Below are 71,565 nucleotides of genomic sequence, written 5' to 3'. Positions count from 1 at the left end.
GAGATGGTGTTGGTGAAGATGTTGATGGAGATTTCCCTCCCCAAGATGGGAGAGTTATTGGTGATGATGATGATGATGATGATGATGATGATGATGATGATTTCCCCCTCCGGGAGGGAAGTTCCCCCGGCGGAATCGCTCCGCCGGAGGGCAAAAGTTCTCCTGCCCAAGTTCCGCCTTGAGGCGGCGGCGCTTCGTCCCGAAAGTCCCCCTCTTATTTTTTTTTCTAGGTCAAGATGACTTATATACCAAAAGATGGGCACCGGAGGTGGGTCGAGGAGGCCACAACCCACCAGGGCGCGCCAGGGGGGCCTGGTGCGCCCAGGTGGGTTGTGCCCACCTGGTGGCCCTCCTCTGGTGTTTATTGGCTCCAATATTTCTTAAATAATCCATAAAAAATCTCCATGAAGTTTCAGCTCATTTGGAGTTGTGCAGAATAGGTGGCCTGACGTAACTTTTCCAGGTCCAGATTTCCAGCTGCCGGAATTCTCCCTCTTGGTGTGTTCCTTGCCAGTTATGAGAGAAAAGGCATTAGAATTACTCCAAAAGGCATTATTATGGATAAAAACATTATAAATAATAGTAAGAAAACATGATGCAAAATGGACGTATCAGACCACCATCATCCGTTGCTTCACCTACGGGGACCAGATCGATTCGGGCGCCTTGACGGTGTCCTGGACTAGTCTGTTGGTCTGCAGCCGCATAATCAGCATACCAATGCATCGGCACTGCCTGCTTAGCAAACCAACGTGTTGGCACAACCTCCTCGGCACACCAACAAGTTGGCACCACCTGCGCGGAAACCCGACATAGCTTCAACGCCTAGTCAGCAGTCTGATGCCTCTGCTCCTACAGCCCAGCAGTCCGTCATAGCAGCACCGCCAGCTCAGCAGTCCGGCGTAGCTAAACCATCTACTCAGCAGCCCGGTGTAGCTTCACCGTATGCTCAGCAAGCCATCTTTCAACCATCCAGACCTTGCACCAGAAGTGCTTCAAGTACCAAGAAGCAAGTGGGCAAAAAGGTTGCACCCGTGAGGAAGCGGGCCCCGAGACCAAGGAGGAATGAGAACGATAGCCTCTAACTTAAGGCACCCATCGCCTAGAACCAAATTACCAGCAAGTTGTTCGAATGGGAGAGTAATATTGTTTGTGACAACATGGACGATGCAGAATTCAATGTCATGCTTGCTAAAAAATAAAGCAGATGTACTTGAAGCACGCAATTACGTCCATGGCCAGCCATTTATTGGTGTCGAATACTTTGATGAGTGCATTTCCAGTTGCCGCACATTACAAAAATATTGCATGGATCAAATATCAACAGGTCATCATGTTCTGCTACTCTACTACAACAGAGATCATTTCCTACACGATCCGGGTTCCATCAGTGTGGGTTTCGAGGACTTACATCTCTTCTTCAACTTCAACGTGCTCGATGCCATTCTTGTTAGATGCCTGATTTTGTAAGTACTTAACAAACTCTGATCAACTTCTCCATACAAGGCTGTAAACGATACACAGCTAACTATATTTTTTGTTCCTCTCAGGGGATTGATCGCGCAGAGAAGAAAAAGGGAGAGTGTGTATTTCATAGATTGTGCATTAGCAAATGGCACATTATTACGTGATAAGGATGAATGGGTGTGGGCCATTAACAAGGTCGCCCGTATCTTCAAAAACATGTCCCATGTAGAATCATTTCTTTGGTCATATCATGAAAGGTAAGTCAAATAAACAACCATGCATACATTGATTGTCTTTCAGATTCTAACACACTTTGTAAGTTCATGGTTTTCTTACACTGTAGTAATCACTAGATCTTGGTATTCATTGTTCCAAACAAGAACATAGTTTACTACCTGGATTCTCTCAGAGAGTCAATAAAGCCTCAGGATCTAACGCATCTTCAGCAATTCATGGATAGGTATTCAATTTATGATGTTGAAATTAATTTGCATTCATGTCTGGTTCAAGAATTGAGTATGTGAAAATTCATCTTCATTTGTGGCACCCATCGCCCAGAACCAAATTACCAGCAAGTTGTTCGAATGGGAGAATAATATTGTTTGTGACAACATGGACGATGCAGAATTCAATGTGATGCTTGCTAAAAATAAAGCAGATGTACTTGAAGCACGCAATTACGTCCATGGCCAGCCATTTATTGGTGTCGAATACTTTGATGAGTGCATTTCCAGTTGCCGCACATTACAAAAATATTGCATGGATCAAATGTCAACGGGTCATCATGTCCTGCTACTCTACTGCAACAGAGATCATTTCCTACACGATCCGGGTTCCATCGGTGTGGGTTTCGAGGACTTACATCTCTTCTTCAACTTCAACGTGCTCGATGCCATTCTTGTTAGATGCCTGATTTTTTAAGTACTTAACAAACTCTAATCAACTTCTCCATACAAGGCTTTAAACGATACACAGCTAACTGTATTTTTTGTTCCTCTCAGGGGATTGATCGCGCAGAGAAGAAAAAGGGAGAGTGTGTATTTCATAGATCGTGCATTAGCAAATGACACATTATTACGTGATAAGGATGAATGGGTGTGGGCCATTAACAAGGTCGCCCGTATCTTCAAAAACATGTCCCATGTAGAATCATTTCTTTGGTCATATCATGAAGGGTAAGTCAAATAAACAACCATGCATACACTGATTGTCTTTCAGATTCTAACACACTTTGTAAGTTCATGGTTTTCTTACTCTGTAGTAATCACTATATCTTGGTATTCATTGTTCCAAACAAGAACATAGTTTACTACCTGGATTCTCTTAGAGAGTCAATAAAGCCTCAGGACCTAACGCATCTTCAACAATTCATGGATAGGTATTCAATTTATGATGTTGAAATTAATTTGCATTCATGTCTGGTTCAAGAATTGAGTATGTGAAAATTCATCTTCATTTGCAGTGTGTTGGCATTGTGAAAACTAAACAAGGGAACTTGTTCAAAAGGGAACTACCTCTGCAGCACGAGATCGTTTCTCCGGTAAGACACTGAAATCCGTTATTTTCAGAAAATGTATCCAATAGTTTGCAAATACCTTTTCTTACGCTAGTCAAATGTTCAATTTTCTAAATAAGCATCTTTCTATTTCTGTCCAAAGAAAAAATACATCTAACACCAGTTAGGTTGTTCCTAGTAGGGCAAATACATGACTAATTTTGTACAAATAATTTCAGTTTCCTCGGCAACAAGCAGGGACCAACCTTTCCTCAACAACATGATCTCCATCTGCAAATTTGCTGATTGTTGTGAAGATGCTCGCGGATTAGTATCAGTAAGGCTATCTTAATTAATATCTTCTACTCCACTCATATGGCACATTCTGATCTTAAATTCATGCAGCTCATCTTTGAACTAAGGACCCCTGAACCGCTCCCCATTGGTGAATTGCTGATGGTTAGGATATTTATCAGCAACTTCTTCCTGAATCACTACATCAAGCCCACTGGTGATAATGAAGATTTCAGCATGCCTTCTCCTGAAACAATGAGTAAGAATTAGCTGCTAAACATATACACATGGATCCATTGTTTTCCATGTGATGATGTCTTCGTATTTCATACACTATGATTAATTATGTACTGCATATGTCGACAAATCATTGGAATTTAGCTACAATTTGTTCAATTGCAATTGTTGTGAATTCTGATGAATGTTCATCCTGTGGACACTATTTGTTCAATTGCATAATGTGGAGAATTTGCTTTCTGCATGCCGATTCAAATGCGATATTTTTTTCTTTAACCTAGCCATTGATGTGCACATGATTAAACTAAATGAGTGTGTGCGATTCGGAACGGAAAGCACACGTCAATCGTAGCGGAACCGTCGGTGATACACAGTAGATCACAGACGATTTGCAGTACTTCTACGTGTGCGTAGGGGCTCTCGAACGGTTTGTGATAGCACATTATCACACACACAGGAGCTTATAGTAAACTGTGCCCAATGCAAAATGCAATCTCACTCATAAATTTTTCAGGAAACGTGTGCGATGCCAAACGGAAAGCATCAGTCATACCGCAACCATCGGTGATACACAACAAATCGCAGATAATCGACGGCACTTGTATGTTTGCGAAGGGGCTCTTGAACTGTTTGTGATAGCACATTATCGCACACAGTAATTTCTCGCAAAACGTGTGCGATGGTGTCATGCTGGCAGACGATTTCTGCATAATACTCGTGTGCGATGGGGCACATATCGCACACAGTTTCTATGTTGGCCCGTGTGCCTTAGATATTGTTTCACAAACAATACATTATGAAACACCATTTGGTTTCACTGCGTCATTATAAACGTTTGATCACCAATCCCACACGTGTGCCAGAATGTGGTGTGTGCGATATGTTGCTACATCGCATATGATTACATTTGGCAACGCGTCTGCATCATGGCTCCCTATCCCCGACGGAAGGACCCCCCCCCCCAGCTATCCACACATAGACAAGGTGATGGTTTAAAATGTCGTTGCGGAAAGGGGTTAAAAACCGTTTGTGTAGCAGCTCGCTATACTAGTGTATGTGGGATTTGGTAACGCATTCGCCCAAGTGAACTGTCTACCTGATAATTTGATCTCCCTCAGATTAAGGCTCTCAATAATCGTATTAAACATGAATGACCACATTCCATCGAAGTTGTCATTATTATTTTCTTCTTTTCTCCTTATGATATTAAAAATCTCCTCCCACAAGTATTGGTAACCTTTCATCCCCACAAATTCTCACAAGATCAGCAAGGAAATCTGGTTTGAACTCCGGTTGCTACACCATATACAGACACCAAGGCCCACCTAAAACCCGTCGAGTTTTGACTCAATGCAAAACTTCACAACATAGTCTTCGTGGACAAATTCATCACCTCTAATGTTTCACACTTAACCCCAAGTAAAATCCCTCCGGATTGTCCCCTTGGAGGTAGACAAGGCCAGTCAAAATCTATACCACCAGATAAAGTACCAAGAAATTATGATGTGAAGTTATCACTGCCCGTTTCTTTGCTTCAGCAAGCTTATGGCAAGAAATCATACTTAGTAAATATCATAAAAAAGGGACCTTGAGTATAATAACAGCCAGGCAGGGAGACTCACTATTTTGGGGTGAACTTTTGAAACACAAAGAGCATTTCTTATCACTGCGTAAATTGTTGGGGAACATAGCAGAATTTTAAAATTTTCTATGCATCGCCAAGATCAATCTATGGAGTCATCTAGCAACGAGGGAGAGAGGAGTGCATCTACATACCCTTGTAGATCGCGCGCGGAAGCGTTCAAGAGAACGGGTTGATGGAGTCGTACTCGTCGTGATCCAAATCACCGATGACCTAGCGCTGAACGGACGGCACCTCCGCGTTCAACACACGTACGGTTGGGAAGACGTCTCCTCCAACTTGATCCAGCAAGGGGGAAGGAGAGGTTGATGAAGATCCAGCAGCACGACGGCGTGGTGGTGGAAGCAACGGTGATCTCGGCAGGGCTTCGCCAAGCTCAGGGAGAGGGAGGAGTGTCACGGGAAGGAGAGGGAGAGGCCAGGGGCTAGGGTGCGGCTGCCCTCCCTCCCCCCCCCCACTATATATAGGACCCCTAGGGGGGTGCTGGCCCTAGGAGATTGAATCTCCAAGGGGGGGCGGCGGCCAAGGGGGTGGAGTGCCCCCCAAGCCAAGTGGGGCGCCCCCCACCCCTAGGGTTTCCAACCCTAGGCGCAGGGGGAGGCCCAAGGGGGGCGCACCAGCCCACTAGGGGATGGTTCCCCTCCCACTTTAGCCCATGGGGCCCTCCGGGATAGGTGGCCCCACCCGGTGGACCACCGGGACCCTTCTGGTGGTCCTGGTACAATACCGATTACCCCCGAAACCTTCCCGATGGCCGAAACTTGACTTCCTATATATAAATCTTCACCTCCGGACCATTCTGGAACTCCTCGTGACGTCCGAGATCTCATCCGGGACTCCGAACAACTTTTGAGTTACCGTATGCTAATATCTCAACAACCCTAGCGTCACCGAACCTTAAGTGTGTAGACCCTACGGGTTCGGGAGACACGCAGACATGGCCGAGACGACTCTCTGGTCAATAACCAATAGCGGGATCTGGATACCCATGTTGGCTCCCACATGCTCCTCGATGATCTCATTGGATTAACCACGATGTCGAGGATTCAATCAATCCCGTATACAATTCCCTTTGTCAATCGGTACGTTACTTGCCCGAGACTCGATCGTCGGTATCCCAATACCTCGTTCAATCTCGTTACTGGCAAGTAACTTTACTCGTACCGTAATGCATGATCCCGTGATCAACCACTTGGTCACATTGAGCTCATTATGATGATGCATTACCGAGTGGGCCCAGAGATACCTCTCCGTCATACGGAGTGACAAATCCCAGTCTCGATTCGTGCCAACCCAACAGAGACTTTCGGAGATACCTGTAGTGTACCTTTATAGTCACCCAATTACGTTGTGACGTTTGGCACACCCAAAGCACTCCTACGGTATCCGGGAGTTGCACAATCTCATGGTCTAAGGAAATGATACTTGACATTCGGAAAAGCTATAGCAAACGAACTACACAATCTTAGAGCTATGCTTAGGATTGGGTCTTGTCCATCACATCATTCTCCTAATGATGTGATCCCGTTATCAATGACATCCAATGTCCATAGTCAGGAAACCATGACTATCTTTTGATCAACGAGCTAGTCAACTAGAGGATCACTAGGGACGTGTTGTGGTCTATGTATTCACACATGTATTACGATTTCCGGATAACACAATTATAGCATGAACAATAGACAATTATCATGAATAAAGAAATATAATAATAACCATTTTATTATTGCCTCTAGGGCATATTTCCAATAGTCTCCCACTTGCACTAGAGTCAATAGTCTAGTTACATTGTGATGAATCGAACACCCATGTAGTTCTGGTGTTGATCATGTTTTGCTCTAGGGAGAGGTTTAGTCAACGGATCTGCCACATTCAGGTCCGTATGTACTTTACAAATATTTATGTCTCCATTTTGAACACTTTCACGAATGGAGTTGAAGCGACGCTTGATATGCCTGGTCTTCCTGTGAAACCTGGGCTCTTTGGCAAGGGCAATAACTCCAGTGTTATCACAGAAGAGAGTCATCGGGCCCGAAGCATTGGGTATGACTCCTAGGTCGGTAATGAACTCCTTCACCCAGATTGCCTCTTGTGCTGCCTCCGAGGCTGCCATGTACTCCGCTTCACATGTAGATCCTACCACAACGCTTTGCTTGCAACTGTACCAGCTTACTGCCCCACCATTCAAAATATACACGTATCCGGTTTGTGACTTAGAGTCATCCAGATCTGTGTTTGTAACATCCCAAATTTTCAATTTGGAATGTTATACACTAGATCATCATGCATATCATATTTTATTTTGCATATTGGTTGATCCTAGAAATTCTACGCAACTCAATGACCCACGGAGAGAGTTGGGGATGTCGTTATTTTCATATTTGAGTTCTCTCAAATTTTGAGAAAATGATCATTTGATTTTATTTATTTTATCATCAATTATTTCTATTACAAAAATATGAGAGAGGGAATAAAATGATTTCCCAAAATAAAGAAATATTGAGGATTTAATAATAAAATCAAATAAGAATTTATTTCGGAGTTTTTCGGTGTTTTATTTGAATTTAGGAAAAATGTGTGTTTTTCAAAATTGCATTTAGCTCCCAAATAAATGTTCACCTTGTGCGGCTTGATTTTAGAAGCCCGTGAAAATTTATTTTGGAATTTTTGAAGTCTGTTTAGTATTTCTTTTTATTTTTCTTCCGAGCGGAATTAAAAAAACGAACCGACCTACGGGCCGTGTCCGACTAGGACTCCGGCCCGAGGGGGGGCCTTTATAAGCCGGGGCAGCCCACCCCGAGGGAAACCCTAGCCAGCCCCCAGCCCAGCCGCCGCCCCGCCCTAGCCGCCGCCGCCGGATCCCGCCGCCGAGGTTCGTCGCGCCTCATTTTCCGTGCCATCATAAAAAAAAGAGAGAGAGAAATCGGCGTTCGTCGTTTTTCTTTTTCTCGGATTAAATCCGCGATTTTTCTGATCGTGATTTCTGATCCGATTTTCGTTTTAGTATAACTTTTCGCTCGTTTATCGGAATCAGGCGATTCAAGCGCCTAGAGTTTCGTCTCGAAACCCTCTATCCGTTTAACCACCTTAAACAAGATTTTGCTACTGTAAAATTTGCCCTAGATCCAGATTACTAGAACGAAGTTGTTTTCTTTCGCCGTTTGACTTTCGTTGCTTCGTTCGATTTGATTCTTTTTGCCAACCGGAGTTCTTAAGTTGAACCTTCTAGTTAGATCTCTTACTCGAGTTTTACCTGTGCATTAGATGAGTACTTATTGTATGCTTGTTTGTTTGTCTGCGATAGAATACCCGGAGTGCGCTGCCTGTTACTTCGAATCGTTAGGTTTCCCGGATCATCAGCAAGGCAAGTAACACTTTGATCATACTTTTCTACTACCCAGTTTTATTGCATTAGATCAATCCTCACACATTGCATGATTAGGATCTAATTAAATTGTGGGATGGGAAGCAGATGAGGTAGTACCTATTACCTGTTTATTATCAAACCTTTGGGAGTTACTTCTACGTTTTCTTATTATGCCATGCTATGCCAGTAGACGTGGATTGGGTGAGTGAAATCCATGATAGATGTGAGATTGTTAATTGATGGTTTATCTAAGGTGGCAACTTAAACACACATCTGGGTGGATTGAGGCACCTGGGTATTCCAGGACTTGCCTGTTTTCTTTTGGACCGCCACCCAGGCTCAAAGGGATCATGAGACTATTCATACTAGAAACTTCCGTGTGCAGCCACAAGCTATTACGGGCTCTAGCATAGTTGACTAAGTCGTGCGAACTCTTACAGTGATAGACTAGCAGATGTAGGGGATGTAGGTGGTACGGTCTACCCGATCGTAAGGTGCTAGCGCTTCTGAAAGACTATGTCTCGGTCATCCGTCTTCTCAAACACCCTGTAGTGCGAGAAACCAAACGGAGGCGATCGAGTCTTGTGGGGAAAAGTGCACAAACCTCTGCAGAGTGTAATAAACTAATCATGATTAGCTGTGTCCCCGGTTATGGACATCTTGAGTATCTAGTACTTGGATTATCATATGAATCTCAACATGTTACTCTAAATTAATTTTGTTGGGTTATGTTTAATGATGATGTTTAATTGGGATTGAGAATGCTGTCAACCATTCTCAATGTTTAACAACTACCATGATAGATAAATAAATTTTATTTCTCTGAAGTAGGGAAAAATTGGCTTTACGCAAAACTGTAACCATAGAGCTTTCCACCAGCCAAATATGCATATAGTATAGCTGTTTCATTCCATTACTCTCTATGTGTTACCTTGCCAGCATATTTCATGTGTTGACCCGTTTTTGGGCTGCAACGTTAATGTTGCAGACTTTTCAGACGACGATTAAGGAGTTTTTAGGTCGTGGTTCTATACTCAGTGATGCCGTTGGAGTTGATGGACTCACTTATCTTCCAAGCCTTCCGTTGTTATAGTTATTAGATGGCCTTAAGCCATATTTATTGTAATAAGTTCTCTTATGAGACACTCGATGTAATAAGTGTGTGATTGCTACTCTGCTATAAATCCTTCGAGTACTGTGTGGTGTCAGCATTACTGATCCAGGGATGACACCGGAGCACAGAGATGAGACTGTTTGAGGTCTGGTCGCTACAGAGATGGTATCAGAGCACACACTGACTGTAGGACACGACCACTAAGCACAAGACCTAGAACACTATTCACTCTCTTCTCTTCTGACCTCTCATCTTTTCTATTCTTTAGGATGGCGGATGCAAGGAACAAGTTCACGCAACCGGATGAAGATACACCCTTTGGACGACACTTGAAGGAAGTCACTAGATACCTGAACATAGGAGTACCAAGCTTCACCGGAACCTACAATGCCACTTTACCTGAAGAAGAGCGCTGGATGATTCAAGTTCAAGTTCCAGGAAGGACGTTCATGCCAGTCACTGAGCCCATAGAGTTTTCTTTTGATGCACCAACTTGGAGTCTAGGAAAGAGCATGGCAGCTCACATCGCCATGGGACGCATTGGAGAAGTCTACCGCAAGGATCTCAAGGATACTATCTACCAGATTTGTGGGCGCCGAGATGAGCACTGGGAGATGATCAGCACCAGGAAGGATAGATCAATCGCAGCTTTTATCCAGGAGTTAAACCAGCACATTCGACGACAGGAGAACCAGATGTGCGCCGACATGATAGATCTGAAGAAGGCTAAGACTAGAATCAAGGAACTGGAGGAAGAACTCAAGGCTACACGTGAAGATTATGAAGAAGAAATTGAAGTATTGGTGGATAAGAATGCCGACCTAACTATGAAGCTAGCAGTATTTATGGGAGGCCCTACGCCAGTAGATGAAGACGAAGAACCCCAGGAAATTAGCCCGGAAGGCTACATCATCATCGACGGCACCGACTCGGAAGCAGATAGTAGCGATGATGACTATGTTGATGAAGCTGGAGCAGATATTATGGAGTCAACGACCGAAGAATATTTCTAGTAGACCACCTCATCAGTAGTAGTAGTCCACCATGTAAATATAGTAGCCCGAGCACTTTTGCGATAGTTAGATCGATTGTATGCCCTTGTTTGATTGATTGAAGTGAATTGTTTGTTTTGCCTCTTGTGCATATGGGTAGTGTTTTCTCTTTAGACCCCATCTATTCTTATATCTCATCTTTTCTAAACCCTCAGATGCCTCTAAGACGTGACCCTGGATTTACCTTTCCACCGGAGCTCACCCAGTTGATCCAGCAGCAGAACACATTGATGCAGTTGCTAGTTCAGAATCAGAATCAGGGGAACAACAACAACAACAACCCACCACCACCACCACCACCTGTTGACCACTTAGCCCATTTTCTTAGGCTGAATCCGCCGGTGTTTTCCAGTAGCACCGAGCCGATAGTAGCAGATGATTGGCTCCGCAAGATAGCTAGGGAGTTGACCACAGCAGGATGCATAGATGCGGAGAAGGTGAAGTTTGCCGCACATCAGTTAGAAGGACCCGCAGCATCATGGTGGGAGAATTTCATAGCCACTTTCCTAGTCGACACTGTCACATGGGACCAGTTTCAGCAGGCTTTTCGTACTGCCCATGTTTCAGCGGGAGCTATGGCCATGAAGAAGCGTGAGTTTCGCAACTTGCGCCACGGAGGACGGACAGTTGGCCAGTATGTGGAGGAATTTAGTAAGCTGGCACGTTATGCCCCAGATGACGTCGCTACGGATGCAGCTAAGCAGGAGAAGTTTCTGGAAGGACTGAATGATGAGTTGAGCATGCAGTTGATGGTAGCAACCTTCAACAACTACCAGGAGTTGGTAGATCGTGCTCTTATGATTGAAGGGAAGCAGCAGCAAATTGAGAATTGCAAGAGGAAGTATGGACAAGGAAAGTACAATTCAGGAGCTCAGCAGAAGCCACGTTTTACCCCTAGACCGGGAGGACATTTTCAGCATACCCATGGAGGAGGTAGCTCGCACAATCACAATGGCACCAAGAGTGGAAATGGCAATGGAGGAAGCAACGGCCAGAACCGCACCAACCCCTCAACCCCAGCCAAGAAGGACTTGAGCCAAGTCACTTGCTTTAAGTGTTCGAAGACAGGACATTATGCCAATGAATGTCCTGAATTACAAAATGGAAATAGCAATGGAAGTTTTGGGAAGAAGCCGAACCCTTTCAATAGGGGACAGGTGAACCACGTTAGCGTGGAGGAGGTTGAAGCTCAGCCCGATGCAGTAATAGATAAGTTTTTGGTTAAGTCATTTACTGCACTCGTTCTTTTTGATACTGGTGCACCGCATTCATACATCTCAAGGGGATTTGTGGATAAGTATAACCTATCAACCCAAGCCCTTAGGTCACCCATGTTAGTAATATCGCCCGGAGCAGAGTATGTGGCTAGTCTATGGTGTGATCGGTTACCATTAAGGATTGGTAACTATGTTTTTCCCTCAGACCTAATAGTATTGGAATCTCAAGGATTGGATGTGATATTAGGCATGGATTGGTTATCAAAGTATGAAGGGAATATGGAATGTGCTAGTAAGACAATTTTGCTTACCACCCCAGAAGGGAGAAGGATCAAGTATGTATCCCGGCATGTGCCGAAGAGGACTCAAGTAAATTGCCTAACAGGAGTTGTACAGGAGGAAGTACCAGTGGTAAGGGATTTCCATGATGTATTCCCAGAGGAGTTGCCAGGCATGCCACTGGATAGAGATATTGAGTTTTTGATTGAGCTATCGCCAGGCACAGGGCCAATATCAAAGAGACCATATAGGATGCCAGCAAAGGATTTGGTGGAAATTAAGAAGCAGATTAAGGAGTTACTGGATAAGGGATATATTCGCCCAAGTTCTTCACCTTGGGGATCGCCGGTACTTCTAGTGGAGAAGAAGGATGGATCGTTAAGGATGGTTGCTGATTATCGAGGATTGAATGAAGTAAAAATCAAAAACAAGTACCCACTACCAATGATCAATGATCTGTTTGATCGATTGCAAGGAGCTAAGGTATTTTCCAAGATCGATCTGCGATCAGGATACCACCAGTTGAAGATTCGAGAACAGGATATTCCGAAGACAGCTTTTACCACCAGGTATGGGCTGTATGAGTATACCGTTATGTCATTTGGTCTGACTAACGCACCTGCCTATTTTATGAACATGATGAACAAAGTGTTTATGGAGTTTTTGGATAAGTTCGTCGTAGTGTTCATTGATGATATCCTGGTTTATTCGAAGAATGAAGAGGAGCATAAGGAGCATTTGCGTTTGGTACTTGGAAAGCTCAGAGAACATCAACTATATGCCAAGTTCAGCAAATGTGAGTTTTGGTTGAAGGAAGTAGGATTCCTCGGACATGTTATATCTGGAGAAGGTATAGCAGTAGATCCCGCTAAAGTTAAAACCGTGACCAAGTGGGAAGCCCCAACAACAGTTGGAGAGATCCGGAGTTTTCTTGGATTCGCAAGATACTACTGGAGATTTATTGAGAATTTCTCAAAGATTGCGAAGCCTATGACTGAGTTGCTAAAGAAGGAAACCAAGTTCATATGGACAGAGGAATGTGAGGCTAGTTTTCAGGAGTTGAAGAAACATTTGGTTACCTCACCAGTGTTGATTTTGCCAGACCAGACCAAGGATTATGAGGTGTATTGCGACGCTTCACGTCGAGGACTTGGAGCAGTGCTTATGCAGGAAGGGAGAGTTGTTTCATATGCCTCAAGACAACTGAAGCCTCATGAGTTGAATTATGCCACGCATGATTTGGAGTTAGCAGCCGTAGTGCATGCATTGAAGACATGGAGACATTTTCTCATTGGAAACCAATGTGAGGTGTACACGGATTATAAGAGTTTGAAGTACATTTTCACACAGAAGGAGTTGAATCTCAGACAAAGGAGATGGTTGGAGCTTATCAAGGATTATGATATGAAATTGCATTATCATCCTGGAAAGGCTAATGTAGTAGCTGACGCATTAAGCCGTAAGAGCCATGTCAATAAATTAATGACGGGAGAAATACCCAAGGAGTTAGCAGAAAATCTTCGTGAACTATGTTTGCAAATAGTTCCGAGAGGCTATGTAGCAGCATTGCAGATTCAGTCAACTTTGATGGATAGAATCAGAGAAGCTCAGAAAGCTGACAAAGAGATTGCCGCTATAAAGGAGAAACTGAGCAAAGGAAAAGCTAAAGGATTTCGTGAGGATGAGCACGACACCCTATGGTTTGAAGACCGTGTTTACGTGCCCAATGACCCGGAGATCAGGAAGTTGATACTGCAAGAGGCACACGACTCACCATATTCGATTCACCCAGGAAATACCAAGATGTATCTGGATTTGAAGGATATTTTCTGGTGGACCGGAATGAAGAAGGATAGTGTGGAGTATGTAGCAGTTTGTGATGTATGTCAGAGAGTAAAGGCAGAGCATCAGAAGCCAGCAGGACTGTTACAACCATTGCCGATACCCGAATGGAAGTGGGATAAGCTAGGCATGGATTTTATCACGGGATTGCCCAGGACTCGTTCAGGCTATGAATCGATTTGGGTTGTAGTTGATCGATTGACGAAAGTAGCTCATTTCATCCCAGTAAAGACCACTTATACCAGTGCTAAGTTGGCAAAGATATACATGACCAGGATCGTATGTCTGCATGGAGTTCCAAGGAGTATCGTATTGGATAGAGGAACCCAGTTTACCTCAAAGTTCTGGAAGCAGTTGCATGAAACTTTGGGTACCAGGCTAGAATTCAGTACAGCTTTTCATCCACAGACAGATGGACAGACCGAGAGAGTCAATCAGATTTTGGAGGATATGCTGAGAGCTTGTGCGCTAGATTACGGATCTAGTTGGGACGATAATTTGCCATATGCAGAGTTTTTACAACAATAGTTACCAAACCAGTTTGAAGATGGCCCCTTTCGAAGCTTTGTACGGAAGGAGGTGCAGGACACCGCAGTCATGGGACGAAGTTGGAGACCGCCAGTTGTTTGGACCTGACTTGATTAAAGAGTCTGAACAGAAGGTGAAGTTGATTCGCGATAGGCTCAAGGTAGCCCAGTCCAGACAGAAGAGTTATGCGGATTCTAAACGCAAGGAGACAGTTTACGAAGTTGGAGATAGAGCTTATCTTCGAGTATCACCACTTCGGGGAACAAAGCATTTTGGAGTTAAAGGGAAGTTAGCACCACGATTTGTAGGACCATATCGAGTTTTGGAACGTATGGGAGAAGTGGCCTACAAGTTGGAATTGCCCGAAGGATTGTCAGGAGTACATGATGTGTTCCACATTTCTCAGTTAAAGAAATGTCATGCAGAGATGGCCGACATACCGTTGAGAGATACAATGCCTTTGGAAAATATTCAGTTGGATAACGATTTGACCTACGAGGAGAAACCAATTAAGATCCTCGAGTTTGCCAGCCGAGTTACTCGCAGCAAGGTTATTAAGTTTTGCAAAGTTCAGTGGAGCCACCACACGGAGGATGAAGCCACCTGGGAGCGAGAGGAAGATTTGCTCAAGGACCACCCTCACCTATTTTCTAGCCAACCCGAATCTCGAGGGCGAGATTCATCTTAAGGGGGGTAGGTTTGTAACATCCCAAATTTTTAATTTGGAATGTTATACACTAGATCATCATGCATATCATATTTTATTTTGCATTTTGGTTGATCCTACAAATTCTACGCAACTCAATGACTCAAGGAGAGAGTTGGGGATTTCGTTATTTTCATATTTGAGTTCTCTCAAATTTTGAGAAAAGGATCATTTGATTTTATTTATTTTATCATCAATTATTTCTATTACAAAAATATGAGAGGGGGAATAAAATGACTTTCCCAAAATAAAGAAATATTGAGGATTTAATAATAAAATCAAATAAGATTTTATTTCGGAGTTTTTCGGTGTTTTATTTGAATTTAGGAAAAATGTGCGTTTTTCAAAATTACATTTAGGTCCCAAATAAATGTTCACCTTGTGCGGCTTGATTTTAGAAGCCCGTGAAAATTTATTTCGGAATTTTTGGAGTCCGTTTAGTATTTCTTTTTAGTTTTCTTCCAAGCGGAACTAAAAAAACGAACCGACCTACGGGCCGTGTCCGACTAGGACTCCGGCCCGAGGGGGGGCCTTTATAAGCCGGGGCAGCCCACCCCGAGGGAAACCCTAGCCAGCCCCCAGCCCAGCCGCCGCCGCCGTCGTCCGCCGCCGTCGGATCCCGCCGCCGAGGTTCGTCGCGCCTCGTTTTTCGTGCCGTCGTAAAAAAAAGAGAGGAAAAAAATCGGCGTTCGTCGTTTTTCTTTTTCTCGGATTAAATCCGCGATTTTTCTGATCGTGATTTCTGATCCGATTTTCGTTTTAGTATAACTTTTCGCTCGTTTATGGAATCAGGCGATTCAAGCGCCTAGAGTTTCGTCTCGAAACCCTCTATCCATTTAACCAACTTAAACAAGATTTTGCTACTGTAAAATTTGCCCTAGATCCAGATTACTAGAACGAAGTTGTTTTCTTTCGCCGTTTGACTTTCGTTGCTTCGTTCGATTTGATTCTTTTTGCCAACCGGAGTTCTTAAGTTGAACATTCTGGTTAGATCTCTTATTCGAGTTTTACCTATGCATTAGATGAGTACTTATTGTATGCTTGTTTGTTTGTCTGCGATAGAATACCCGGAGTGCGCCGCCTGTTACTTCGAACCGTTAGGTTTCCCGGATCATCAGCAAGGCAAGTAACACTTTGATCATACTTTTCTACTACCCAGCTTTATTGCATTAGATCAATCCTCACACATTGCATGATTAGGATCTAATTAAATTGTGGGATGGGAAGTAGATGAGGTAGTACCTATTACCTGTTTATTATCAAACCTTTGGGAGTTACTTCTGCATTTGCTTATTATGCCATGCTATGCCAGTAGACGTGGATTGGGTGAGTGAAATCCATGAAAGATGCGAGATTGTTAGTTAATGATTTATCTAAGGTGGCAACTTAAACACACATCTGGGTGGATTGAGGCACCTAGGTATTCCAGGACTTGCCTGTTTTCTTTTGGACCGCCACCCGGGCTCAAAGGGATCATGAGACTATTCATACTAGAAACTTCCGTGTGCAGCCACAAGCTATTATGGGATCTAGCATAGTTGACTAAGTCATGCGAACTCTTACAGTGGTAGACTAGCAGATGTAGGGGATGTAGGTGGTACGGGCTACCCGATCGTAAGGTGCTAGCGCTTCTGAAAGACTATGTCTCGGTCATCTGTCTTCTCAAACACCCTGTAGTGCGAGAAACCAAACGGAGGCGATCGAGTCTTGTGGGGAAAAGTGCGCAAACCTCTGCAGAGTGTAATAAACTAATCATGATTAGCCTTGTCCCCGGTTATGGACATCTTGAGTATCTAGTACTTGGATTATCATATGAATCTCAACATGTTACTCTAAATAATTTTGTTGGGTTATGTTTAATGATGATGTTTAATTGGGATTGAGAATGCTGTCAACCATTCTCAATGTTTAACAACTACCATGATAGATAAATAAATTTTATTCCTCTGAAGTAGGGAAAAATTGGCTTTACGCAAAACTGTAACCATAGAGCTTTCCACCAGCCAAATATGCATATAGTATAGCTGTTTCATTCCATTACTCTCTATGTGTTACCTTGCCAGCATATTTCATGTGCTGACCCGTTTTCGGGCTGCAACGTTAATGTTGCAGACTTTTCAGACGACGATTAAGGAGTTTTTAGGTCGTGGTTCTATACTGAGTGATGCCGTTGGAGTTGATGGACTCACTTATCTTCCAAGCCTTCCGCTGTTATAGTTATTAGATGGCCTTAAGCCATATTTATTGTAATAAGTTCTCTTATGAGACACTCGATGTAATAAGTGTCTGATTGCTACTCTGCTATAAATCCTCCGAGTACTGTGTGGTGTCAGCATTACTGATCCAGGGATGACACCGGAGCACAGAGATCAGACTGTTTGAGGTCTGGTCGCTACAGTGTCGAAGGTAGCATCGACGTAACCCTTTACGATGAGCTCTTCGTCACCTCCATAAACGAGAAACATATCCTTAGTCCTCTTCAGGTACTTCAGGATATTCTTGACCGCTGTCCAGTGTTCCATGCTGGGATTACTTTGGTACCTTCCTACCAAAATTACGGCAAGGTTTACATCAGGTCTGGTACACAGCATAGCATGCATGATAGACCCTGTGGCCGAGGCATAGGGGACGACACTCATCTTTTCTCTATCTTCTGCCGTGGTCGGGCATTGAGCCGTGCTCAATCTCGTACCTTGCAATATAGGCAAGAACCCCTTGTTTGACTGATCCATTTTGAACTTCTTCAATATCTTGTCAAGGTACGTACTCTGTGAAAGACCAATGAGGCGTCTCGATCTATCTCTATAGATCTTGATGCCTAATATATAAGTAGCTTCTCCAAGATCCTTCATTGAAAAACACTTGTTCAAGTAGGCCTTTATGCTTTCTAAGAATTCTATATCATTTCCCATCAACAGTATGTCATCCACATACAATATCATAAATGCTACAGAGCTCCCACTCACTTTCTTGTAAATGCAGGCTTCTCCATAAGTCTGTGTAAACCCAAACGCTTTGATCATCTCATCAAAACGAATGTTCCAACTCCGAGATGCTTGCACCAGCCCATAAATCGAGCGTTGGAGCTTGCACACCTTGTCAGCATTCTTAGGATCGACAAAACCTTCCGGCTGCATCATATACAATTCTTCCTTAAGGAAACCATTAAGGAATGTCGTTTTGACGTCCATTTGCCATATCTCATAATCATAGAATGCGACAATTGCTAACATGATTCGGACGGACTTCAGCTTCGCTACGGGTGAGAAAGTCTCATCGTAGTCAACCCCTTGAACTTGTCGATAACCCTTAGCGACAAGCCGAGCTTTATAGATGGTTACATTACCATCCGCGTCTGTCTTCTTCTTAAAGATCCATTTATTTTCTATGGCTCGCGGATCATCGGGCAAGTCAGTCAAAGTCCATACTTCGTTTTCATACATGGATCCTATCTCGGATTTCATGGCTTCCAGTCATTTGTCGGAATCTGGGCCCGCCATCGCTTCTTCATAGTTCGAAGGTTCACCGTTGTCTAACAACATGACTTCCAAGACAGGGCTGCCGTACCACTCTGGTGCGGAACGTGTCCTTGTGGACCTACGAAGTTCAGTAGCAACTTGATCTGAAGTTTCATGATCATCATCATTAACTTCCTCTCTAGTCGGTGCAGGCACCTCAGGAACATTTTCTTGAGCTGCGCCACTTACCGGTTCAAGAGGTAATACTTCATCGAGTTCTACTTTCCTCCCACTTATTTCTTTCGAGAGAAACTCTTTCTCTAGAAAGGATCCATTCTTGGCAACAAAGATCTTGCCTTCGGATCTGAGATAGAAGGTATACCCAATAGTTTCTTTAGGGTATCCTATGAAGACGCATTTTTCTGACTTGGGTTCGAGCTTTTCAGGTTGAAGTTTCTTGACATAAGCATCGCATCCCCAAACTTTTAGAAATGATAGCTTAGGTTTCTTCCCAAACCATAATTCATACGGTGTCGTCTCAACGGATTTCGACGGAGCCCTATTTAAAGTGAATGTGGCAGTCTCTAAAGCATAGCCCCAAAATGACAGCGGAAAATCGGTAAGAGACATCATAGATCGCACCATATCCAATAGAGTGCGATTACGACGTTCGGACACACCATTACACTGAGGTGTTCCAGGCGGCGTGAGTTGTGAAACTATTCCACATTTCCTTAAATGTGTGCCAAATTCGTGACTCAAGTATTCTCCCCCACGATCTGATCACAAGAACTTGATTTTCTTGTCACGTTGATTCTCAACCTCACTCTAAAATTCCTTGAACTTTTCAAAGCTCTCAGACTTGTGTTTCATTAAGTAGACATACCCATATCTACTCAAGTCATCATTAAGTAGACTTGTGTTTCATCAACTTGATCTGAAGTTTAGTAGCAACTTGTCGATAACCCTTAGCGACAAGCCGAGCTTTATAGATGGTTACATTACCATCCGCGTCTATCTTCTTCTTAAAGATCCATTTATTTTCTATGGCTCGCGGATCATCGGGCAAGTCAGTCAAAGTCCATACTTCGTTTTCATACATGGATCCTATCTCGGATTTCATGGCTTCCAGTCATTTGTCGGAATCTGGGCCCGCCATCTCTTCTTCATAGTTCGAAGGTTCACCGTTGTCTAACAACATGACTTCCAAGACAGGGTTGCCGTACCACTCTGGTGCGGAACGTGTCCTTGTGGACCTACGAAGTTCAGTAGCAACTTGATCTGAAGTTTCATGATCATCATCATTAACTTCCTCTCTAGTCGGTGCAGGCACCTCAGGAACATTTTCTTGAGCTGCGCCACTTACCGGTTCAAGAGGTAATACTTCATCGAGTTCTACTTTCCTCCCACTTATTTCTTTCGAGAGAAACTCTTTCTCTAGAAAGGATCCATTCTTGGCAACAAAGATCTTGCCTTCGGATCTGAGATAGAAGGTATACCCAATAGTTTCTTTAGGGTATCCTATGAAGACGCATTTTTCTGACTTGGGTTCGAGCTTTTCAGGTTGAAGTTTCTTGACATAAGCATCGCATCCCCAAACTTTTAGAAATGATAGCTTAGGTTTCTTCCCAAACCATAATTCATACGGTGTCGTCTCAACGGATTTCGACGGAGCCCTATTTAAAGTGAATGTGGCAGTCTCTAAAGCATAGCCCCAAAATGACAGCGGAAAATCGGTAAGAGACATCATAGATCGCACCATATCCAATAGAGTGCGATTACGACATTCGGACACACCATTACGCTGAGGTGTTCCAGGCGGCGTGAGTTGTGAAACTATTCCACATTTCCTTAAATGTGTGCCAAATTCGTGACTCAAGTATTCTCCCCCACGATCTGATCACAAGAACTTGATTTTCTTGTCACGTTGATTCTCAACCTCACTCTAAAATTCCTTGAACTTTTCAAAGGTCTCAGACTTGTGTTTCATTAAGTAGACATACCCATATCTACTCAAGTCATCAGTGAGGGTGAGAACGTAACGATAGCCACCGCGAGCCTCAACACTCATTGGACCGCACACATCAGTATGTATGATTTCCAATAAGTTGGTTGCTCGCTCCATTGTTCCTGAGAACGGAGTCTTGGTCATGAGGCATGGTTCGCACGTGTCAAATGATTCGTAATCAAGAGACTCCAAAAGTCCATCTGCATGGACTTCTTCATGCGTTTGACACCTATGTGACCAAGGCGGCGGTGCCACAAGTAAGTGGGACTATCATTATCAACCTTACATCGTTTGGTATTCACACTATGAATATGTGTAACATTACGCTCGAGATTCATTAAGAATAAACCATTCACTAGCGGAGCATGACCATAAAACATATCTCTCATATAAATAGAACAATCATTATTCTCGGATTTAAATGAGTAGCCATCTCGAATTAAATGAGATCCTGATACAATGTTCATGCTCAAAGCTGGCACTAAATAACAATTATTGAGGTTTAAAACTAATCCCGTAGGTAAATGTAGAGGCAGCGTGCCGACGGCGATCACATCGACCTTGGAACCATTCCCGACGCGCATCGTCACCTCGTCCTTCGCCAGTCTCCGCTTATTCCGCGGGTCCTGCTTTGAGTTACAAATGTGAGCAACCGCACCGGTATCAAATACCCAGGAGCTACTACGAGTACTGGTAAGGTACACATCAATTACATGTATATCACATATACCTTTAGTGTTGCCGGCCTTCTTGTCCGCTAAGTATTTGGGGCAGTTCCGCTTCCAGTGACCACTTCCCTTGCAATAAAAACACTCATTCTCAGGCTTGGGTCCATTCTTTGAATTCTTCCCGGCAGCTTGCTTACCGGGCGCGGCAACTCCCTTGTCGTCCTTCTTGAAGTTCTTTTTACCCTTGCCTTTCTTGAACTTAGTGGTTTTATTCACCATCAACACTTGATGTTCCTTTTTGATTTCCACCTCCGCTGATTTCAGCATTGAATATACCTCAGGAATGGTATTTTCCATCCCCTGCATATTGAAGTTCATCACAAAGCTCTTGTAGCTCGGTGGAAGCGACTGAAGGATTCTGTCAATGACCGCGTCATCCGGGAGATTAACTCCCAGCTGAGTCAAGCGGTTATGCAAGCCAGACATTTTGAGTATGTGCTCACTGATAGAACTATTTTCCTCCATCTTACAACTGAAGAACTTGTCGGAGACTTCATATCTCTCGACTCGGGCATGAGCTTGGAAAACCATTTTCAGCTCTTCGAACATCTCATATGCTCCGTGTCGCTCAAAACGCTTTTGGAGCCCCGGTTCTAAGCTGTAAAGCATGCCGCACTGAACGAGGGAGTAATCATCAGCACGTGACTGCCAAGCGTTCATAACGTCTTGGTTCTCTGGGATGGGTGCGTCACCTAGCGGTGCTTCTAGGACATAATCTTTCTTGGCAGCTATAAGGATGATCCTCAGGTTCCGGACCCAGTCCGTATAGTTGTTGCCATCATCTTTCAGCTTGGTTTTCTCTAGGAACGCATTGAAGTTGAGGGCAACATTAGCGTGGGCCATTTGATCTACAAGACATAGTGTAAAGATTTTTAGACTAAGTTCATGATAATTAAGTTCATCTAATCAAATTATTCAATGAACTCCCACTCAGATAGACATCCCTCTAGTCATCAAAGTGTAACATGATCCGAGTTAACTAGGTCGTGTCTGATCATCACGTGAGACGGACTAGTCAACATCGGTGAACATCTTCATGTTGATCGTATCTTCTATACGACTCATGCTCGACCTTTCGGTCTTCCGTGTTCCGAGGCCATGTCTGTATATGCTAGGCTCGTCAAGTCAACCTAAGTGTATTGCGTGTGTAAATCTGGCTTACACCCGTTGTATTCGAACATTAGAATCTATCACACCCGATCATCACGTGGTGCTTCGAAACAACGAACCTTCGCAACGGTGCATAGTTAGGGGGAACACTTTCTTGAAATTATTACGAGGGATCATCTTATTTAAGCTACCGTCGTTCTAAGCAAATAAGATGTAAAACATGATAAACATCACATGCAATCAAATAGTGACATGATATGGCCAATATCATTTGCTCCTTTTGATCTCCATCTTCGTGGCTTCATGATCATCGTTGTCACCGGCATGACACCATGATCTCCATCATCGTGTCTTCTTGAAGTTATCTCGTCATCCATTACTTCTACTACTATGGCTAACGCTTTAGCAATAAAGTAAAGTAATTACATGACGTTTATATTGACACGCAGGTCATAAATAAATTAAGACAACTCCTATGGCTCCTGCCGGTTGTCATACTCATCGACATGCAAGTCGTGATTCCTATTACAAGAACATGATCAATCTCATACATCACATATATCATTCATCACATCCTTTTGGCCATATCACATCACACGGCACATGCTGCAAAAACAAGTTAGACGTCCTCTAATTGTTGTTGCAAGTTTTTACGTGGCTGCTATAGGTTTCTAGCAAGAACGTTTCTTACCTACGCCAAAACCACAACGTGATATGCCAATTTCTATTTACCCTTCATAAGTACCCTTTTCATCAAATCCGATCCGACTAAAGTGGGAGAGACAGACACCCGCTAGCCACCTTATGCAACTAGTACATGTCAATCGGTGGAACCAGTCTCACGTAAGCGTACGTGTAAGGTCGGTCCGGGACGCTTCATCCCATGATGCCGCCGAATCAATATAAGACTAGTAACGGCAAGCAAATCGATAATATCCACGCCCACAACTGCTTTGTGTTCTACTCGTGCATAGAAACTACGCGTAGACCTAGCTCTGATACCACTGTTGGGGAACGTAGCAGAATTTTAAAATTTTCTATGCATCACCAAGATCAATCTATGGAGTCATCTAGCAACGAGGGAGAGAGGAGTGCATCTACATACCCTTGTAGATCGCGCGCGGAAGCGTTCAAGAGAACGGGTTGATGGAGTCGTACTCGTCGTGATCCAAATCACCGATGACCTAGCGCCGAATGGACGGCACCTCCGCGTTCAACACACGTACGGTTGGGAAGACATCTCCTCCAACTTGATCCAACAAGGGGGAAGGAGAGGTTGATGAAGATCCATCAGCACGACGGCGTGGTGGTGGAAGCAATGGTGATCTCGGCAGGGCTTCGCCAAGCTCAGGGAGAGGGAGGAGTGTCACGGGAGGGAGAGGGAGAGGCCAGGGGCTAAGGTGCGGCTGCCCTCCCTCCCCCCCACTATATATAGGACCCCTGGGGGGCGCCGGCCCTAGGAGATTGATCTCCAAGGGGGGCGGCGGCCAAGGGGGTGGAGTGCCCCCCAAGCCAAGTGGGGCGCCCCCCACCCCTGGGGTTTCCAACCCTAGGCGCAGGGGGAGGCCCAAGAGGGGCGCACCAGCCCACTAGGGGCTGGTTCCCCTCCCACTTTAGCCCATGGGGCCCCCTAGGATAGGTGGCCCCACCCGGTGGACCCCCGGGACCCTTCCGGTGGTTCCGGTACAATACCGATTACCCCCAAAACTTTCCCGATGGCCGAAACTTGACTTCCTATATATAAATCTTCACCTCCGGACCATTCCGGAACTCCTCGTGACGTCCGGGATCTCATCCGGGACTCCGAACAACTTTCGGGTTACCGTATGCTAATATCTCAACAACCCTAGTGTCACCGAACCTTAGTGTGTAGACCCTACGGGTTCGGAAGACACGCAGACATGACCGAGACGACTCTCCGGTCAATAACCAACAGCGGGATCTGGATACCTAGGTTGGCTCCCACATGCTCCTCTATGATCTCATCGGATGAACCACGATGTTGAGGATTCAATCAATCTCGTATACAATTCCCTTTGTCAATCGGTACGTTACTTGCCCGAGACTCGATCGTCGGTATCCCAATACCTCGTTCAATCTCGTTACTGGCAAGTCACTTTACTCGTACCGTAATGCATGATCCCGTGATCAACCATCTTGGTCACATTGATCTCATTATGATGATGCATTACCGAGTGGGCCCAGAGATACCTCTCTGTCATATGGAGTGACAAATCCCAGTCTCGATTCGTGCCAACCCAACAGACACTTTCGGAGATACCTGTAGTGTACCTTTATAGTCACCCAGTTACGTTGTGACGTTTGGCACACCCAAAGCACTCCTACGGTATCCGGGAGTTGCACAATCTCATGGTCTAAGGAAATGATACTTGACATTCGGAAAAGATATAGCAAACGAACCACACGATCTTAGAGCTATGCTTAGGATTGGGTCTTGTCCATCACATCATTCTCCTAATGATGTGATCCCGTTATCAATGACATCCAATGTCCATAGTCAGGAAACCATGACTATCTTTTGATCAACGAGCTAGTCAACTAGAGGCTCACTAGGGACGTGTTGTGGTCTATGTATTCACACATGTATTACGATTTCCGGATAACACAATTATAGCATGAACAATAGACAATTATCATGAACAAAGAAATATAATAATAACCATTTTATTATTGCCTCTAGGGCATATTTCCAACATAAATTTACTGCGGGTGATGGAAACGATGTTCGATTTTGGGAAGACTGGTGGATAGGATCCACAACTTTGAAAAGAAGTTTCCCTAGATTATACAATATTTGTTTTGATAAAAACAAAACTGTTAGATAAGTCATACGGAAAGGAATTGACACGATTCATTTTAGAAGAACCCTGACTGGTGACTCCCTTGAATTGTGGGAACACATAAAAGGGGGGTGTGCTTCCTTTACCTTAAATGACAGAAAAGATGACATTAAATGGACCCTTACAGAAAATAGGATTTACTCTGTTAAATCCTTCTACAGACATCTAATTGAGAATGGGATCAAAGTTCCACATTTCTTCATGTGGAACATTAAAATGCCGCCTAGGATTAAAGTGTTTATGTGGCTGGCTCTTAGGAAAAGCATTCTCACAAAAGATAACCTACTACGCAGAGGGTGGAAAGGGGACAAAAAATGTCCCTTCTGTGGACATGATGAAACTATTGATCATCTTTTCCTCACCTCCTCAGTAGCTCGCCTACCGTGGAACGTTTTGTAATGTGCTTTTAACTTGGGAGACATTCCTGGAAACCTAGATTCTGCGATGAGATTTTGGGGTTAAAAATTTGGGAGGGCGGAAAGAGGTATAGTGATGGTAGGGATTTCTGACATTTGTTGGACCCTTTGAAGATTATGTAATGGACTGATTTTTGAAAATAACAAGGCGGATGACCCTTGTATTCCAGTGAATCTTTTTTTTGAAATGGCTTCATGATTGGAATATTTTGCAGAAAACCCGCAAGAAGTGAGCTGGTGGCGGATGGAGTGAAGCAGGTTGGAAGAGTTGCAGAAGAGGTGTTCAAGGCGGCGCATGGTTGGCGTCTGGGAGCGAGAAGAATCACAGCGGATAAAGATTGGTTGGAGTTCTGCTCTCTGGAAGGCCGACTTCCTCTTGGACAAACCTACGCTGCGTTGTTTTCTCTGCCATTTCTCTACGGCCCCGCTTTAGCTCAATGTTATGATGTAATACAAAGATGAAGGAACTACGTCTTTGCTGTTGATACTCTGTTATACTTGTTTGCTGGTGCTGGATCAATATATGAGCTCAGGCTTTAGATCTTGGATGCTAGAGAGAAAGTTGTGAGGGAGGGAGGGATGGTTCCTTCTCTCTTCTCTCTGTAGTAGGTTGAGATGCGTAGTTAAGACTCGGTTCCCTATTTTGTTTTTGTAAGACTTGATGATTTCTAGTAATGAAAATCGGAGAGGCGATCTCTCTTTTATAAAAAAAAAGATTTTATATTAGTTTACAGAGGGGGTATTTGATGTGATGGTGTATGTCAAGTTGCGAACACAAAAGTGTAACGACAGAAATGCAGAAACAGTGTCTTTCCATTCGAATATAATGTCCTGAACAAATTCTTACAACTTGAAACCCCCTGAATCAACACTTTATCTCGCTTGCAAAACTTGTACAAAATAAGCAAGTCAAATATGAACCGCCCCAAAAGTGCAATGCGTGCGAGCCATTGACAGCTAAGGTCAATCAGCACTGTACTCCACACGGCTTAAGGATGGGCCCCTTGGGCTTGGCAATGAAGGGGTCGATCCTGACCCACACAAGGGAGAAGATGGAGGCGAGCAGGACAGACCAGAGCACGACGATGGTGGGCGTCCGGTTCTGCCTCCCCATGAGCCCCTTGAGGAACGGGTAGAGGTGGACGATGACCCAGAAGGAGAAGAAGAGCTTCCCGAAGAGCGGGCCCCAGGACCCGTAGCCGTTGTTGACGGCGTCGGAGACGCCGGCGACGATGCCGACCATGTTGATGATGATGAGCGTGGTGGGTGGGATCAGCAGGGTCGTCCACTTGAAGAGGTAGAGGTCGCCGAAGGCGTCGGCCTCGTCGGCGCCCGCCTTGGAGGTGACGGTGAAGTTGGTGTCCACGCCGCCCAGCACCTTGAGGAAGCCCTGGAAGACGGCGAACAGATGCGCCGACACGCCGCCGATGACCCAGAACTGCTCGTTACGCCACCAGTCCTCGATGCTCACCCCGCTCCACCGCAGCTCCAGCACCCCCGTCGCGATGATGGACATGAACAGGGCGATGAACCAGATGCTCGCCAGGTTGTTGAGCTGCACAGCACCCACGCACGGTCACCTACCGATCACTTGCTTGCCAACGCAGGCAGACCAGCTTGGTTGAAAGAAGTGGTGAACGCTTACCGTGGGGATGATGAACTTGCCGGTGAGGAGGCAGACGGCGGGGATGGTGCAGTAGGCGATGAGGGGAATGGAGGTGAAGGGGTAGACGATGGTGTTGGTGTAGGCGAAGCGCTCGAGCCACTTGAGACGGCCGCCGTAGGCGTACCAGAGCGGGCAGTGGCGACTCATGAAGATCTCGACGGAACCCAGCGCCCACCGGAGCACCTGGTGAAGCCTGTCCGACAAGTTGATGGGCGCCGACCCCTTGAACGCTGGGCGCGTAGGCGTGCAGTAGACGGACTTCCACCCACGGCAGTGCATCTTGAACCCCGTCAGGATGTCCTCTGTCACTGACCCGTAGATCCACCCAATCTGCATAATTTTCAAGCCAGAAATCAAATCAAAATGGATTGTTAGTCAAAACTCACGAATGGGAAGCTCCACGAATGGCAGAAGCTCATCCAAGCACCAGTGGTCTAGTGGTAGAATAGTACCCTGCCACGGTACAGACCCGGATTCGATTCCCGGCTGGTGCATTTTTTTTTTCTATCTGAAGAAATTTTACAGTAATAAGCAACTGAATGATTTACCTCTTTGCCCCACTCGGTCTTCTCCTCGTACCCGCAGCTGATGACGTGGATGGCCTCCTTGATGAGTCCGGCGGGGTCGGCGGCGGCGCCCTGCGGCAGCCCGCCGTCCTCGACGAGCGTGGAGGCGATGAACACCGGCGACTGCCCAAACCTCTTCTGGAAGCTCTTCTGCGACATGAGCGAGGAGCGCTCCAGCTCGTCGTACCCCTCGATGCCCTCCTCGATCTCCTCCAGCTCGTACCCGCGCTGCTGCTTCCTGTACGACCCCTTCTTCGGCCCGCCGCCGAGCTTGTCCTTCTTGCCCCGCTTCTTGTAGAACCCGAGGAGCCCGCGGCGCGGCTCGTCGTCGCCGCCCTTCTTGTCCTTGTCCGACTTGCGGTGCTTCCCGCCGCCGAAGCAGCAGCAGCAGCAGCACCACGAGGGCCAGCAGTCGCACGTCATCTTGGGTCTCTTCTCCGGCCGCGGCGGGTCGTACCCGTACAGCGCCTGCCTGTTGAACACGCACCCCGTGCCCACGTACACCGGCCCCTGGATGCCGTCCAGCCCCTTCATGTTGATCTGCAACAACCACAACGCCACGCCACAGCATTCATCAGCTCAGGCCAACGCTTCGGAATGAAAGTGAAACAGAAGGTGTGAGAGGATGGGGGGGCTTACGTCGAAGAAGACGACGTTGCGGTTGGCGTAGCGGTCGTGGAGGTCGATGCCGTCGAAGCGCTGGGGGAACTGGACGTAGCAGAGCTTCTTGCCGAGCTGCGGGTCCATGAGGAAGCACATGGCCTCGCGGACGGCCTTGCTGTTGTTCACGTAGTGGTCGCAGTCGAGGTTGAGGATGAAGGGCGCGTTGGTGAGCACCGCCGACACCCGCACCAGCGCGTTCATGGCGCCGGCCTTCTTGTGGTGGTTGTGCCCCGGCCGCTTCTCACGGGACACGTACACCAGCCGGGGCAGCTCGTGGCCCTCCACGTCCAGCGCGCCCTGGCTGCCCAGGTACACCTGGATCATGCCGGGGTGGTCCCTGGTGTTGTTCCCGGGCCACGGCGTGCCGTCCTGCATCACCCACCCTTCCTCGGGCTTCTTCTCGGCCTTGGCCACCAGGCCGTTGATCCGCACCTTGAACTCCTCGTACTCGCGCTTCATGGCGCGCCGCTCCTTGACGAACGTCGGCTGCACCTTGTCCTTGAGGTAGTCGATCTTCTGGGAGAAGTAGAACTCCGGGGCCCGGGGCTCGATGGCGAACTTCTTGCAGAAGGGCACCCAGCGGCGCGCGAACTCGGCCGTCTCGGAGAGGGTGTCGAAGCAGAGCATGGAGGCGCCGTCGTCGGAGACGTAGCAGCTGTTGCGGTCCACGGGGTAGTCCACGGCGAGGATGGAGAGCACGGTGTTGGCGGTGATGATGGGGGGCTCCTTGAGTGGGTCCACCGTGCTGACGAAGAAGTCGATGGGGGACAGCCGGGACGGCTCGCCCTCGCGGTCGTACCGGAGGGCGAGGCGGTCCAGGTACGTCTCCCGGGTCACCGGCGACCACTTGGGCAGCTGGTCCAGGATCCAGGAGAGCGCGAACCAGAGCTCGCAGATGACGGACACCAGCCACAGCGGGATGGCGTCGTTGGCCGGCGTCATGATCCGGAAGCGGAGGAAGAAGCAGAGCACCACCAGGCGGAGCACGATGACGATACGGTACGGGTTGATCTGGCTCGACGGCACCGGCAGCTTGCGCCACAGCGGCTGACGCGCCTCCGCCAGCCTTCCATTTCATTTAGGCGCGCAATGAGTACCACGTACAGTACGTACGTTGGTTAGCAAATTCGAACTGAATTTTGGCGAGGAAGGCGGGGCTTACAGCATGTACTCGTCGTCGTTCTTGTCGTCGTCGTCGTCGTCGCTGTTGTCGCGGTTGAGCTTGCCCCTCTTCTCCTGCTTGGTCTTCCACTTGTCGATCCTCTCCTTCCACTCCATGCTCCCCTCCATCTCCCGCTCCGCCTCAAGCTCCTTGCCAGCAACTGCAAAATCAACACGCACCACACGAACTCCTCTTCAGTTCTTCAGATCACTCTCATGCAGCAACAACACGAAAAAAAAAGAGGTGTTGTGTTGTGCACTGACCGCTTCCGCCGAAGGAGGACATCGCCGGGCCACCGGGGCGCCACTTCTGCGGCGGCTGCTCGCCGTTCTCCTGCAAGGCAAGCGTCGCGTCAGTTCACAAAGATGGTTTGCTTCGGTTGGATGTTTCAAAAATGGAAACATTGCACGCCGATCTCACCGAGTAGACGTCGAAGGGAACAGGCTCGTGAGGCTTCTTGGGGCTCTTGACCTGGAACTCGTCTTCTAAGTCGTCCATGTCGCCGTCCTCTTCGTCCCCCTCCACCCTCGGGCACCCTGCGACAGTAGATTCCGTCAAAATGTGCCCAGTTGTGATGAACCGTGGCATCTCTAACTGTCTGCTTCTGAACCAATGTGGGTGGGTACCTTTGTGGCGCTTGTAGCGGGTGTTGCACTGGGGGCAGCACTGCGTGCCGTCGCTGCGCTCGTACTCGTAGCAGGGCCGGCACACGGGGAACCCGCACTCGGCGCACGCCACGAAGGGGCTGCCGTCCTCCCGCGCCCCGACATCGTCGCCGCACGCGCGGCACACCTTGGCGGCCTTGGCCTTGGGCTCGCCGGTGTCCATGGCTGGTGCGCGACACTGCGACGGTGCCGCGCAAGGTGGCGGTGGCGGTGGCGGTGATGATGATCTGGTGGTGGAGGGGTGAGGTATCGGTGAAGGGACATGGAGGAGGAGGCTAGCAGGTGATATAGCTTGCTTGGGTGCGTGAGATGGCGCGGTAAGGTGGCAGGGCGGCGTCCGGCACCAACCGTGGGGTGGAGAGTCCGGGCTTGATTAGAGCACAAGCCAAGGCAAGGCGGAAAGATGCATGACAAGCACAGCGTGGATCGGTCGCTTGCGTAGCAAGGCCTGCGTCTGGTGTGTTCTTTCTTTGTTTAGGTGCGATGGAAAATGCCGCAGTGTTGTTGAAGCAAAAAGGACTTGTGTGATGGATGGAAAATGCGGAAAAGGAGAAGGAAATGCTGGACAGGAACGTGGTGCTGTGGGAACAAGGCCGTGGGTGAAGCAAGCGGTGAATTGAGACGTCCACGTAGGGGTGGTTCGCGGTGACCCATCTATCGGTGTTCCTTGTGCCAGGGTGAAGCCGTACGTGAGTGAGTGAGCTTCAAGTCAGTGCGTGTATAAATGGGGCATGCATGGTAGGAGAACCATGCTCGGGAGATGGAACTTGTGAGTGGTAACCAAGAACAAACTTCTTGTCCCATGGGCCGCCGAGCGTAGGAGCACACCGACGCAGTGTCCATCTATCTAGAGAGGGGAAGCAAGAACTAGTGCTCTTCCACTTGCTCGAACGTACTCCCTCCGTTTCAAAATAGATGATCCAACTTTGTACTAGCTTTGTATTAAAGTTAGTACAAAGTTTCAAAATAGATGATCCAACTTTGTACTAGCTTTGTATTAAAGTTAGTACAAAATTGAGTCATACGGAGGGAGTAAAAGGTATCGTTGGGCACAGATCGAAGGTAATGAAACATGTTTCGATCTGAGCAGGCGATATTGGTAGGAAAGTAGAGAGGAAGGGAACCACAAAACATTAGTCCCATCTATTAAGAACCACAAAACTCATCTTTTTTTCCATGCAAGCTTTTCAAAGCCCACAAAAGTGGACTAAACAGCCAATACCAAGTCTTGCACAAAGGCAAACATATACTTAAAACAGTGATGATGCATCCCACTTCCCACACGAGATGGAGTTCCTCCTCTGGGTTGTTGTAATCAAGGGATATTGCGAGGAAAAATGAGTGCATACAACATCTCTGTATACCACAAGCTATCAGAGAGCAAAACGACATAATAATAGATTGGAAAATTGCCTCAAACAACATTAGCTGAGGCGGTTCGAATCTCGGTCAAACACTACAAGGCCACTTTCTGAGCTGCGGTCTTCATCATGCGTGCAGCCTTACACGGTGTATCGTCCACCTCTGCTTGGTTTCTGACTTCTCGAGTCATCCTGCATTTGAGTCGCACCAAAACAGAGTCAGCAGCCGACATAGAATGTTTCTTATCTATGAGTGCCTATAGTGCACAATTTTGGGCAACAAAAACAGAGGCATACGTGGAAGCTGTAGACCATCTTATCATTGTAGTCAATAACCTCCTTCCATTTCTTGCCAATGTCCACCTGTAGTATGACGAAAGAAGGGGTGAACACATTACAACCATCTCAACATGATTAAACAGCAACATATAAGTTGCAGTCTGGGGCTTGGTGTTATTCATGGCAAATGGCCCAAACTGTATAAATGGAAGGGTGACCCAATATTACTATCTATATATGCATGCATTGGAAAGAAAGAGAATCTCTAAAGCTTGGTCTAGTTGTATTGTACTCCCTGTCTCAAAATGTAAGGCGTTTTTTGATACTATAATAGTGTCAAAAAACATCTTACATTTTGAGACAGAGGGACTACAAAACAGATGGAAAATGCCCACATGGCAACGTCCTTCAATAAACGCACAAGTAAAAAATAGGGATTTGTATAACTGATGCTAAATACGAAACAAATTTATTAAGTACATTAGTTAACACCAAATGTTTCCTTTAGTTCTTTTCCTACTGAAAAAAAAAACTTAAGAGCGTCTTCTTCCAATTCTCATACATATATGAATAGAGGATGCATGTTCACGTTATACATACATTCTATAGTCTACAGTGTTTCAATGTACAGTAACTACTTCTAAACACATTGCATGACAGAGACACAGGTAACATCAGTGCAGCACCACAAAGACTAGCCTTGTCAACACAATTGACTGGTACCATCCCTGCAGGCTGCAGCTAAACAGCATTGAGTAGAATAATATAGTTCCTTTTTTCCTTCGCAAATAAATTGTTTTCACTTCAAGAGATATGGAGAGGGGCCTCTTGTCAATTGAGTAGAAGGCTTTTTCTGCTTCATGGACCAGTAAAGTTGGTTGTCCAATCGATACTTTGCTTTGCCATATAGTGGGTTATTTAGAATTTGTAATTAAATGCATCAGAGCTGTGGTCTGTAGAGTGCTCGTTTGTTCAAAAATTTCCCTAAAATAATCCACAAAACTAGATGCATGTTGATTGTGGACTCTAGAAGAGGCGAGGAAGCACTGGGCTACTATCCCAGTCAACATTTCAACCAATACATTAAAATGTACCAAAAAAATACAACCATCAGTGAGGCTGATTTGCAAAATGTTTTTGTTCCCAAAACAAACCTGAACAGCTTCGTTACTGGCAGTCTTAGTCCATAATGAAAGCTTATCCTGTCTCTGGCGAACACTAGCGACAACACCACAAATTTCCTGGCTCTCATCGAACTGCTCTCCAATCAGAGCCATACACTGCATGTTTACAAAGTTAGTCAAAAGGATTCCGCTGGTAGGAACTTTGGAACCCAGATAAAGAGTGAGATGCTATGGTAGATCTAAGCACCTCAGAAAAATAAAATATTAATATTACAGAAATTTACCGTTTCAAGCCACATGGTATCAAGATTGGCCTTCCTGCTAGATATCACAGTCCATTTGCCCCCATTTGCACACTCTGGATCTTCCCACTTTGGTTCTACCCCAGCCTTGAATAAATGAAAATCAGCACTTCCTACCAGCTTACTCGGACGGAAAATCTGATCATACAAGCTGCCGAAGAAACCAGGAAGGCGTAAGTTAAAAAAGGAATTTTAGAATATAGAAACATATAGCATAATCATAGTCAAACTGCCCAAGAGAAAATAGGAAGAAATGCCGCAGTAGAAGTTTAGCATAACAGAAAACAGAATTTTGATGTCACTTTCCTGCACAACATATCACGTGCATTTGATACTGCTACTCCTCAAATATGATTATACATTACTGGTCTTATGGTCATGTTTGTATCTGAAAATATATGCTGCGATGGTTTGGTCCATAAACAAACCAAAATGTGTTTTGTACTGTAAGATTATTATTGCTATTTAGTAATATAGGGTTTTCCCTTATTCCCATAAAGGAAGCACCAACGAGTAAATGGTGCCTAAAGGAACGAATTAAGAAACAAAAAAGAAACAATGAAATGGCGGAGAGCCGGAGACTGAGCTCAAGCAATGGTGCCCAACTATCAGAAAAAATCTAGGAATCTTTATCCATATTGAATTAAAAACAGCAAAGGTTTGTTTATCACAACATACAAATAATGACACATGCAAACTTGATATAAACAACACCGAAATCTCGTGTACATATGTTGAGAATTCTTATTTGCCAAACAGAACCATATCATTCTTACTCATAGGAAGATTTTCCTTCCACAACACTCAGGAGGAAGTTGGAGAAGAAACTATAGATAAAACTAGTCATGCTCAAGCAGGAATATACGAATAGAAGTACCTAAAGTTGATTTAAATTGAAACTACGTAGAAAAAATTCAACGTGTATATAAAATGTTAAAAGTCAATGGGACTGTTGATAGCAACGAAATAATCCTTTATCAGCTAGAGTACCAAATAGTATCATACATGCATCATTCCAGCATACAACAAAGTTCTAACCAATACTAAAAACGCCCCCACAGGACCCTCCCTAGATATGAGAGCTAGGCATACAACAAAACAACACTGTCCAAAAGCAATCCGACCTCTACCCACAGCAGTAACAACACCTGAAATCATACAATCAGCAGATATCTCCAGAATAACCTAACAAATTATACTTTTCGGATTTGTTGGCGCAAGGGGGCATATCACTCGATATCGTCGGCTAAAAATCCCCATCACATAACCGCTAAGAATAGGAACCAGCAGAGCATGTAGATGACTAGATCAGATCTGAGCGGATCGGGTGAGGAAGCGCGAGAGGAGCGCGCGCACGTACCACCAGAACTCTTCGACGGTGTCGAAGGTGTAGCCCTTTTTGAGCGAGGTGCCCCAGGCGGCGCCGGGCTTGGGCTTGGTCTGGATGTCGTACCAGAAGGTCCACTGCCGCTGCAGCTTGTGCGGCCCCTTCGCCTCGGCCGCACCGGCGTCGCTCTCGGCCGCGACCTCCGGGGTCTCTGTCGCCGCCACCGGGAGCGCAGCTTCGACCTCTGCCATGTCGCGCCGCCGCCTTTGCTTTCCGAGGGTTTTGGGATGGGGAGGATGAGCCGCAGCGAGAGAGAGAGAGAGAGGAGCAGCCGCCGAAGGGAAAGGAAGGGGGCAGAGGGGTGGTATGAGCCGTGTGGGTCTTACCTGGGCTTCTTACCCAGTTTGTGTCTGATCTCTTTGTGGGCTGAACAAGTGTAACGAAATTGGCCCTTTGTCCACCGGTTTTAGCGGTCTCTTTAGTTGTGAAGCGAGATAGAAATACCGTTCTCTGAAAAAAAACATACAAGTAAAACTGTCGTCAAAACATTCACAAATGCCAACCCTCCCAACGAACGTTCACCAGCTAAGAGGGTCCTTTAGACATCGTTTATAGAAGATAAAAGAAAATAAAATAAAGAAAAATGAGAGAAAAGGAAAAGGAAATAACAGAAGAATACAAATCGGAAAAACAAAAATTGGAAAAATGATCAATCTCATTTATGCTTGAGTATTTGAGTGGTCTTATTTTGCTATATGTGCTTCTTTTGTTGTTGTTGATCTCGTTGAATATGTCTTGAGTGTCTCACATCCTTGCCACGACATAAGCTGCATTGCATTGGAATGTTGCTCATGTGTGTGAAGGCAGGCAAACTGTCTGTGCCCTTTCAAGTGGGTTGTCCAGCTATGTGATCTCAACCTCAAAACAACTATACAAGTCACCCTACACTCATTCCAAACATTTAGGACATGAGCACGAACTCTTCTCGCGCTCTTTGAACCATAATTCTTCGATTCCTCGATAGACTTGTGAGAGATTTGAGAGATGGTCTAACCCTATTCGAGATCGTTCTTATTCTCTCTTTTGACCAACCGCTTTCTTGATTTGAGAAGTTTCAAGATTTCCCCTTCAATCTTGTCACTCTTGAGGGGTCGAAACTCCTAGAGAACAGGAGTCACCGGTGAAGAAGCAAATTATGATTTACAACGTTGTTTATAAAGGTTTGGAGGATGTCTCAAAGTCTACCATGAGTAGCTGGGCTTCGCCTTTGTGGGGAAGATTCAAGGAGAGAAGGTGAACCATGTTGGTGTCAAGAAACCATGTGGTCTCGCACCTCTCCAAACAGTATTTAGCTTCCTTCAATGGAAGTGAACATTGAGATATATCTTGGTCTAGGCATGCTTTCGCTTTTCTATTCTAAGTTCAATTACTTTACTTTTGTCCCTTACCTTGCAAGTGTCAAGAAACTTTGGTGGTGTCACATATTTCCAAACGATGATTACCACCTCTCAAGGAGAAAGAACATCGGGATATATCTTAGTTTCCATGTGCTTTTAGTTTATTCTATTCTGAGCTCACATGCTTTCGGTTAATTATATTCCGTGCGCAATTGAGTTTTACTTTGGTCCCTTCACATTGCAAGCCGCTCATATATATATTGTGCTTGTCATTTTTTTTGACAACTAAAGTTTCCTCTTTATTCATTGATGATAACACTTACATCTTTAAGTAAAAGAGGAAGAAGCTCATTAGGAGCCATTTCAATCCACTCACTGCAGAATTTAGATCTAGCTACACTAGCTAATTCATGAGCAATAGTGTTTGCCTCTCTAGGACAGAATTCAAACCGAATTGAACTAAACTCACGCCAAGTGGTAACAATCATCAATGATGACTGCTGCATTGCCCACATACTCACCGTCCTTGGTCATAATCTCCATTAGTTCTAGGCTTGCCATAGTTATATTTAGGCATCATATATTTCACATAGTCTAAACTTGTATGAAAAAGAGCTAACATTCGTAGATAGATATTCATTTTCCATGCAAACCCGCTTACATCACTTAGTATATTAACATATGAGAGGTGATGATCCTGACCTATTGCTTGACCTCCGTTCTAAAATAGATGACCCAATTTTATACTAACTTTATACTAAAGTTAGTATAAAGTTGAGTCAAGTATTTTAAAACGGAGGGAGTATAAACATAGTATACAAACATAGATGCACATGCATACAAGCACGCACACTTGCCCCTTGAACAGACATACGCACACCTTACCCTTGTGCATCTCCGAGAGACCGAACTAGCAAATCTGCCTTTTGTTCCGTCGTCATTTTTCTGTGATCTTTCTTAAACGCCTGCCTTGCAAAATTCGAACTAGAACCTGCAAACTTTCAAAACAGACTGAAACTTACAACTCCAAGAGTAAACTCGTGAAATTTAAATAAAAGTTCCGATAACACACAAAGCTACTATTGGTCAAATTAGAACTTGACAGAGACACTGAGTCGCGGTTTGACACACATTTGTATCAAATAACAGCCAATTTTAACAGAAATTAGATGGCAGATATGATATTTGCACAAATTCAAACTGCCCGGAAATGAACAAGGACCAATTCAATAACCCCCAGCCAATTTTAACAGAAATTAGATGGCAGATATGATATTTGCACAAATTCAAACTGCCCGGAAATGAACAAGGACCAATTCAATAACACCCCCCCCCCCCCCCCCCCCACTAAATCAACTCAATAATCACGTACAGTAATTATTACATGGTCTAAATCTCTGTTGAAGTTCCAACAAGCAATAAAAATGGCACAAGAGCTATATGGATATTACGTGAAGCAGAAACTGTATCTCGTGTGATCTCTGCATCAACAGGAATGCGGGAAAAGCTTCTTCTCGCCCCAGAGTCCCTAGCAGCCTTGAGCCCATATAAGCTACTTCCTTTAGTTGAACTGCGCCTATTCAAGCTATAAATCATGGAAGAGGCGCCTGATTTGCTCAACAGTGGCAGGCATCAACGTCACGGGACATCTTTTATGCTGAAGTAAAACAACCGACAATGTCACATTACAGATTTGGAACACATAAAAAATGACGGCTTCTAATGGCTGGTTTAGGAGAATATCTACCTGAGAGACAGACTTGAATATGCAACTGTAGCAGAACACAAAACCAGAAACAGAAAGAACAGACGGGTTGTTGCGCTTTTGGCAGCACAGAGGGCACAGCGTCCTGTCAGTTGGCAAGGGAAGTCCATCTTTAGCAACCTGATGAAAGTTATAAGAGCACGATATCAAACTGCTGCCGTAAATAATTACAAGTGTACTACACAGACAACAGGCAACAGCATAGTTGCAAAACTAAGACTTATGATGGCATCCATGGTTCAGATCAAAAGTTGGTGTCGATGCCAGAGAATGGTAGTAGCTTTCTTGCAAACATTTACAAGTATATACCACATATACCTTTGGTAGCGGCGGCGGAGGAGGTGGGGGGTATACAGTCGGAGCTGACATTCTTTCTTCAGCAGATTGATACCACCACTCCATCATCTAGATAAGATCACCAGAAAGAGAACATTTAGTGCGGCCCTGGACTGTAAAATGCAGTAGCATCACAATGCATCTACCGCAGGAAGAACATGAAATTACACATTAAAAGACGTTAAGAGAAACCACATGCCAGGACTACTATTCCATTCTACCTAAACTGTCCGCCTGTAAAGAAAGTTTATACGAGTGACAGAACCTTGAAAGATTTTTTAACCTCTTGAATTCCTAGGGAAGAAATTTGAACTGACCTTGAAAAAGAAGACCGCAGCAATTAAACCAGTTTGTGCATAATCTAGAGTCGTGTACGTACAATTAAGGAGCACCCTCTGGACAGTCTGCAGAGATCATATAAAAATAATCTTGTTATAAATTATGACTAGACAATTCATACTTGTAAGAAAATCCCGCTATTGAGTAGTGTCTGTCATTTCCTACCTTTAACCATGGAGGACCACGAAGTCTCTCGAGTTCACGACTTCTAATTCTTGATATCCTAGAAGATGAATCCATCTACTTTGTCAAGAAAAGGCAAGAGGAAGCATCTCAGCAGAATAACCATGTGTTAATATGGAAACAGTAAATGCTGTTTTCATCTCATGAGATTTTGTCGTCTCCTAATATGGAAACAGTAAATGTTTTTTTCATCTCATGAGACTTTGTCATCTCCTAATATGGAAACAGTAAATGCTTCTGTCATCTCTTAATATGGAATGGTAAATGCTGTTTTGATTTAAAAAAAGGCTGTTATCAGTAAGGAAAATTCAATGCAAAAGATTAGACATAATGTATGAATCATGATAATAAGCTCAGAAGTATGGTTCCGTATATGTTGCGCTACATGCTAACCAGTAATATACGCTCTAATGGAAATTGGTAAGTATTATACCAGCTCTTGTCCAGTAGCACGACAAACATGAAGCCCAAGCACATGAAGTCCTGGACTGTAAAATGCAGTAGCATCCAACAAATACAGCAACTGGTAAGCAAATGAAAGGCCTGCAAATCAATATAGGACCATAAGTTAATTTATGTTGCCCATGTAATGAAACAGACAGAGCAGCGATGCACAATTACTTCGCATCATCAAATGTATAAAAAAGGGATAAACTAATAAAGTCTACAAGCATTGCAAAGTTATAGATTGACCCAAGAAAAGGCAGGTCATCCAAAACTAACAAAACAAATCGCAAAACTGAAACTCATAGGCATCTTTTAATGGTCTTATATAAGAGAAATATAGATGAAATGAGCTTTCCAAAATTATCAGCTACAGAAAAGGCTTTAAACAAGTTAGGATTTATACAAGATGTTCATATATATGAGTAGTGGATCAACCTTCATGAGTCGCATGAATCCATGGATAACAAACACCTATTAGTGCTGCAAAATTGGTCCTAAGGCGTGTGAGATGTGACACTTCTCCAGCTGTAGTCCCAACTTGTGCTTGAGAAGTCTCCCCTTGTTGATCTGATACAAAGCCAGCTTCGTCGAATCTAACCTCACCCTGATCCCATAGGCTTGCCTGCAATCTTGCTTCTCTTTCTTTGTTATATACAGACTGCAACTTTGACTTGAAATACGGTAAAACAACCTATACAGATATTTGGAGCAGGTTAATAGCAGAATTTGTCCAAAACAGAGCTGTTTCATGACTTTCATCACTGCACTACATTACATATTTCATAGATCAATTTACAATCTTATCTTAACGAGACAAAATTTAAAACTAGATGATTAAATTTGTCAACTGCAGAATCTATGAAGATGTGCATAGCCTATTGAAGAAACTTGCGAACTGTATTGTAAAAGCAGAAAATCACAGCTTCAAATAGCACAAGAGCTTGAGTAAAGCACGTACTCCCAAAGATCCAAAATAAGTGTCGCAGTTTTGAACTAACCTTAGTTCAAAACTGTGACACTTATTTTGGATCAGAGGGAGTATCACATTTCAACATTGAGATGCTAAAGTAAATAAAGTTGCACACCAAGCAGATTGAGAACAAGTACATTAAGCAATTGGGGCTCAATATGCCTGCAATTCAGGCATGGGCAGACTATCAGCAGCGCAGCGTATTATAGATACAGATTAAATATTACTCCCTCCGATCCAAAATAAGTGTCGTGATTCTAGTTCAAATTTGAACTAAAACCACGACACTTATGTTGGATCGGAGGGAGTACATGTCTTCATAGGACAGTAACTAAAGCAGAGGACACATGGATATTCACGTCGTAGACCTGCTAGTGAGGTAAAGTAACTCGGGTAGTGATGTCTGCTGGAGTCTTGGTGAGCAAGTCAGCTATGGATACACATTGCAAGATCACACGAGAGGTTAACATGTGGTGAGTTTTGTCTGTAAGTGTTAACATGATGAGATCCCAGATAAAAAAATGAATGCATTCAATAAAAGAAATCACTTTAGTAGGGCTTGGGTGGTTTGTTGCTCACAGGTAGCAGCGCAAAATTCAGCATAACTAAAACTATTAAAATCCAGAACGTAGCAAAGCCAACATAAGATAATACTTCAAATTAATCTCTGCCAGGGGACATCATTACCAAAAATATAACAGAGAGGGTTTTCTGGCGCTTCCTTAGTGCAGAGTCATAGACTTTGACATTAGATTCTGCACCAGGACTACTTCTGTTCACAGAAACGTTAACAGGCCTCCGCCTGAGACCATATAACGACTCTGAAAAGGAACCATCTGAAAGATATATGCAGGAAAGTTGTAATCAAACACAATCACTAATGGCAAAAGCTGGTAATATAATTACTTGTTTGTTGATAACTTGTCAGACTTGTTTTATCAATCATACAATTGCACTACCACAACTAGGCTAAAGTAGGTTAAAATAGCATAGTCCTAGTTATTTCTTTCATTGTGGAATGAGTTAGTGCTAAGGCTTAAGGTGGAGTCACTCCATTCTTCTACCTTAATATGTTGTATCCATGGTTCTATTCCACAACCAAAAATAAATTCTTCTGCGATACTAGGATTGGGTGACTCCACGATGAAGCTACTAATCGAATTAAAAGTTTACTTCTCTGCCACATAGTCACACTAGATAACAAAAGTAGTGGTAAGAACCTACCCTGCAAGTAGGATTTGAGATGATGAGGTTAATGTAAGGCTGAATTAAGAGATCGGTGGGTAGCCTTATTTAAACAGCTATCAGAGAGTGGTGTGTAATTTCTTTCTCAATGATGCGCACCATGCAGAGAAATAAATAGCTGAAGATTAGCACCAAACTAAATACATAATAATACATTTTTCCCGTGATATTCCTATATTACCATTCCATTGTTCAAATATGAAGGTTGTAAACAAAGTTCCTTTTCAACAGATAAGGGAGTTCTGCTACAGAGACAACGAACCTGTTGTTCGTAGACTATGGGACTCAAGAACAGACATTAACAAAGCAAAGAATTCATCTTCATAATCTAAAACTTTATGCAAGGATGGCCTCCTTAGTGCAAAAACCTGCATATAGTATCAACTAATTAGCATTGTAAAGAGGGTGCATGATAAACTAAAATCAAATACGCAGACAGTAATAAGTTTGGCTAAGAAAAAAGTACTAAACAGGTCATAACTCAAAACTTTGTTCCTTTAACGAAAATCTTGTAAAACATAGCACTTGTCGTGTTCCAATACCTAGGCACCTTTCTAACAAACAGCCCTCGGTACAAGATCACTTAACTGCCTGAGAAACACCCTTATTGTTGATATAACAAAATTGTCTCTTGAGCTTTTGGAGGGTATCTTTTGCAAGGCAAATTTTCTGCCTTGTTATGTGCAATCCATCCTAAAATAACTTCTTGTGACCAGAAAAGGAGGGAAAAAGGATGCGATTTTTAGCTTCTAAGATCAAAAGTAAAATTGTAATTGACTTTCTCAAACATAGGCACATCCATCAGTTGTGTGCATCCTGGAGCCTGCAACTGAAAACAAGCACAGAGGATACTGGTACTTTGCCTCGGCATGTATTCGTTTTCAAAGTTCTGTTGCGAGTGGTAATCTTGGGTGTTTTTCAGATTGCCATTATACTAAGTACCATCTACATTGTTACCTGGATTTATTTGCCAGTATATCTCAGCTCATTGCATAACAGTAGGGATCCATGAGTGAGAATTCTGATGGGAGAAAAGGCTAAGATTTCAGGGTGGCTAACTCGAATTAACAAGCATGCTAGTTTGAGTTATCAAGTCGATTATTCAGGTACAATGTTATATGTTCGGATGTTCCCTTCATCGTCAAACATATACAGTACATCACAACCCAGCAATGTTCCCCTAGCATACAGCTCAGCAACAAATGAACTCAATATCCCTCTAAAAAGAATACGTGAATCCAATTTCACTATTTCTCACGTAGCAATTAATTTACCCAAGTCATTGCAGCTAATCAAACAACCTAAAAAGACGAAATACTGGCTTTCAGCGGCAGCAGAAGCAACTTTTCCAGCTGCAAATATTGTGTATTACTGTCTTCCCTGGCTAACTACATTTCGTGGCCTCACCAATCAAACCTAGCATATATTCAATCCAAGCAAATAAAACACAAGCAGAACTCGCACTCTCAGTCATCCACTACAATGTAACGGACGAACAGACATTATTCGAACAGTCATAAGCACCCAATACTAATAGACGCAGCTAGTTAACCAAACCGGATCGATGGGCATGATCGCATCGGAAAGGAGGCGGTGTTTCACTTACCCCGAACGAGTAGGAGAGCGCCGCGCGGAGGCTGGCCGGGAGCTGCTGCGCCGCGGACATCTCGAAGAAGGTGGGCCGTGCGCCCTGCCCTCCCACCTGGAACAGCATCGCGCCGCCGCCGCCGCCGTCGCGGCCTCCTCCGGGTGTAGGGGGAGCGGGATAGGGTTAGGCCTCGAGCCTATGGTGCAGACGCGGCGCCTTGGCGAGGTACAGCGACGGAGCTGTATTCCGGCGGTGGGCCGCGGGGTTATCCGGTGGCGCGTTCGTGTAGTCCTGCGCGTCCACGCCGGTGAGAGAAAGGAGAGGTGGGGCGCAAAAGAAAAGCTGTGAGGGAGACGGGTCCGAGGCGTGAGGGAGAAGAAGAACATTTGTTTCGTGGGATCTTTTTCTTTAAACTGGTTTGTGGGAGTTAAAGATGGGAAATGAAAGTTGAGGGCCTCTTTGATTCGCAGGGTTTTGAAAATGTAGAAATAGAAAAAGTATAGGATTAGAGTGGCATGTCAATTTAAATCCTATACACAGCCTTGTTGATGGAGGGGGCCAAGGTGGACGACTGCACAGGGCCCCTCAAAATTTGAGGCCCCCAAATTATCAAGTATTAGGCTTACATGATTTAAGCAAAGGCCTAGGAAAAGCGTATAGAGAGTCCACTCAGCAGCAAAGTCAGTCAACGGGTCCTCATACATCTATCGACCAGGCATGTTTCCGTCATCAATCGCTAACTCTAAACACAACACACCGATCAGCTTGCTTCCGCCAATCGCCTAGGACGTCGTCGTCTGTTGACTGCCTTCCACGGATCGGCCAGGACGCCGTCGTCTACTGCCTTCCCCCTCCATGGCTGCCCCCAGTCCTCCAGTACTAGTCTACTAGGTATGCATGTCTCATCTGCTTAAGCCCATCCCTTTCTTTGATCTCCATGATGCTAAGTTAGGAGTAGATGAGTAGGTTAATATTATTTGTCCACGGGGCTAGGTATTGGTACTCCAGACTGGCACTAAATTAGGTTGACAGAGACCCAATTAGGATGAAATTGAAATTGTCCATGGAATTTTTGTCATGAATTTATTTGTCAATAAAGCCAAGTTAGCAATAGTATGGAATTATATTTGTTCCTGATTAGTGGTAATAAAGTGAGAATTTGTTTTAGTTATATTAGTTCTTCTATCGTGTGAAAAAATTGAAATAATTTTAGGCCCTATTTTGATTTTCGCCCCGGGGTCCCGAATTTCTGGAGACGACCCTGCCTATATGATTAGCAATGAGTGTTTGATGCCACATAAAAAACAAAGAAAATTGTAAAAATATGTTGCAGTGGACGTTAGATTTCCTATAAAATGTAATACTCCCTCCATTTTTATATAAAAGGCCACAAATTCAAATTACAGGTATCAAGGTAAAATTTAAAACGTGTTTTGCAATCTAGCTTTTCTTTTTATTTACTGGGATCACTAATACACTACATGCATGCAAGAAAACTGAGTGGAAGAAGTAGCTAAGTGCCATTATGATTACATGCATGCAAGTATTAAACAAGTTGCTAGCACGAGAAAGCATCATTAATATTTGCATCAATTACTGTTAGCAGTCTTGTATAAATGCAAAATGTATATTTCATAGTGGTATTGTACAAGTAAATGGAGGGAGTACAAAAGATTTCATAGGAAAAAATCTATGGGATCTAATCCTATGAATCGAAGGGCCAACATAGAAAAAAATTATAAGTATTTCAATCCTTCAGAAATTCTATAGAATTCCTTTAAATCAAAGAAGCCCTGAGTGGTAAGAGACTAAAAATCCACTGATTAATCAGAGGGAACGAGAGTATAAGTAGAAGAAGGGAAATGAGAGCTAAGGAAGCGTGTTGATGGAAAGTGAAAAATAAGTAGAAGAAAACGCGAGCTTTGTTGTGTCCTTCAGTTGTGCAATTACTTCTACTTTCTGCCCAAGTGTTATTATCACCTGCGGGGTACTTTTGATTTTGTGTGGGTTTAGTTTGGTCTTTTCTTTTCTTTTTTATCTCTATTTTTATTTTCAATTTTTCACTTCATGTTTTCTTATATTTATTTTCTTTTTAAAACTTATGAATATTTTGTTAAAATTCAAAAACATACTTTAAATTTGTGAATACCTTCAAGTTCATAAATGTTTTTTTCATTTTGTGAACGATTTTCTAAAACTCATGAACAATTTTAAAATTTTGTGCAGATTTTCTCAGGCTCATTAACAGTTTTTGAACTCGCAAACTTTTAAAATCCATAAAGTTTTTGTTAAAATTCATAACCATTTTTTAAATAATTTACACATTCAAGACTCTCTCAGTATATGTCTTTGGATTGAAGATGTAGGAGTGGAAAGAAAGAAGGGGGTTGGAGATCAATGGCTAAACTCACCACAAGAAGGTAGTGTTCTTTCCCAGAAAATATGATGAGAGCAGATTTTGCTACGAGTGAACTAATGAGAGGCCAAAAATCACATACCAGCGATCTCCTATGGTGGCCATATCATTACTGACCAGAAGGGGAAAGAGGAGGCCTTCCACCAGGCCTATGAGGACCTTCTGGGCAGAGCCCGAGCAAGGGATGTCACCCTGGATATGCAGTTCCTGAATATGGAATCCCTTGATCTTTCGGACCAAGATGTCATATTTTCAGAGGAGGAAATCTGGGATGCTATCAAAGCCATGCCAGGGGACAGGGCACCAGGACCTGACGGATTCATTGGTCTGTTTTTCCACAAAGCTTGGGCTATCATCAAAAATGATGTTGTTGCAGCCATTGACAAGTTCCTGCTTGGCGATGGGAGAGGGTTTGGCAGGCTGAACAAGGCATTGATCACTCTTATCCCGAAAAAACCGGATGCCTCGGAGATTGGGGACTTCAGGCCAATTAGCCTGCTACATGGTATACCCAAAATCAGTGCTAAATTGTTAGCGGGCAAGTTGAGTGGTCGGATGGGAGAGCTGGTGCACATGAATCAATCTGCGTTCATTAAGGGCAGATGCATCCATGATAATTTCATGCTGGTGCGCCAAGTGGCGAGGAACTTGCACAAGAGGAAAGCTAAAGGCGTCCTGGTTATGATGGATATCTCGAGAGCATTTGATTCACTCTCTTGGCCTTTTCTCTTTGAGGTGCTCCGTGCTAAGGGTTTTTCGGCGCGATGGAGAGAGCTCATTGCTACGCTGCTTTCAAGGCAAGTTCAAGAGTGATAGTAAATGGCAGTGTGGGAGCAAAAATTATGCACGCTTGTGGTCTGAGGCAGGGCGATCCAATTTCGCCACTCCTTTTCGTGATTGCTATGGATGCGCTCTCGGCCCTTATCATTCGTGCTCAGCAATTGGGAGTGCTTAGTCCGATGCCCGGGTGTTCGCCGCTACAGCGGTTATCTATCTACGCGGACGATGTGGTCCTTTTTATCAGGCCGACTGCATTGGATCTGGCCTTTGTGAAGGAAGGGATGCATATCTTTGGGGAAGCATCGGGTCTTAAAATCAACTACCAAAAGTCTTCGGCGATTCTTATTAGACCTGGAGAGGGCGACAAGGAGAGGGTTGCAGCGGCCCTGCCTTGGAAGATTCAGTGCTTCCCGTGCAAATATCTTGGGCTACAACTTTCTATCAAGCAGCTTACACGTAATCAATGGCAGCCGCTGGTAGATGGGGTGCTAAACTTCTTGCCAGGATGGATGAGAGGTATGATTACCAGGCCGGGCAGACTGATTCTTGTCAACAGCGTGGTGAGGGCGCGGCCAATTCACCATCTGATTGTGGCAGATGCGCCGAAATGGGTGTTGGATAGCATTGACAGAGGTTGTAAGGCTTTCTTTTGATGGGGAACGTTGCAGAAAACAAAAAATTTCCTACTCGTTTCACCAAGATCCATCTAGGAGTTCATCTAGCAACGAGTCATCGGATGCATCTACATACCTTTGTAGATCGCGTGCGGAAGCGTTCAAAGAACGGTGATGATGTAGTCGAACACGACGTGATCCAAATCACCGATGACCAAGCGCCGAACGGACGGCACCTCCGCGTTCAACACACGTACGGGACGGGAGACGTCTCCTTCTTCTTGATCCAGCAAGGGGGAAGGAGAGGTTGATGAAGATCCAGCAGCACGATGGCGTGGTGGTGGATGCAGGGCGTCACAGTAGCAGGGCTTCGCCTATACTACGAGAGAGAGACGTAACGGGGAGAGAGGGAGGCGCCAGGGGCTGGTGTATGAAGTCCCTCCTCTCCCCCACTATATATAGGAGGGCCAAGGGGGGTGGTGCGCCAGCCTAGGAGATCCAATCTCCTAGGTGCGGCAGCCAAGGGGAGGTTTCCCTCCCCCCCAAGGCACCTAGAGGTGCCTTCCACCATTGGGACTCTTCCCTTAAGTGGAACCCTAGGCGCATGGGCTTTTGGGGCTGGTGCCCTTGGCCCATCTAGGCCAAGGCGCACCCCCTACAGCCCATGTGGCCCCCCCGGGACAGGTGGCCCCACCCGGTGGGCCCCCGGGACCCCTCCGGTGGTCCCGGTACAATACCGATAACCCCGAAACTTGTCCCGATGGCCGAAACAGCACTTCCTATATATAATTCTTTACCTCCGGACCATTCCGGAACTCCTCGTGACGTCCGGGATCTCATCCGGGACTCCGAAAAACATTCGGGTTACTGCATATACATATCTTCACAACCCTAGCGTCACCGAACCTTAAGTGTGTAGACCCTACGGGTTCGGGAGACAAGCAGACATGACCGAGACGACTCTCCGGTCAATAACCAACAGCAGGATCTGGATACCCATGTTGGCTCCCACATGCTCCACGATGATCTCATCGGATGAACCACGATGTCGAGGATTCAATCAACCCCGTATGCAATTCCCTTTGTCAATCGATATGTTACTTGCCCGAGATTCGATCGTCGGTATCCCAATACCTCGTTCAATCTCGTTACCAGCAAGTCACTTTACTCGTACCATAATGCATGATCCCGTGACCAGACACTTGGTCACTTTGAGCTCATTATGATGATGCATTACCGAGTGGGCCCAGTGATACCTCTCCGTCATACGGAGTGACAAATCCCAGTCTTGATCCATGTCACCCCAACAGACACTTTCGGAGATACCCGTAGTCTACCTTTATAGTCACCCAGTTACGTTGTGACGTTTGGTATACCCAAAGCACTCCTACGGTATCCGGGAGTTACACGATCTCATGGTCTAAGGAAAAGATACTTGACATTGGAAAAACTCTAGCAAACGAACTATACGATCTTGTGCTATGTTTAGGATTGGGTCTTGTCCATCACATCATTCTCCTAATGATGTGATCTCGTTATCAATGACATCCAATGTCCATAGTCAGGAAACCATGACTATCTGTTGATCAACGAGCTAGTCAACTAGAGGCTTACTAGGGACATGTTGGTGTCTGTTATTCACACATGTATTACGATTTCCGGATAACACAATTATAGCATGAATAAAGACAATTATCATGAATAAGGAAATATAATAATAATGCTTTTATTATTGCCTCTAGGGCATATTTCCAACAGTCTCCCACTTGCACTAGAGTCAATAATCTAGTTACATTGTGATGAATCGAACACCCATGGAATTCTGGTGTTGATCATGTTTTGCTCTAGGGAGAGGTTTAGTCAACGGATCTGCTACATTCAGGTCCGTATGTACTTTACAAATATCTATGTCTCCATCTTGAACATTTTCACGAATGGAGTTGAAGCAACGCTTGATGTGCCTTGTCTTCTTGTGAAACCTGGGCTCCTTGGCAAGTGCAATAGCTCCAGTGTTGTCACAGAAAAGTTTGATTGGCCCCGACGCATTGGGTATGACTCCTAGGTCAGTGATGAACTCCTTCACCCATATTGCTTCATGTGCTGCCTCCGAGGCTGCCATATACTCCGCTTCACATGTAGATCCCGCCACAACGCTTTGCTTGCAACTGCACCAGCTTACTGCCCCGCCATTCAAAATATACACATATCCGGTTTGTGACTTAGAGTCATCCAGATCTGTGTCGAAGCTAGCGTCGACGTAACCCTTTACGACGAGCTCTTCGTCACCTCCATAAACGAGAAACATTTCCTTAGTCCTTTTCAGGTACTTCAGGATATTCTTGACCGCTGTCCAGTGTTCCTTGCCGGGATTACTTTGGTACCTTCCTACCAAACTTACGGCAAGGTTTACATCAGGTCTGGTACACAGCATGGCATACATAATAGAACCTATGGCTGATGCATAGGGGATGACGCTCATCTCTTCTATATCTTCTGCCGTGGTCGGACATTGAGCTGAGCTCAATTTCATACCTTGTAACACAGGCAAGAACCCCTTCTTAGATTGATCCATATTGAACTTCTTCAATATCTTATCAAGGTATGTGCTTTGTGAAAGACCTATGAGGCGTCTTGATCTATCTCTATAGATTTTGATGCCTAATATATAAGCAGCTTCTCCAAGGTCCTTCATTGAAAAACTCTTATTCAAGTAGGCCTTGATGCTGTCCAAGAGTTCTATATCATTTCCCATCAATAGTATGTCATCTACATATAATATGAGAAATGCTACAGAGCTCCCACTCACTTTCTTGTAAACGCAGGCTTCTCCATAAGTCTGCGTAAACCCAAACGCTTTGATCATCTCATCAAAGCGAATGTTCCAACTCCGAGATGCTTGCACCAGCCCATAAATCGAGCGTTGGAGCTTGCACACCTTGTCAGCATTCTTAGGATCGACAAAACCTTCCGGCTGCATCATATACAATTCTTCCTTAAGGAAACCATTAAGGAATGCCGTTTTGATGTCCATTTGCCATATCTCATAATCGTAGAATGCGGCAATTGCTAACATGATTCGGACGGACTTTAGCTTCGCTACCGGTGAGAAAGTCTCATCATAGTCAACCCCTTGAACTTGTCGATAACCCTTAGCGACAAGTCGAGCTTTATAGATGGTCACATTACCATCCGCATCTGTCTTCTTCTTAAAGATCCATTTATTTTCTATGGCTCGCCGTTCAACGGGCAAGTCAGTCAAAGTCCATACTTCATTTTCATACATGGATCCTATCTCGGATTTCATGGCTTCTAGCCATTTGCCGGAATCCGGGCCCGCCATCGCTTCTTCATAGTTCGAAGGTTCACCATTGTCTAACAACATGATTTCCAAGACAGGGTTGCCGTACCACTCTGGTGCGGAACGTGTCCTTGTGGACCTTCGAATTTCAGTAGGAGCTTGATCAGAAGTATCTTGATCATTATCATTAACTTCCTCTCTAGTCGGTGCAGGCACCTCAGGAACATTTTCTTGAGTTGAGCCATTTTCCGGATCAAGAGGTAATACTTCATCAAGCTCTACTTTCCTCCCACTTACTTCTTTCGAGAGAAACTCTTTCTCTAGAAAGGACCCATTCTTGGCAACAAAGATCTTGCCTTCGGATCTGAGGTAGAAGGTGTACCCAATAGTTTCTTTTGGGTATCCTATGAAGACGCATTTTTCCGACTTGGGTTCAAGCTTTTCAGGTTGAAGTTTCTTGACATAAGCATCGCATCCCCAAACTTTTAGAAACGACAGCTTAGGTTTCTTCCCAAACCATAATTCATACGGTGTCGTCTCAACGGATTTCGACGGAGCCCTATTTAAAGTGAATGCGGCAGTCTCTAAAGCATAGCCCCAAAAAGATAGCGGTAAATCGGTAAGAGACATCATAGATCGCACCATATCTAATAAAGTGCGATTACGACGTTCGGACACACCATTACGCTGAGGTGTTCCAGGCGGCGTGAGTTGTGAAACTATTCCACATTTTCTTAAGTGTGTGCCAAATTCGTGACTCAAGTATTCTCCTCCACGATCTGATCGTAGAAACTTGATCTTCCTGTCACGTTGATTCTCAACCTCACTCTGAAATTCCTTGAACTTTTCAAAGGTTTCAGACTTGTGTTTCATTAAGTAGATATACCCATATCTACTTAAATCATCAGTGAGCGTGAGAACATAACGATAGCCACCGCGAGCCTCAACACTCATTGGACCGCACACATCAGTATGTATGATTTCCAATAAGTTGGTTGCTCGCTCCATTGTTCCTGAGAACGGAGTCTTGGTCATCTTACCCATGAGGCATGGTTCGCACGTGTCAAATGATTCATAATCAAGAGACTCTAAAAGTCCATCTGCATGGAGCTTCTTCATGCGTTTGACACCTATGTGACCAAGGCGGCAGTGCCACAAGTATGTGGGACTATCATTATCAACCTTACATCTTTTGGTACTCACATTATGAACATGTGTAGTATTACGTTCGAGATTCATAAAGAATAAACCATTCACCATAGGAGCATGACCATAAAACATATCTCTCATATAAATAGAACAACCATTATTCTCGGATTTAAATGAGTAGCCATCTCGAATTAAACGAGATCCCGATACAATGTTCATGCTCAAAGCTGGCACTAAATAACAATTATTAAGGTTTAAAACTAATCCCGAAGGTAGATATAGAGGTAGCGTGCCGACGGCGATCACATTGACCTTGGAACCATTCCCGACGCGCATCGTCACCTCGTCCTTTGCCAGTTTCCGCTTATTCCGCAGCCCCTGCTTTGAGTTACAAATGTGAGCAACTGCACCGGTATCAAATACCTAGGAGCTACTACGGACACTAGTAAGGTACACATCAATTACATGTATATCACATATACCTTTTGTTTTTTGCCGGCCTTCTTGTCTGCTAAGTATTTAGGGCAGTTCCGCTTCCAGTGACCGCTTCCCTTGCAATAAAAGCACTCAGTCTCGGGCTTGGGTCCATTCTTTGGCTTCTTCCCGGCAGCTTGCTTGCCGGGCGTGGCAACCTCCTTGCCGTCCTTCTTGAAGTTCTTTTTTACCCTTGCCTTTCTTGAACTTAGTGGCTTTATTGACCATCAACACTTGATGTTCCTTCTTGACTTCTACCTCCGCTGATTTCAGCATTGAGAACAACTCAGGAATGGTCTTTTGCATCCCCTGCATGTTGAAGTTCATCACAAAGCTCTTGTAGCTTGGTGGAAGCGACTGGAGGATTCTGTCAATGACCGCATCATCCGGGAGATTAACTCCCAGCTGAGACAAGCGGTTATGTAACCCAGACATAGTGAGTATGTGCTCACTGACAGAACTATTTTCCTCCATCTTACAGCTGAAGAACTTATCGGAGACTTCATATCTCTCGATCCGGGCATGAGCTTGAAAAACCATTTTCAGCTCTTCGAACATCTCATATGCTCCATGTCTCTCAAAACGCTTTTGGAGCCCCGGCTCTAAGCTGTAAAGCATGCCGCACTGAACGAGGGAGTAGTCGTCAACACGTGTCTGCCAAGCGTTCATAACGTCTTGGTTCTGTGGGACGGGAGCTTCACCTAGCGGTGCTTGTAGGACATAATCTTTCTTGGAAGCTATGAGGATGATCCTCAGGTTCCGGACCCAGTCCGTATAGTTGCTGCCATCGTCTTTCAGCTTGGTTTTCTCTAGGAACGCATTGAAGTTGAGGACTACGTGGGCCATTTGATCTACAAGACATATTGTAAAATATTTTAGACTAAGTTCATGATAATTAAGTTCATCTAATCAAATTATTAATGAACTCCCACTTAGATTAGACATCCCTCTAGTCATCTAAGTATTACATGATCCGAGTTAACTAGGCCGTGTCCGATCATCACGTGAGACGGACTAGTCAACATCGGTGAACATCTTCATGTTGATCGTATCTTCTATACGACTCATGCTCGACCTTTCGGTCTTCTGTGTTCCGAGGCCATGTCTGTACATGCTAGGCTCGTCAAGTCAACCTAAGTGTTTGCATGTGTAAATCTGTCTTACACCCGTTGTATGTGAACGTCTGAATAAAACACCCGATCATCACGTGGTGTTTTGAAACAGCGAACTGTCGCAACGGTGCACAGTTAGGGGGAACACTTCTTGAAATTATTATGAGGGATCATCTTATTTACTACCGTCGTTCTAAGTAAACAAGATGCAAAAACATGATAAACATCACATGCAATCAAATAATAAACGTGACATGATATGGCCAATATCACATAGCTCCTTTGATCTCCATCTTGGGGCTCCATGATCATCTTGTCACCGGCTTGACACCATGATCTCCATCATCATGATCTCCATCATCGTGTCTCCATGAAGTTGCTCGCCAACTATTACTTCTACTACTATGGCTAACGCGTTTAGCAATAAAGTAAAGTAATTTACATGGCGTTTCTCAATGACACGCAGGTCATATAAAAGAATAAAGACAACTCCTATGGCTCCTGCCGGTTGTCATACTCATCGACATGTAAGTCGTGATTTCTATTACAATAGCATGAACATCTCATACATCACATATAGATCATTCATCATTCATCACAACTTTGGCCATATCATATCACAAACCACTTGCTGCAAAAAACAAGTTAGACGTCCTCTAATTGATGTTGCAAGTTTTACGTGGCTGAATTTAGGGTTCTAGCAAGAACGACTTCTTACCTACGTTAAAGCCACAACGTGATTTGTCAACTTCTATTTACCCTTCATAAGGACCCTGTTCATCGAATCCGCTCCAACTAAAGTGGGAGAGACAGACACCCGCCAGCCACCTTATGCACTAGTGCATGTTAGTCGGTGGAACCGGTCTCACGTAAGCGTACGTGTAAGGTTGGTCCGGGCCGCTTCATCCCACAATGCCGCTGAAGCAAGAAAAGACTAGTAGCGGCAAGAAAGTTGACAAATCTACGCCCACAACAAATTGTGTTCGACTCGCGCAAGAAGAACTACGCATAGACCTAGCTCATGATGCCACTGATGGGGAACGTTGCAGAAAACAAAAATTTTCCTACTCATTTCACCAAGATCCATCTAGGAGTTCATCTAGCAACGAGTCATCGGATGCATCTACATACCTTTGTAGATCGCGTGCGAAAGCGTTCAAAGAACGGTGATGATGTAGTCGAACACGACGTGATCCAAATCACCGATGACCAAGCGCCGAATGGACGGCACCTCCGCGTTCAACACACGTACGGGACGGGAGACGTCTCCTCCTTCTTGATCTAGCAAGGGGGAAGGAGAGGTTGATGAAGATCCAGCAGCACGACGGCGTGGTGGTGGATGCAGGGCGTCACAGTAGCAGGGCTTCGCCTATACTACGAGAGAGAGACGTAACGGGGAGAGAGGGAGGCGCCAGGGGCTGGTGTATGAAGTCCCTCCTCTCCCCCACTATATATAGGAGGGCCAAGGGGGGTGGTGCGCCATCCTAGGAGATCCAATCTCCTAGGTGCGGCAGCCAAGGGGAGGTTTCCCTCCCCCCCAAGGCACCTAGAGGTGCCTTCCACCATTGGGACTCTTCCCTTGAGTGGAACCCTAGGCGCATGGGCTTTTGGGGCTGGTGCCCTTGGCCCATCTAGGCCAAGGCGCACCCCCTACAGCCCATGTGGCCCCCCCGGGACAGGTGGCCCCACCCGGTGGGCCCCCGGGACCCCTCCGGTGGTCTCGGTACAATACCGATAACCCCGAAACTTGTCCCGATGGCCGAAACAGCACTTCCTATATATAATTCTTTACCTCCGGACCATTCCGGAACTCCTCGTGACGTCCGGGATCTCATCCGGGACTCCGAAAAACATTCGGGTTACTGCATATACATATCTTCACAACCCTAGCGTCACCGAACCTTAAGTGTGTAGACCCTACGGGTTCGGGAGACAAGCAGACATGACCGAGACGACTCTCCGGTCAATAACCAACAGCAGGATATGGATACCCATGTTGGCTCCCACATGCTCCACGATGATCTCATCGGATGAACCACGATGTCGAGGATTCAATCAACCCCGTATGCAATTCCCTTTGTCAATCGATATGTTACTTGCCCGAGATTCGATCGTCGGTATCCCAATACCTCGTTCAATCTCGTTACCGGCAAGTCACTTTACTCGTACCATAATGCATGATCCCGTGACCAGACACTTGGTCACTTTGAGCTCATTATGATGATGCATTACCGAGTGGGCCCAGTGATACCTCTCCGTCATACGGAGTGACAAATCCCAGTCTTGATCCATGTCACCCCAACAGACACTTTCGGAGATACCCGTAGTCTACCTTTATAGTCACCCAGTTACGTTGTGACGTTTGGTATACCCAAAGCACTCCTATGGTATCCGGGAGTTACACGATCTCATGGTCTAAGGAAAAGATACTTGACATTGGAAAAACTCTAGCAAACGAACTATACGATCTTGTGCTATGTTTAGGATTGGGTCTTGTCCATCACATCATTCTCCTAATGATGTGATCTCGTTATCAATGACATCCAATGTCCATAGTAAGGAAACCATGACTATCTGTTGATCAACGAGCTAGTCAACTAGAGGCTTACTAGGGACATGTTGGTGTCTGTTATTCACACATGTATTACGATTTCTGGATAACACAATTATAGCATGAATAAAGACAATTATCATGAATAAGGAAATATAATAATAATGCTTTTATTATTGCCTCTAGGGCATATTTCCAACATCTTTTGGGCTGGCTCGGAAGAGATACATGGGGGCAAATGTTTGGTGGCTTGGAAGAGGGTCTATAGACCGAAGGAGCTGGGAGGGTTGGGCGTCATTGATCTTAGAACACAGGGGATCGCTCTCCATCTTAGATGGGAATGGCTCAGGCGTACAGATCCCTCAAAAGCATGGCAGGGCCTGGCCATGTCCGTTGACAAGGAGGTGCAAACGGCTTTTGCAAGTTTGGTTCATTGGAAAATTGGAGATGGGAACCGAGTGCTCTTCTGGAAGGATAGATGGGTTAGTGGATTGAGGATTGCCGAGATTGCTCCGCTGGTGTTCGGGAAGGTAAGGACTCAGACAGTTAACAGGGGAACGGCGAGGGAGGGACTCCTCTTAAGCAATTGGATCAATGATATTAAAGGGGAGCTATCCACTGAAGGATTGGTGCAGTTCATACGTCTCTGGGAGATACTCAGCGAGCTAATCTTGGACGCTAGTGTGGGAGATCAGGCAATCTGGAAGTGGACTGCCTCGGGCCAATACTCGGCCGGCTCGGCCTACCGGATCATGAATGAGGGGGCCATCATTTTTGGCTGTGCGAAGGGACTGTGGAAGTGTTGGGCCCCCTGGCATGCCGTTTGTTCATGTGGTTGCTGGTTGGCGTTGCAGCGTAGACTATGGACATCGGATAGAAGGTTTCGGCATGGATTGCAAGATGCCACTTCGGTCTGTTATCTGTGTGATCAGGAAGAGGATTCTGTTGAGCATATTATGCTGCAGTGTGTCTATTCGAGGCAAGTGTGGTTCCAATGTTTCAGGTGGGCCAACTTAGATATGCAGCTTCTACCTTTGGTGTCTGAGCAGATGCAAGATTGGTGGCCGAGATCCCGGAAACGCATGCCAAAGGGGTCAGGAAGGGGTTTGATTCTCTAGTCATGTTGATCTGTTGGAGTATTTGGAAACAACGCAACGGACGAGTCTTCGGAGGTAGAGACATTATCAATGAATGGGAGCTATCGACTAGGATTCATCAGGAGCTAAGACTATGGCTAGCGGCAGGTGCCCGGAGTGTTCAACAGTTGTGTGAGTAGTAGAGTACTTTGGGAGTAGGTGTGCGTTTTGGTTACACCGGCGTGTGGTGTGAGCCTCAAGAACTCCTCTTGTAATTATCCCCGTCTTCTTCTATAAAGCTTAGGTACGCTCTTGGCGTACCCCTCGAAGAGATATATGGGGGCATAAATACCAAGGACTATAAATTTGACCTTTATATATATCTTTAACACTACTCGGAGCCTCCGAATGCTTAGCTCGGAATCACTGAACATTGTTAAAGGTGGCAATTTTCAAATCACTCGAAGGGTTGAGTAGTTTTGTTGGGTTTCTTAAAAAAATCACTTTGTTTCAATATTATGGTGTATTACTTTTTTGAAAAGTCAAACCTTTAAAGTTCAATAAAATTTGTAGACAAATATATCAAAATCCACAATATAAAATCGATATTTTTAAAATTATCATGAAATAAATTTTCATACTTTTTTGTTTAATATTGTGGATGTCGATATTTTTGCTATGGACTTGATCAAAGTTGAAGAAATTTCACTTTCTACCAAATTAATACCCCTTATATTTTGGAACAAATGAAATATTTAGTTCGGCGGGTGGTGGAGATGATAGGGTGTGTTTTATTTTTATTTTTATTGCGGTGATTTGATGGGTCTTTCGTGGTGTGATTTTGAATTATCCACTAACCAACCTATATTTATGTGGGGAAATTTCGATGTGTGTGGTCGCAGGTACTACTATATTGATGCTACAATATCACATGGTGCCGCTTCTTTTTTCTAGGTGGTGGGAGGGTGCATGGGATTGATATATTTTTATAGGTCGGTTGTTGCTTATTGATTTGAAAAGCCATTGGCACCACTACTAGGAGAAAGCCTACTAGTAGCGCTTGAAATACCTATAGCAGTAGCGCTGGGTCCAGCGCTACTGCTAACGTGCTACAACTAAGTTGTAGCAGCAGCGCTGCCCTGACCAGCGCTACTGGTAAGTATGGTTAGCAGTAGCGCTGTCAGGACCAGTGCTACTGCTAACTATTTGTAGCGCTGCAGCAAAGCAAGCGCTGCTGATAACTCAGCGTTGCCGCTAGATGCCTTCCAGCGCTACTGCTAGTATTCCCGCTTTCACAAATTTATTCCTCCTTTACGTATTTGTGATGTATTTGTGCAGTAGTTTCATCATATTATAATAAACATACACTATTCTCATCATATCATACACATACAGTAGTCCCGTCATACCATCATCATCATTCAACACAAATATCATCACATCTCGAAAATAGCGATACACAAGTCATGTCATGTCTCAAATAAGTGCAACTGCATGGTCATGGCACACACACAAGTTTCATCATCTCTATCTAAACCATGATGTAGAAAAGAAGAGCGATCAGCATGAGTAAGAGCGCGACTATGTAGTACTTGAGGCCCCGGCGGTTTCGCTCCCGCTCTTGCCAGAGTGTCCACCTCAAGTAACTAATTTCCGCTTCGGCTCTGCTGTCGAACCCTCTGTGGCTAGCACCCGGGTACTTGTCCACCTGGGCCTGAGCGTCTGGCCAATGGTCATTGTCGGTGTCAAAACCGGCGGATCTCGGGTAGGGGGTCCCGAACTGTGCGTCTAGGTCGGATGGTAACAGGAGGCAGGGGACACGATGTTTTACCCAGGTTCGGGCCCTCTTGATGGAGGTAAAACCCTACGTCCTGCTTGATTAATATTGATGATATGGGTAATACAATAGTAGATCTACCACGAGATCAGAGAGGCTAAACCCTAGAAGCTAGCCTATGGTATGATTGTCGTTCGTCCTACGGACTAAAACTCTCCGGTTTATATAGACACTGGAGAGGGCTAGGGTTACACAGAGTCGGTTACAATGGTAGGAGATCTACATATCCGTATCGCCAAGCTTGCCTTCCACGCCAAGGAAAGTCCCTTCCGGACACGGGACGAAGTCTTCAATCTTGTATCTTCATAGTCCAGGAGTCCGTTCGAAGGTATAGTCCGGCCATCCGGACACCCCCTAATCCAGGACTCCCTCAGTAGCCCCTGAACCAGGCTTCAATGACGACGAGTCCAGCGCGCAGATTGTCTTCGGCATTGCAAGGCGGGTTCCTCCTCCAAGTACTTCATAGAAGATTTTGAACACAAAGGTAGTGTCTGGCTCTGCAAAATAAGTTTCCACATATTGCCATAGAGAGAATAATATTTACACAAATCTAATCTGCTGACGTATTCCATAGCGTGACATCACACCACGGCCAATCTTTATTCGAATCGTTTTACTGTCCCACCTCGGCGCGTTTAGCGAGGTGGTTTCCTTGGCATGTCTTGTTAAAGCAGAGATCGTGTTCCCTTATTCCGGGATTCTCATCAATACAGGTGTGGGTAACCCAACCGCGCCATTGACTATGGCGCTTGGGAGATAAGCGCGTTTTACCAGGCTGATGGGGGCGCATAGTCACGTCCGCCCATATAAGGGGATAAGGATCCACCTTTTCATCCACGCCTTCTTCCTCCTTTGCCTATCCATTTCCGCACACTCGAGCTCCAGCGCCCAAGTCTGCACACCCCACCTCAACCTTCTCCAGCCATGTCCGGAGCGGGAGGCAAGTGGATGGTCTTCTCCGTCACGGAGGGACACATCAAAAGACTGAGGAAGGCCGGATACTTGTCTAACGACATTGCGCACCGGCTTCCCGAAGAGGGGCAGCTCATCCCCACCCCTAGGCCCCATGAGAGGGTGGTGTTCCTCCTCCATTTCCTCCGTGGACCGGGCTTCCCTCTCCACCCATTTGTCCGGGGGCTCATGTTCTACTATGGCCTGGATTTCCAGGATCTGGCCCCGAATTTTGTCCTCAACATCTCGGCGTTTATCATCATGTGCGAGGCTTTCTTCCGCATCCGCCCCCATTTCGGCCTATGGCTCAAGACTTTCAATGTTAAGCCGAAGGTGGTGCGCGGCACCCAAGCAGAGTGCGGAGGCGCCATGGTGGGCAAGATGCCCAACGTCATATGGTTCGAGGGCTCCTTCATGGAGTCCCTAAAGGGGGGCAGTCGGGGTGGTTTTACATCACCGAGCCACGCGACCCTGAATGGGTCGCAGCCCCCAAGTTCCGATCCGGACCCCCTACGCAGCTCGCCTCCTGGAAAGAGATGGGCCTGTCGTGGGGTAAAAAAGGAGAGCTGACCGGACTCCAAACATGCGTCCAAACCCTGGTGGACATGAATCTCAAACTTGTCAACGTAGTCCAGGTTATGCTCATCCGTCGGATCCTCCCGTGTGAACAACGGGCTTTCAACCTGTGGGAATTCGACCCGGCGCGGCACCGAACTCTGAGCAGGCTCTTCGACACGACGTACGAAGATGCCTGGAAGGTGCTTTTCAAGGGCGCGAGGCCCCCGCGTCCGCTACCGAGGATCGCGGATTCAGCACGCAGCGTCACGCTCGTGCGGTAAGCTGTTTTCACCTTTTACAGGGTATTTAGTTTTTCATAGTGTGACTCCATGCGGGATCTAAGTTCCCTTACCTTTGACAGGATTGGCAGGAGACGTCCGGACAGATCAACTGTCCGACTCCTTTGCCCGAAGGCCCAGCGGACACTCGCTTGGCGAAGTTGCTGGCTCTGGCACCTTACGTGGTGCCGGAGAAGAAGGCCAAGAAGAAGGCCACGGGGACTCGAAAGAGCGCCCGACGCCAGGAGGTATCGGATTCACCATCCGACGACTCCAAGGCACACTCCTCCCATGAAGACGAGGAGGAGGAAGAAGAGACCTCTCCCCCTCCAGCGGGGGGAGGGAAGAAAAGGAAGGCCGCCCCAACCGGGGAGGCCGAAGGGTCCAAGAGGGGGAAGACCCCTCCTCCGGACTAATCCACCAACGCTGACGACGGCGAAGAGGAGTGGCCGCACAGGGCCAAGCCCCTGGCGAGATCGGAAGTATCCGGATACCCGAGTGATTCATAGTATTCCCCCATTGCACAGCTTTTCCTTACGTCGAACATGATTGTGCAGTCCGCCCAAGGCCGGGCTCGACGAGTCATCGAGCGGCTCCCTGGATTCGTCGGATGTGAATTCGCTTCCGACGGCTTCCTCCCCCCACCCTACGGACGGCGCCGAGGTGGCGTCCCAACAGGTTCGAAGCCAGGAGGAGGTGGTCCTGGAGGCGCCGCAAGGCAACCTACCGGACTCCAGGCGTAAAGGGGATAGAAACCCCAAGGGCTCCAAGTCCGGCCTTGAGCCGGACACCGCACCGGAACCTTCAACGGTTCCGGACTCCGGTAGGCAGCCTCCTTCCAAGAGGAGCAAGCCTACCGAGCCGGTGACCTCCGTCCAACTGGAGGCACCGGACAATTTGCTGGAGACGCTTAACGGCGCCTCCATCGACGAGGGGCACCGCACTATTATGAGTGCGGTGATCCAGAAGGTTTAGTCCGCCAAGAGCGGACTGACTGAAGCCTGTGCCAGCCTTCTAACATGCTTTGAGGTAAGTAAAGAATATGTAAAAATATTACCGCATAGACAGTAGCCCCTGATGCTCTGTTCGGCGTTCAGAAAGAAAAGCCGAATAGAGGATCTAACAATCGCAGGAGTCTAACATAATCAAGTCAATATGCGTATGCAGGCTTCGCTACTAGCCTCCGCCGCACTGACTATGGAGGTGGATACGCTGAAGCAGAACCTCGAGCGGTCCGAGCAAGAGCTCGGCCTAGCCAAGCAGCAGCTCGAGGAGAAGGAAGGTAAGAAATACCTTATTGAAATATGTGAAAGGTGCAATTGCAAAAAGTGACAGGATTAACGCGGCTATTGTAGGGGCCACAACTAAGGTGGCGACCCTTAAGCAAGCGCTGTCCGAGGACGAAAAGAGGGCAGCCACAGAGCGCACCGAGCGGGAGAAGCATGAGACGCATGTTGGCAAGGTGCGGCAAGAGCTCCAGGCTCTCATGAAAAAACATGAGAGTTTGGAGCTTGACTCGAAGACGCGAGAGTCTGAGCTCATGGCGGCCATTGAAGATGCCAAGTCTGCCAAGGCCGAAGCCCAGAAGGCCCTCCAGGAGGTTGAGGCAGTAAAAAAGATAGCGGCGGGTAAGGCGTCCTTTATGCAAAGCAAGCACGTAAAAGTGAATTACTTGTCACTTACCCGAATCCGGAGCTCTCCAGGAGCATTCACAGACTTGCCCCGTAGCGTGTCGGATGCCGCCGCCTTCTACCGCGCCGAGGAGGGAAGCTCGATGGAGAAGGTGTTCTGGTCTCAGTATGCTGAGGCCGAATACCTGGTGCCCTTAAGCGACCAGCTGAAACAGCTGGTCGAGCTCCATAAGGTGACCGAACAGGCCATGAAGGGCCTCATAGTCCGGCTGTGGCCTGGAGAGGCCATGCCTGGGAGCTACTTCGGGCTGGTGAGGCGGCTGGTGGAGGCCTGTCCAAGGCTCGAAGTCATCAAGCGCTCCGTATGCATCGAGGGTGCCCGTAGGGTGCTTGCCCGTGCGAAGGTGCACTGGGGCAAGCTGGATGCTGAGAAGCTTGTGAAGGACGGGCCACCGCCGAGCAAGGAGCATCGCAAACCCGAGATGTATTATGAGGGCGTTCTGAAGGGTGCCCGCCTTGTGGCGGATGAATGTTCCATGAATGTAATTTTTTAGTGAACTCGCTCGTTTTGTCCTGTGCGCTAAAAACTTGGTGATGTGCGCTAAGCAATGCTTTTTGAATTTAAAATATTACCTTCTGTGCGGCCGTTTATCAAATTTGAGAGATGGCGAGTCGTCGGCTTCTGCCCCCATGGCACGAGTGCTGGGGTGTTCGGGATAAACATGAGCGCTCTTTTTCCCATTCTTGGGTCCTTCGAGGGAGGCGCTCAACACAACGAACAAGGCAATCGAATTATAGTGCTTGAACACTCTCACTTAGCCATAGAATTCTATAATTTTAAATTTCGGTGAAGCCCCTAGTGTTTGGAAGACCGAGTTCGGGGCGCTATCCACGCCTAGGCCGGACAAAGCCGACTCCTCGCTCTAGGCGGCATAAGTCTTTAGGGACTCGAAAACCTCTCGAACAGCGACCAGCTCTCGCCTCATCATGACGGTCAGTTTTAGCTTTCTCTACTGAGGTGCTTAGCCCAGCTCAACTGGGGCACAATCGCAGTAGTTCTCCTAGTGCTACCTTAGCCGATATGACGGAACGTAAGGTACCAAAACATAGGAGCTGGGCAAACCCAACTATTGACCCAAGACATGATTCGGAGCCGATGCATATAATGCTATAAGTTCGGAGTGCCGCACTTGTGAAAGTGTTCGGACTTCTCACACCATGTTGTGGGGTACTTAAGCCCCTGGCGTATTGGCCGTACCAAAGTGTACGGGTGCAACATGTCATTAATGAACATATATTCGTAAAAAAAGGTAATGCAATAATAGACAGAAGCTAGGCATTGTTTATTTTAAAAAAATCTGTTATTAAAGCAGAACGATACAAATAGTGCGATAAGCAAAAGATGGGACTATCAAATATGTCCTTTCCAGGGGCAAGCTGCGGAATGTTATGCGAAACAGGTATACTGCTCGTTATAGAGACCACCTTAGAGTTCCGTAGTGCGGCGTAGCTTTCTGGTTCCCTGGTTGTATCGTTTGTGCGGCAATTGTACTGCCGGACAAGCCTTCCGAAGAATGGAGTCCTGAAAATAAGAGAAAAATAAGAAATCGGCAGCCCCTAGTGTGGTTTAAGCCACGTTTCAGGCGTGCCGTGATGGTGCCCCTCCCCCTGTGCCCATGGTATTTCCAGAGTGTAGTTATGTACGCGCAGCACTGGTTTCGCAAGTTCGCGAGGACTGGGGTTGGGGCCGCATTGCTACGCTTGCTCTGAACGTGCCAGGCGGTCTTGGTGTAGGTTACTCCGGGCGCGCTTGACGATGTCCGGACGTTTGATGGCCGGACTAGAGAATTGCCTTGAGAGGCTGCTTTGTACTTCCGCTGCGATAGCTGCCGTATGATCCTCCGTTCGGAGAGAGTGTTTGGTGTTTCCATTGACCGTGATGACGCCTCGAGGGCCTGGCATCTTGAGCTTGAGGTATGCGTAGTGCGGCACCGCATTGAATTTGGCAAATGCGGTTCGCCCGAGCAGTGCGTGATAGCCACTGCGGAACAGGACTATGTCGAAGATTAACTCCTCGCTTCGGAAATTATCCGGAGATCTGAAGACCACTTCAAGTGTAACTGAGCCTGTACAGTTGGCTTCTACACCTGGTATGACGCCTTTAAAGGTCGTTCTGGTGGGTTTAATCCTCGAGGGATCGATGCCCATTTTCCGCATTGTATCCTGATAAAGTAGGTTCAGGCTGCTACCGCCGTCCATAAGGACTCTAGTGAGGTGAAATCCGTCAATAATTGGGTCTAGAACCAATGCGGCGAATCCGCCATGACGGATGCTAGTGGGGTGGTCCCTTCGATCAAAAGTGATCGGGCAGGAAGACCATGGGTTGAACTTTGGGGCGACTGGCTCCATCGCGTATACGTCCCTTAGCACACGCTTCCGCTCCCTCTTGGGGACATGGGTTGCATATATCATGTTCACCGTTCACACTTGTGGGAGAAAACCTTTATGTCCACTGTTGTTCGGCGACCGGGGCTCCTCCTCGTCATCGCTATGCAGCCCGTTGTCTCTGCTTTCGACATTTAACTTGCCTGCCTGCTTGAACACCCAACAATCCCTGTTGGTGTGATTGGCTGGTTTTTCGAGGGTGCCATGTATCTGGCATGAGCGGTCGAGTATTCGGTCCAAACTGGACGGGCCCGGAGTATTTCTTTTGAATGCCTTTTTCCGCTGACCAGGTTTAGAGCCTCTGAATCCGGCATTAACTGCCGTATCCTCAGCATTGTCGCCGTTAATGCGGCGCTTTTGCTTGTTGTGACGTGACCTGCCACTGCTATCCTTGGTATCCGAATTACCAGGGCTCTTGGTCATGTTATTGCTGCGAGCTAGCCAGCTGTCTTCTCCCATGCAAAAGCGGGTCATAAGTGTCGTGAGGGCTGCCATAGACTTCAGCTTTTCCTGTCCTAGGTGCCGTGCAAGCCACTCGTCGCGGATGTTATGCTTGAAGGCTGCTAGGGCCTCTGCGTCCGGACAGTCGACAATTTGATTTTTCTTGGTTAGGAACCGTGTCCAGAATTGTCTGGCCGATTCCTCTGGATGCTGAATTATGTGGCTTAGGTCATCGGCATCTGGTGGTCGCACATAAGTGCCCTGGAAATTGTCGAGGAATGCGGCTTCCAGGTCCTCCCAACAACCAATTGATTATGCTGGCAAGCTGTTAAGCCAATGCCGAGCTGGTCCTTTAAGCTTGAGTGGGAGGTATTTGATGGCATGTAAGTCATCACCGTGGGCCATGTGGATATGAAGGGGATAGTCCTCGATCCATACCGCAGGATCTGTTGTGCCATCATATGATTTGATGTTCACGGGTTTGAAACCCTCGGGGATTTGACGATCCATTACTTCATCTGTGAAGCATAGTGGGTGTGCGACATCTCTATACTGGGCTATATCACGACGCAGCTCAAATGAGCTTTGTCTACTGTGTTCTGCCCGACCGGATTTACTATATCCGGCGTGACGAGTACCGTCTCGTGCCGTGGGGCGCCCACGTGATCCGTAGATCGATCTTGTTTGCCTTGCCTTATCCTCCAATATGTCTCGCAGGTCTGGCGCATTTTCCCATGCCTTGGTAGTTTTTGAGCGGCGCTGGGGTGCGACTTGAGTGGAGGGCTGAGAGGCCTCTCTGTCGCGGCCACTGGGTGTCCGGTCGGCCGCATCATGCGCTGGTGATGTAGGTTTAAGTGCCTCCTCCTCTAATTGGGGTAGCAACCTGCTCTTTGGGTAGCTCTTGGAGGGGCGTTCGAGTTCATACTCTTCGGCCGCAAGGACTTCAGTCCATCTGTCGGCTAGCAAATCCTGATCAGCTCTAAGTTGTTGCTGTTTTTTCTTGAGGTTGTTCGCCGTGGCCATAAGCCTGCGTTTGAAACGCTCTTGTTCGACGGGATCTTCCGGCACGAAAAATTCGTCGTCGTCAAGGCTTGCCTCGTCTTCGGAGGGAGGCATATAATTATCGTCCTCAACCTCTCTATCTGCCGCTCTCTCATGAGGGCTGGCTTCTCTATCCTCCTGTGTTGAATCTTGCTAGAGGTGGTTGTCTTCAGCACTGTCCGGGGTATTATTATCCCCCGTGCCGGAATCACCGTTTTTGTTTTGGCGGGATTTAGAGCGGCGCCGCTGACGCCGGCGCTTACGCTGCTTCTTGGAGGGGTCATCCTCCGCTGTTCCATCGCCATTGCCTTCTTTTGGGGTGTCCACCATGTATATATCATACGACGAGGTGGCTTTCCAGTGCCCTATAGGCGCTGGATCTTGATCGTCTCCTGCATCGGCGTCCATACCGTCGATGTCTTCGGAGTCGAAGTCGAGCATGTCGGTTAAATCATCGACAGTGGCTACGAAGTGGGTGGTGGGTGGGCTTTGAATTTCTTCATCATCCGCATCCCAACCTTGCCGACTATAGTCCGGCCAGGGCTCTCCTGACAAAGAGAGAGATTTTAGTGAATTCAGAATATCGCCGAAGGGCGAGTGCTGAAAGATGTCCGCGGCGGTGAACTCCATGATTGGCGCCCAATCGGGTTCGATCGGTCGGGGCGCAGAGGGCTCGGAGTCCGAAGAGGAGTCCGACTCCTTGGAGTCACGGGCTTCGCAGAGAATAGGGCTGGTGTTCGGCTCGATCGCCGTAGAGATTGCAGCCCCCGAGGCGGTGTCTAACCACCCATCCTTGGTTGGTGTGATCGGCTCCGAGCTAGGGGTCGGAGCAGACACAGGTGCGGCCTCCAGGGCACTGTTCGGCGGCAGAGCTAAATCATGTCCATCGTGACAGTGCGGCGCGCTCGGCTGTGGATCGAATCCGTCGAAGATCAAGTCTCCGCGGATGTCGGCCGTGTAGTTCAAACTTCCAAATCTGACCTAATGGCCAGGGGCGTAGCTTTCAATCTGCTCCAAATGACCAAGCGAATTGGCCCGCAGTGCAAAGCCGCCGAATACGAAGATCTGTCCGGGGAGAAAAGTCTCACCCTGGATCGCATCGCTGTTGATGATCGGAGAAGCCATCGGGCCTAAAAGCGACGACACAGAGGAACTCTCAATGAAAGCACCAATGTCGGTGTCAAAACCGGCGGATCTCGGGTAGGGGGTCCCGAACTGTGCGTCTAGGTCGGATGGTAACAGGAGGCAGGGGACACGATGTTTTACCCAGGTTCGGGCCCTCTTGATGGAGGTAAAACCCTACGTGCTGCTTGATTAATATTGATGATATGGGTAGTACAAGAGTAGATCTACCACGAGATCAGAGAGGCTAAACCCTAGAAGCTAGCCTATGGTATGATTGTCCTACGGACTAAAACTCTCCGGTTTATATAGACACCGGAGAGGGCTAGGGTTACACAGAGTCGGTTACAATGGTAGGAGATCTACATATCCATATCGCCAAGCTTGCCTTCCACGCCAAGGAAAGTCCCTTCCGGACACCGGACAAAGTCTTCAATCTTGTATCTTCATAGTCCAGGAGTCCGGTCGAAGGTATAGTCCGGCCATCGGGACACCCCCTAATCCAGGACTCCCTCAGTCGTACACTCCTCGAACCCTCCCAACGAACACGGCGTAGCAGTCCTTCGCCATCTCTGATCTATGTACCTGCATCGTCTGATGAATTCAACGATAATATGGAACATAATGTACTTAAGAAGACAAAGAGGCATAATTAGAAAAATACAAGCAACCTATAGTAAACATAAATAACGAAGTTCTTCATACGCAAACTAAATAAGTAGAGCGATCTATGCTAGTTCAGGAGGACGGTTTAATTACATCACAGAGTTTCGCCGTGCATAAATTCAAATTTGCCATAGAAAGACAGCAGTGACACATTGTCATCGACAGTCGGTCCTCCATGTCGGCGGTCCAATCTTCATAGTCAGGAAGGAAGCACCCGAGCTTCTTGAAGGGCTTCAGGTCCAGACGTTGAGCGAGTAGTACTGCTCGGACATCTTCCCACGTGATTGGCCCATGGTAGAACATCCCTGTTGGTTCAAGGACCTCCTTCATAATCACTTGGGAAAGTTCACACTGTACGTGAAAAAACTCAGCTCGGATTCGATGATCCGGTGTTTTCCCTATGCTTGTGGCCCAGTTGACAATCTCAGCATCATTGGTAGTACACTACTGCAGGATGCTGCTAACATGACACTACGATCAGAGACCCTTCAATGAAACTATGTGTGATGCAATAATCGCAAATGATGATGTAAAAAACTGCCAAAAAAGATTCAAAACGTTTGCGATGACGGATGCATCAAACACGGTTCAGAATTTAATTGCATGTGGGATGAGGGGCATACGGTTCAGTTCAATGAACTGTTTGCGATGAGGCAGAACAAAGGAAACGGGCAGCCAGGCGAAGGTGTGTGCGATATACAACATACGGTTCACTCAGATGAACTATTTGTGATTAGGCAATACAAAAGAAATGGTCAGCCAGATCAAAGTGTGTGCGATATATGGCATACAATTCACTCGGATGAACTGTTTGCGTTGAGCCAAGAGAACAAAAACGTTTCAACTTAACAAGATGTGTGTGTTACACGACAAATAGGTCTGTAATCGAAAACGTGTGGGAAGACCGATAACAACACAGACGATTCCTGTTAACAAGCCGTGTGTGTTGTGAGCAAATGATTGCTGGTATACAATTGTCAGTGGTTGATGAAATCACAGACGGGTTCCATTGTTTAGTCCGTGTGCGATGTGATTTGCACTGTCTACAGAGCATCAACATATATACTTAAAAAGACAGCATTGCAAAACCAAATTAAGCATACAATTACACAAGTGACTACACACATAACATTTACACACACCAAAGCAAGCAATTACATGCATACTTGATGTCTACTACACAACCTTCTTCTTGTAGACGTTGTTGGGCCTCCAAGTGCAGAGGTTTGTAGGACATTAGCAAATTTCCCTCAAGTGGATGACCTAAGGTTTATCAATCCATGTGAGGCGTAGGATGAAGATGGTCTCTCTCAAACAACCCTGCAACCAAATAACAAAGAGTCTCTTGTGTCCCCAACACACCCAATACAATGGTAAATTGTATAGGTGCACTAGTTCGGCGAAGATATGGTGATACAAGTGCATTATGGATGGTACATGAAGGTTTTTGTAATCTGAAAATATAAAAACAGCAAGGTAACTAATGATAAAAGTGAGCACAAACGGTATTGCAATTTGTTGAAACAAGGCCTAGGGTTCATACTTTCACTAGTGCAAGTTCTCTCAACAATAATAACATAATTGGATCATATAACTATCCCTCAACATGCAACAAAGAGTCACTCCAAAGTCACTAATAGCGGAGAACAAACGAAGAGATTATTGTAGGGTACGAAACCACCTCAAAGTTATCCTCTCTGATCGATCTATTCAAGAGTCCGTAGTAAAATAACACCAAGCTATTCTTTCCGTTCAATCTATCATAGAGTTAATACTAGAATAACACCTTAAGACACAAATCAACCAAAACCCTAATGTCACCTAGATACTCCAATGTCACCTCAAGTATCCGTGGGTATGATTATACGATATGCATCACACAATCTCAGATTCATCTATTCAACCAACACAAAGAACTTCAAAGAGTGCCCCAAAGTTTCTACCGGAGAGTCAAGACGAAAACATGTGCCAACCCCTATGCATAAGTTCACGAGGTCACGGAACTTGCAAGTTGATCACCAAAACATACATCAAGTGGATCACGTGATATCCCATTGTCACCACAGATAAGCACATGCAAGACATACATCAAGTGTTCTCAAATCCTTAAAGACTCAATCCGATAAGATAACTTCAAAGGGAAAACTCAATTCATCACAAGAGAGTAGAGGGGGAGAAACATCATAAGATCCAAATATAATAGCAAAGCTCGCGATACATCAAGATCGTGCTGACTCAAGAACACGAGAGAGAGAGACAGAGAGAGAGAGATCAAACACATAGCTATTGGTACATACCCTCAGCCCCGAGGGTGGACTACTCCCTCCTCGTCATGGAGAGCGCCGGGATGATGAAGATGGCCATCGGAGAGGGATTCCCCCCCTCCGGCAGGGTGCTGGAACGGGTCTAGATTGGTTTTCGGTGGCTACGGAGGCTTCTGTCGGCGGAACTCCCGATCTATTCTGCTCCCCGATGTTTTAGGGTATATTGATATATATATATATATATATATATATAGGCGAAAGAAGTTGGTCAGGGGAGCCACAAGGGGCCCACGAGGGTGGGGGCGCGCCTCCCTGCCTCATGGCCACCTCGAAGCTTCCTTGACTTCAACTCCAAGTCTCCTGGATCGTGTTCATTCCAAAAATCATGCTCCCGAAGGTTTCATTCGTTTGGACTCCGTTTGATATTCCTTTTCTGCGAAACACTGAAACAAGGGGAAAAACAGAAACTGGCACTAGGCTCTAGGTTAATAGGTTAGTCCCAAAAGTAATATAAAAGTGTATAATAAAGCCCATAAACATCCAAAACAGATAATATAATAGCATGGAACAATAAAAAATTATAGATACGTTGGAGACGTATGAGCATCCCCAAGCTTAATTCCTGCTCGTCCTCGAGTAGGTAAATGATAAAAACATAATTTTTGATGTGGAATGCTACCTAACATATTTATCAATGTAAATCTCTTTATTGTGGCAAGAATATTCAGATCCATAAGATTCAAGACAAAAGTTTAATATTAACATCAAAATAAATAATACTTCAAGCATACTAACAAAGTAATCATGTTTTCTCAAAATAACATGGCCAAATAAAGCTATCCCTACAAAATCATATAGTCTGGCTATGCTCTATCTTCATCACACAAAATATTTAAATCATGCACAATCCCGATGACAAGCCAAGCAATTGTTTCATACTTTTGATGTTCTCAAACCTTTTCAACTTTCACGCAATACATGAGCGTGAGCCATGGACATAGCACTATAGGAGGAATAGAATGGTGGTTGTGGAAAAGACAAAAGGAGAAGATAGTCTCACATCTACTAGGCGTATCAACGGGCTATGGAGATGCCCATCAATAGATATCAATGTGAGTGAGTAGGGATTGCCATGCAACGGATGCACTAGAGCTATAAGTGTATGAAAGCTCAACAAAAGGAACTAAGTGGGTGTGCATCCAACTTGCTTGCTCACGAAGACCTAGGGAAATTTGAGGAAGCCCATCATTGGAATATACAAGCCAAGTTCTATAATGCAAGATTCCCACTAGTATATGAAAGTGACAACATAGGAGACTCTCTATCATGAAAATCATGGTGCTACTTTGAAGCGCAAGTGTGGTAAAAGGATAGTTGCATTGCTCCTTCTCTCTTTTTCTCTCATTTTTTGTTTTTTGGGCCTTTTTATGGCCTCTTTTTTATTTTCTTTTTTTTGTCCCGAGTCTCATCCCGACTTGTGGGGGAATCATAGTCTCGATCATCCTTTCCTCACTAGGACAATGCTCTAATAATGATGATCATCACACTGTTATTTGCTTACAACTCAAGAATTACAACTCAATACTTAGAACAAAATATGACTCTATGTGAATGCCTACGGCGGTGTACCGGGATGTGCAATGATGCATGAGTGA

The 71,565-nt window shown here is 45.8% G+C and overlaps 3 protein-coding genes across 4 annotated transcripts; all 3 read right to left on the bottom strand.

The window, feature by feature from the left end:
• Positions 1-26,616: 26,616 nt before the first annotated feature.
• On the bottom strand, positions 26,617-30,829 carry LOC125529622 (cellulose synthase A catalytic subunit 7 [UDP-forming]). Of its 2 annotated transcripts, XM_048694035.2 has the most exons (8): positions 30,505-30,829; positions 30,299-30,414; positions 30,142-30,211; positions 29,879-30,038; positions 28,693-29,782; positions 28,036-28,593; positions 27,467-27,817; positions 26,617-27,376 (listed from the first exon to the last, which is right to left on the bottom strand). In XM_048694035.2, the coding sequence occupies exons 1-8, from the start codon at positions 30,704-30,706 to the stop codon at positions 26,789-26,791; spliced, it is 3,135 nt and encodes a 1,044-aa protein (XP_048549992.2). In that variant the 5' UTR covers positions 30,707-30,829; the 3' UTR covers positions 26,617-26,788. The 2 variants fall into 2 exon arrangements, with proteins under 2 accessions (XP_048549992.2, XP_048549991.2); XM_048694034.2 differs by having other exon boundaries at positions 30,299-30,827.
• An 860-nt stretch (positions 30,830-31,689) lies between these two features.
• On the bottom strand, positions 31,690-35,313 carry LSP1 (Eukaryotic initiation factor 4E protein). The gene is made up of 5 exons (XM_048694036.2): positions 34,970-35,313; positions 33,592-33,760; positions 33,338-33,463; positions 32,202-32,267; positions 31,690-32,096 (listed from the first exon to the last, which is right to left on the bottom strand). The coding sequence occupies exons 1-5, from the start codon at positions 35,185-35,187 to the stop codon at positions 32,046-32,048; spliced, it is 630 nt and encodes a 209-aa protein (XP_048549993.1). The 5' UTR covers positions 35,188-35,313; the 3' UTR covers positions 31,690-32,045.
• Positions 35,314-37,544: 2,231 nt separating this feature from the next.
• On the bottom strand, positions 37,545-43,599 carry PEX12 (peroxin-12). The gene is made up of 10 exons (XM_087518497.1): positions 43,225-43,599; positions 41,881-41,986; positions 41,061-41,209; positions 39,839-40,094; positions 39,390-39,499; positions 38,939-39,013; positions 38,752-38,838; positions 38,417-38,503; positions 38,081-38,218; positions 37,545-37,990 (listed from the first exon to the last, which is right to left on the bottom strand). Exons 1-10 carry the CDS (start codon positions 43,330-43,332, stop codon positions 37,919-37,921), a joined length of 1,188 nt encoding a protein of 395 aa, XP_087374623.1. The 5' UTR covers positions 43,333-43,599; the 3' UTR covers positions 37,545-37,918.
• Positions 43,600-71,565: the final 27,966 nt, after the last annotated feature.

Source organism: Triticum urartu, chromosome 1A (assembly GCF_056163025.1).
Source record: "Triticum urartu cultivar PI428250 chromosome 1A, HENAU_Tu73, whole genome shotgun sequence".
NCBI lineage: Eukaryota > Viridiplantae > Streptophyta > Magnoliopsida > Poales > Poaceae > Triticum > Triticum urartu.
This window is presented reverse-complemented; position numbering and strand designations above follow the sequence as displayed.

What these genes read in the sequence shown, in the direction of transcription:
- LSP1 (XM_048694036.2), bottom strand. Translation starts at nt 35,187, where the DNA reads ATGGCAGAGGTCGAAGCTGCGCTCCCGGTGGCGGCGACAGAGACCCCG. An exon ending in ACCGTCGAAGAGTTCTGGTG is followed by an intron (nt 33,761 to 34,969) that starts GTACGTGCGCGC and finishes TTTCTTCGGCAG; the next exon opens with CTTGTATGATCAGATTTTCC. An exon ending in ATACCATGTGGCTTGAAACG is followed by an intron (nt 33,464 to 33,591) that starts GTAAATTTCTGT and finishes GTAAACATGCAG; the next exon opens with TGTATGGCTCTGATTGGAGA.
- PEX12 (XM_087518497.1), bottom strand. Translation starts at nt 43,332, where the DNA reads ATGCTGTTCCAGGTGGGAGGGCAGGGCGCACGGCCCACCTTCTTCGAG. An exon ending in CCATAGTCTACGAACAACAG is followed by an intron (nt 41,210 to 41,880) that starts GTTCGTTGTCTC and finishes TATATCTTTCAG; the next exon opens with ATGGTTCCTTTTCAGAGTCG. An exon ending in GTGCTACTGGACAAGAGCTG is followed by an intron (nt 39,014 to 39,389) that starts GTATAATACTTA and finishes TTGACAAAGTAG; the next exon opens with ATGGATTCATCTTCTAGGAT.
- LOC125529622 (XM_048694034.2), bottom strand. Translation starts at nt 30,706, where the DNA reads ATGGACACCGGCGAGCCCAAGGCCAAGGCCGCCAAGGTGTGCCGCGCG. An exon ending in TTCCCTTCGACGTCTACTCG is followed by an intron (nt 30,212 to 30,298) that starts GTGAGATCGGCG and finishes CTTGCCTTGCAG; the next exon opens with GAGAACGGCGAGCAGCCGCC. An exon ending in GTCCTCCTTCGGCGGAAGCG is followed by an intron (nt 30,039 to 30,141) that starts GTCAGTGCACAA and finishes TTGATTTTGCAG; the next exon opens with TTGCTGGCAAGGAGCTTGAG.